The sequence below is a fragment of the Mauremys mutica genome, chromosome 6, assembly GCF_020497125.1.
Source record: "Mauremys mutica isolate MM-2020 ecotype Southern chromosome 6, ASM2049712v1, whole genome shotgun sequence".
NCBI lineage: Eukaryota > Metazoa > Chordata > Testudines > Geoemydidae > Mauremys > Mauremys mutica.
Window position 1 is genome coordinate 32,537,781 of NC_059077.1, and position 72,089 is coordinate 32,609,869.

The window sequence follows — 72,089 nt, forward strand, 5'->3', positions numbered from 1 at the left end:
ATGTTTCAGTCATAGCTGAATATGATTTTGTTAATAATAGAACATGTAAGAATCAGATAATAGAACTCTAACAACGCCAGTTGAAACAATATCAAATCCTTAATGGAGAAAATTTAACTTTACATGGGTGACAAAATAGGGGAAAATACGCTATTGGGGCCATGATATAATATGTCTTTCATGTACAATGGCATGATGAAAATCAACATTTTATAGATGACGGGCCAGATCCCCAACTGGTATAGATCAATGTGGTCCACTGACTTCAACAGCAGTACGCCAGTTTAAACCAGCTAAAGATCTAACCCAAATATGTAGTTTATATATACTGATGTCAAGATTTTGTGATGGGCCTTTTCTGTGATTAAAAAAAATATTACAAAAAACCAGAAGTTAAAGTGGTAGCTGTGTATGTTTGCATATCTTCTCAAGGAGCTGGGATCTGGCCAGGGCTGTAAATCTGAGAATTTCCCCACCACTTCTCAGACGGTGTGAACCTGGCAGAATCAGCTCCTACACCACTCCCTCAATGTGCAGGATATATGAGAGATGCGGAGAAGCAGAGTACAGCTCCCTCCACTAATTCACAGCTTCCAACAGTCCCCATCCCCTCTCAGGTTCTGAGCAGATCAAAACACAGAGAGAATATGCCCCTGCATTGTCTGAAGCTGTGCAATGCTTCCTAATGCACTGAGGACTGGCCCTTAATCTATAAAAGGGGCCTATCTGTATTAGGAAAAGACTAGCTGATAACTTCACCCAGACTACACAACTTCACCCAGACCACAGGAAGCTTAAAATTATGACATGGCTTATACTTGCAGCTGTACTGTGTATCTAAAGGGAACAAAATGATGAGTTCCCATACAGTAACAACAATAATTTGTGTGTAATGAACCTTCTGATTAAAGATACTTATAGAAGGTTTGGATATCTCGGGCTTTAGTAATGAGCCAGAGATTTTCTATTGCATCTTTTGCTTTCAGGTCAGTAGGTGGCTGGTTTGAATCCAGGTCAGTAGTGACAAAATTATTACCATCTGGTGGCTTTGGAGTGGTCTGTGTAAGATAAATTGGTGTTTAGTCCAGTTCCCATGGGGACAAAATCCCACCAGCACAATGGGTACCAATTGGCAAACTCAGCAGAGCCTCTGAGGAAGGAATAGGCATAGACACTAGTCTAAGCCTTACAGCTGATTTCCCCCAAGCCAGGAATGAAATGTTGTGGTAGGATATTATTTGTCACACTGGTCTTTGTATATGAATCAATAGGACCGCCGACTTCAGGGCCATCAATCCAATGCATAGATAAGTATTAAATTGGCGCCATTTGAACAAATGAGATGTTTGTCTTTACAGGTGGCTTATGTGTTTCCAGGGAGTTAGGCCAGACCACAAATAAACTATTAAAAATTGTATGATTTTTATCTCTCTCCCCATCAGAGTATATATAATCAATTGGCATCCAGATCTGATCTTGGGATCTAGGCCCCTGAGCCCTCTAAAAGTCCATCTCCTAGAGACTCTGATAGGGGTGATAGCCCTGCTGTAACTTAAAAAATAGAGAATTTCATTTTTCTTATTTTTCATGGATTGTAGTTGTCTACAGGTGTATGATGGGATGGAAGTTATTCACACAACTACTCTCATGATTTCATGTGTACACCTAAACTTTGTAGCACCACCACCTCTTCACTTACTTTTGTGAAGTGCTGCACAACTCAGCCTGACTTGCCCCCTTTTTATCTTCTGTACCAATTTCTATCTGGACATCTTAAATATCCACATAGATGCAGAGATACCAGTTTTTAGATACAGGAATAGAGCATGGCATTTTAGGCCAGATTCTGGTCCCTGCTCTACTTCGGGTTGATTCAAAGGGGTAGTAACCCGGTCACCTCTGCACTCTGGCTCTCCTTAGTCTCTGGAACAGCCCTTTGGGGTTGTTGTGAGAAGCAAGGGGTAAATTAAAGCAGTCTTCAGGGATCTGTACTACTCCCCATCCAGCGTCACATTGAGCAGATGCTGCTTAGAATTAGGGCCTATAGAGCCAAATTATAAATGCCTTTTAATGTTTGCAAATAAACACGTATTTTTAAATATGAAAACCTTTCAAATTCTGTTTAGCAGAGAGAGTTAAAACTCCATACGAATTCACATTAAACCTTTCCTTACTATACTACTGGAGACATTTACAAGATTTATTTTTATTTATTTTTAAAGCAATAAACTATTTTTTTTCATTCATCAAAGAATGTTGTTGCAACATCTGGATCACACTATACGATACTCAGCTGAGTCAGACTGGACAAGTGTTAGTCTGAAAACGAATCAGTAATTCCTACCTATAAGTTAAGATTTCAATGACTTGCTCATCAAGGAGTCCCCTGAAATGGGGTTTGTGACAGTGCCAGCTACTCATGTAAATGGAGAAAACATTCAAAATGTTTGTCTTATAGCCAAATGAATCTTCCTTTTCAATCTCCTGCAACAGGCGTAGAGTTACATAGAGACACGCACCTTTTAACTACAGCATCTCACCAGCCACTCAGTCAAGAAAACTCCCTCCTTTCACCTTGATTCTTTTCAGCAACTCCATTTTCTGTGGCCCATGGTCCATTCTCAAGGCCCAGTATATGTGGAATACTACTACCTGCTTCTTGCACATACACAGAAGCACTGCTGCTTCACCTCTGCTATCCACACTCTACCGGCTCATCACTGATTTCAGGATCCAGTTCCAAATTGCTCTCCTTGTTCTTAAATCCTTCTCTGTACTTGGATCCTGCCAAGTCCAGCCTACCTCATAGAACTTGCCTCTCTCTTGCCCTCCTCATTCCCTCTGCTTGTCTACAATTGGTCTCTCTCTCTTCTTGTTGATGTAGAAACCTCTTCTGCATCTTTTGTTGGCTGGAAAAATCTCTCTGCCTTCCTGACTCTCCATCTCATTCCGGTTATTAGCTGAAATATATCTCATCTTAATTTCTCTCTCCCCCGTTTTTAATGATCTCTGTTATTGTGTTACTTCACTCAGTGAAGTATTTTCTGGCAACATACATGAAAGATGCTATGCAAAATAAAGTACATTAAATGCAGTACATGGACTTTATCATCAATCATATGCTATGCATTTAATGAAGATCTAGTTTTTTGTTTCCGGTCCAAACAGTTCTGAGCTATTCAATACAGCACGATTTCAATACTTAATCTGCTCAGTCTCTACTTTTCCAGCCAGTCTATGAGATCTAATGCCTCTCTCACTGTGAGGTTAAGAAAATGTTACTCAGCTAAAACCTCAGCCTGCAAACAAACAACTTAATCAGTCGGTAGTGGTTTCAGCAGGTGCATAAAAGTACCAAGAAACACAGAAGCAAGTCTAGAAATGGGAAAAATGAGCACGTTGAAGAAAAGGCTTCATTACAGAGTCTTTCTGTGAACAGCTTCCAAGCCAGGGATTTCACAAATCACAAACACTTTCTGCTAGGATTGAATTTCAGATATGCAGCTCTGGCAGGAATTGAACATTTAATTTTACTTTGAATCAAGTTAAGATAAATTAATAGTGTTTCCATTGCATTTGCCAGGACAATTATTTTCAGCATGTTTAAAAATATTCATTGACTACACTTCAAACAATAACAGGATAGATTTGAAAAGATGCTGGGTGTGGGAAGGCAGCTTGCATTTTGGGGCACTGCACCAGTCTCACTGTTGGGTTTGGCCGTAGCAAAGCAAGAGAAGCTATACCGTTTTTAACTTGCAGCAGAAATGAGTAACTAGTTTCATGTTGCTTCTATTAATTTTACTGAGATGGAAGAAGCAAAAGCTTTATAAGTACAGGGAGCAAAAAAACATGAAGAAACATTTTTTAGCACAACATTCTTAGATGCTTAATGAAGAGCAAGAGTATGTGCATGTGAAAAGGGGAGAACTGAATGCTGTTACTGATATTGATGTCCTGCTTTTAGGCCCAGTACTGCAAGGTGCAGAGTAGAGCTGGGCAGGAAATCGTTCTCTTTCCCATTCAGATTTTTGAGAATTATTTTTTTTCCCCTGTACTGAATCGGAACAAAAAGTGGAAATCACACATACAGGGAGTCCTTAGACTTATGACGCCCGACTTACGTCAGATGCCATTTATGAGGCTTTTCAACTGACTGCCCGTTTCGCCCTTATGATGCTCGATTTGCATAAAGTTCGCTTGAAATCACTTCCTGGTTGCGTTTTACTGGTATGGAGCTGGAAGGGGTTGCTTCTGACTGGCTTTGAGGCAGCAGGGGAGCTTGTTGCCGGGTAGGGTTGCCACTTGTTTTTGATTGGCTCATGGCCCCAGCCAATCAGAAAGCTTGAACAGTGATTGGTTGAGGCTCAGCATGTGAGCCATTCTCCCTGGCTGAACCTGTGTTGCTGGCATTCTGAGCAGCATATGTGAATTTATATGTTTATTTGAATGCTTTTTACAAAATAGTGTAAATACACTGATGTTGCAACATTAGTCATCTATAATTCATTTAGTACAAAAAACTGGGTTATTGTGGTGAAAATAGTGTATCAAGCCTTGGTTCAGGAACCGATCCTCCCTTCATACTATTGATTTCTATGGGAAAAGCGGTTTCAACTTACAACACAATTCTGAGGAATGAATTGTGTCATAAGTCCGAGGACTCCCTGTATTGAAAAGTAGAAATCACGACCTGAAAATCCGGGGAAAAAAATCAGATTGGGTCAATTGAAACCTCTCATTTCAATAATTCTGGAACCTTTACTTGTCCATTTTGACCTTTACATTTATTTATTTATTTAATGTCCCAATTTTATTGGAAATTAACTTCCCAACAAAACAACATTTTGTCTACAAATTCTGAGCAGTTCTAGTGCTGAGCACTTTCTACTCCTCATGATTCCAGGGAGAACTGAAGTCACTCGGCACCTCATATTTTTCCCAAATAAGCAGTTAGACTCTAAGTTCTCCAAAGCAGGTACTGCAGACTACTCTGTGTTTATATGGTACCTAGCACAATGGGGCCCCGATTCTTGTTTGGTTTCTAGACACTGTCATAATACAAATACAAAAATACAGCTCAACAATGCAGCTTGACAGTTTCAAATGGCTGAATGGTAGCAGGATAGAGGGTTATTGTACTTGCATTTCACAAAACACCCTTTTCACTATGGTGCTAGATTTGCTTCCTATTGCTTAATGCAACACATAGCTTGTCAGCATGCTGTCAAGTAACTAGTGTAAGACATCCCTAGCAAACTAAATGAAGTAACTTTTAGATATGTCTTCCAGGCTACTAAACACAAAATGATTTACACTTTAAAAGATCAGACATGATAGATCAAAGGATGTGAGACATTTTCTAAATAACAAAATACATCTAGAAAAAAATGCATTAGGAGTCAAGATCAAGAATTCCAAATATCTTCTTCCCAGTTTATGGAGCAACTGGATGTGGAAAAACTTGTTGAAATAAATCAAATGCAGTACCTTGTGAACTTGTGCAAACTACTATATATAGCTCGATACTACATTATTCTGAACAGTTAGGTGCGTGGTGGAATAAATTCACATTTGTCTTTGTAGCATCAAGTTCCAACCACTGTTAGAAGCAGATATGATGCACCAGTGATCTGATTTTGTGTGGAAAAGCCTATTTATAGTCCAATGAAATATATACCATTAAAAAAAGAACACTAGGAAACTGAGAAACAAGATTTTATTTGTAGCAGGATAAAGTGATGTATTTCTGCTCTATAATTCAACTTTTTATAGCTTTTTAAAAAACAACACGTTGCAATGTATAAAACTGAATTCTTTGTTGTTCTTACAAATCTTTTCATCACAATCTTATGTTGCAATTTTGAAATCTATTTGGTAATGAAAGGTGTGATGGGTTCAGTCTCCACTGTGATGGGTTCGGTCACAGAGACCTTTTCCAGTTACATCATATTTACACTCATAAGCATATTTCCATAAAACATATGGAGTGCAACATCACACCCTCCTCCTGAATTTACTGCCATGACACCATCCATGGTGGAGGCAGTACATCTAAAATTCCTCTTTTCTGGACAGGGCATCTGCTACCCAGTTCTCTTTTCTTCTCCTCCTGAGCATGCTGCCTCTATCTTTCCTTCTTCTCCTGGGCAGCTTTCTGTGCTTCAATCTCTTTGTCTTTTAAGTCTAGTGCTTGCTGATGTGCAGCTCTTTGTCTGGCTGCTTCTGCCTTCATGGCAGCCTTTTCCCAGGCAAATTGCACATCAATTTTCATGTGTCTTCCCTTGAGACTGTCACTCAATGAGCTGGGATACCACTGAGAACAACCCTCCTGCCAAAACAGGTGCCCCTCAACTCCTATCTTGCTGAGTTAGACACTTCAGTCAGCTTCAGCACAGACCCAGAGAGAGGTTGGGTCACTGAAACTGAGATCCACTCAGCTCAGGGGCTTCTTAGTTAACACAGACTTTCCCAGCACCCAGTGTTCAGCCTTTTTGGGCAATCTGCAACCTGTGCAGTTCTAGCTTCTTCTGTGCTTCACTCTTACTTATTTTGCATACTGTTCTGTCTCTATTTCCCTAACCCAAAATAAGGAAACAGAAAATAACAACCAGTAACCACTTTGTCTCAGGGCCGCCCAGAGGATTCCGGGGGCCTGGGGTCTTTGGTGGCGGGGGGCCCCCGCTTCGGCGGTAATTTGGTGGCGGGAGGCCCCTTCTGTTCCGGGACCCACCACCAAAGTGCCCCGAAGACCCGCGGCAGGGACCCCCTGCTGCCGAAGCGGGACCCGCCGCCGAACTGCAGCCGGGTCTTCGGCGGTAATTCAGCGGCGGGGGGCCCCCACCGCGGGTCTTCGGGGCACTTCGGCGGCAGGTCCCGGAATGGAAGGGGCCCCCACCGCTGAATTACCGCCGAAGACCCGGCTGCATTTCGGCGGTGGGTCCCACTTCGGCGGTAAGTTGCCGGCGGGGGGTCCTTCCGCCCCAGAGCATAAGGACCCCCCGCCGACAAAGACCGGGAGCGGAAGAAGCTCCGGGGGCCCGGGCCCCGCAAGAGTTTTCCAGACCCCCCAGAGCGAGTGAAGGACCCCGCACCAGGGCCCCCGAAAAACTCTCGTGGGGGCCCCGGCGGGACCCGGGGCCTGGGGCAAATTGCCCCTCTTGCCCCCCCCCCCCCGGGTGGCCCTGCTTTGTCTGTTCTCCAGCCACAACACTTAAAACTCACTACCGGTGTCTCAAAGCAATCAGCTGTGCAAATATCCTATTCGACTACGCCACTGTGATGGCTTCGGTCACAGAGACCTTTTGCATAAAGCATATTCCAGTTACTTCATATTCATACTCATAAGCATATTTCCATAAAACATATGGAGTGCAACGTCACAAAAGGACCCTTTAAAAAAATCCCACTTTTACAAAACAAAAATACACTTATAAGATGAAGTAAAAACAATACATTGGACATCGACTGTAAAATGTTAGTTTCTGAAATCACAATAGTCCACTGGTGAACAGTGTTTAATTCTGTAATTCTTATTCAGGATACACTCACATTATCCTTATGGACTCAGTGGAAGTTGTGCCTGTACAAGGACTGCAGGGTTGGGCCCTAAGTCATCAAACACATTTTAATTTGGGAATACTTAACCTATGGACCAGATCATTAGCTGGTCTGAACTGGCGTAGCTCCACTGACTTCACCAGCTGAGGATTTGACCCTGAGTGTTTATGTACCCTTGGGGGGCTTTCCAGTAGAAACAGACCCTCTGGAATCCCTATACCATATGACATATCATAAAGCATCTTAATTACAACTGTCCATGGCTGGGAGAGGTGAGGGATTAGGAAAGTGCCCTGTGCCTTTCCCTTCCCCAGCACTCCTGTGCTTAAGCATCCATAATTTGGCACTCAGGGCATAGTGGTAACCAAGGCCTTGGAAAGGCCCCCTGCACTGGGATGAATTTCACCTAAATGGAATAAATAAATGGGGGGGGATACAGTTTATGGTTAAACAGTTCCTTATGATTTGAAGGAAATGGCAATGAGAACATTTATACAACTACAGTCCTGGATGTTAAAGTAAGAATGGTAGTATTTGGATGTCAAATTACAATGACATTTTAGTATGAACTCTGTAAAGTATTGTGGTGAGTCCACACCAGGTACGTGATCATCACATAAAAGCTGGTTTAGAAGCTGGGAAATGGTCTTTCCAAATAAAATTTTCAAAATAGATCAGGCAATACATAATGGGATCAGTTAAGATCTCAGCAATTTTCTATTAAGGTCGAGTTCTGCTCTCTTTGAAGTCAATGGAAGTTTTGCCATTGTCTTCACTGAAGGCAGGATTGGACCTTAAAACTGGATTGTATATCACTGTTTAGCAAGGACTTTCATACAAATGAAATATTCCCTTTAAAGAGAAATTATTGCACATTTTATCAATGTTGCTAAACTGAAGTAATTTATTTCATAGTGTTTAAGGCACAAACAATCAAAGTCCCTTGATAGATTCATAGATTCTAGGACTAGATGGGACCTCGAGAGGTCATCGAGTCCAGTCCCCTGCCCACATGGCAGGACCAAATACTGTCTAGACCATCCCTGATAGACATTTATCTAACCTACTCTTAAATATCTCCAGAGATGGAGATTCCACAACCTCCCTAGGCAGTTTATTCCAATGTTTAACCACTCTGACAGTTAGGAACTTTTTCCTAATGTCCAACCTAAACCTCCCTTGCTGCAGTTTAAGCTTAAGTTATGAAACTCTTCCATAGTATATTCATTTTCTCAACTTCACACAGATTTATTTTTCTCAGTAGTTTAACAATAAATTCTATTGTATGGTAGAGGACTAAATTCTGCTGTCTCATAGATTGGCCTCACTGACTTCAAACACAGCAGAACTTGTGTTACTGAGGACAGAATTCAGCCCTTAGACAGCAGTAGGACATTTGATATGTTTCTGCAGACAAAACCCAGAGCTTAAAGATAATGCTGTAGACAGGCTGACTGATAGTTTTTTGCCATGTGGATTAGAGGTCAGACATGCCTTCTGACATTCAGCAGACCTTTGAGGCTAGACTTTAAAAATAAATGACAAAAAGAACAAACAAAAGCTCCTAGTAATAAGTGTTTTACCAGAATCACATATCTATTATCACTGCTGTAGTATCCTTGTGGAGAAGAATCCTAGGCTTCCAGCCCAAGGATCTTGATGAATACTTGTCAACATAATCACAGCTTTGTTGCTTTAGCACTGGTCTTTGAACAGCATTCAGGTTTAACTGACGTTCCTGAGATTAGCATCTTGGCAATTATTTATGAAAACAGTTGCATTTTCTTTAAAGTAAGCTGGTTCAGACAAGATACAAATTATTTGTATCAAATTTGATTCTTTAAAAAGTGATATTATATAAAAATATACAGTAAATGACACAATGTTGATGCTGCCTTATCCCTTTCAAGGGTAATAAAAAATATTGCAAATAATGAGTTAATTTAAAATACGCAAGGATAAAGAAGGCACTGAAATCAGTGGGTATCATAATAACTAAGGGTCTGATCCAAAGCCCACTGAAGTCAATAGGAGTCAGCGCATTGCCTTCACTGAGGTTTGGGTCATGCTCAAAATAAAGAGAGCAGAATTTGACCCATAATAAATAAATATAATAAAGAATGATCAAATGTCAACATTATATATTTTTAAAAAAAAACTACATTAATCAAAATGGCCACACTCTATACCCAATACTGATTGCGTTTCAAAGTTGGGTTTGTTTTTCGACAGTGCTGGAGCATTTCAGGATCAAGGTTTAACCAGTTGTTTTGTAGAGAATTTTTTTCAGCTGAAGCAGCTGGTGTGGGAAGAAGCTGTTTACATCTGACTGCCACGAATGGGGTGGCTGTGCTGTTTTCAGCCCCTTTTGGAAGAGGCGTCACTGTGACCATGGGTACGGTCAGGCTCCGTTCTAGACTGAGACCTGGAGTGCTGGGAATTGTCTGTGTTTGATTTTTGCTGAGAGATTTTGCCTTTTCTGTCTTATGACACATTAGAAAAAAACACACGGAAATAACAGCGACAATGAGTAAAAGAGCCACTGATGCAAGTGGGATAATGATGGACAAAGGGTTGCTGCTTTCACGTGGCTTCACACTGGGACTTTTGGCATTTGCTTTCACTGTAGTCTCGGTCCTTGCAGATCTGCTCTCAACTGGTTCCCCATTAAGCAATGAATCTTCCTCATTTTGATTTCCCCAGCGATTTCGGTTTTGCCACCTGATCTGTACAGTCTTTCCCAGTGCTTCCGTATGTCCCTCATCCTGTTGGGAAACTGGTGGCTCATCCTTGGAAGTAGTATGAATTTTTAAAGTGTCAGTGTGGGTTAAGAAAGGCACGTGACTTGTAAAACTCTGCACAAGTAAAGGATCATATGGCATTATGACATATTGAAAATAGCCTACAGCAGGCTGCACATCATCAGCCCTGAGTATGAATGTGAACGAGTCATTTAACATATCAATACCTGTCAGATTAGCATGTACATCAATCAGCACAATACCTCTGTCAATGTCATTTTGTGTGAACAAATTAATTCCTACAAATGTAGCATCATTTATTGACCTTCTTCTTACAATTCTTCCATGAGCTGGGGGCACTATCACTTCAAATTTGGGATTGCTATTTGTCAGATTAGCTAATTCAGTAGCATCCAGGTCCTTGATCCTTAATTTATAAACCATCTGGTTTGGAATTTTCAGGTCAGATGCAGCTTTCACCAAAGGCCCTGCTATGATATTGAGTACCTGTCCTGTAAGATTACTTTCTGAGGTGAACAACATAAACTCCAATATATCCCGGGATGCACTGAGATTTGTCATAAGATAAGATAGTCTTCCTGAGTGTAAGTCTGCCTGCTCAAACTTAGTAACCTGCTCATTTCCAATCAGTAAATGGCCACATTTGAAGGGCACTGTTATTTCATAACTAATGTCAGTATTTTTTCCATTTGTTGTAGCTGAAAGCTGTACATTAGTAATAGTGACAGAGGTCTGACCCTGTGGAAGTACCACATCAGTAAGGTTGACTAGGGTGAGAGAGACTGGTGTGACTTCAAGGTTGAAAAGTTTGTATAATGGGCGATGTTTGCCATCAGTCACACTAAAGTAAAAAACCCCAGAGGATGAACTTCCGTCTTGTACAAACCAAACTCTGCCACTATCAACATCAGCTTGCGTGAAATCTTGTATGGATGTACTGAGATTGTTCATCATTGCTAAATGGCCATTGGTGGGATTGCTAATGACAGTGTATTTGAGCTCTCCTGGACTGTTGTCTAAGTCTTCGACTTTCAGATTTTCTGGTCCTAGCACAGATGTATCTCCTTGCAGAACTTTCAAATGCAGTCCTTTAGTCTTCAACTCTGGAACTTGGTCATTCACTGGAACAATGGTGATATTAAACATCTCTTCCAAAACATCAGTATCAGGCTTTCTTGCAGACTTACTCTTCAGGTTTAACCAAACCGCAAAAGTGAAATGATCAGCAAGTGATTCAGAGTTATCATGCATGTAAATGATTCCAAATTTGTTAAGTATGTACTGTGAAAAGTTAGGTTTTTCTTCAGTAATATTTCTTTCTCCAACCACAATTATGCCATGCTGAGGTAAAGATATAACTTGATACCAGACTTCATATACAGAACGTTGCACCTCGGGTAACTTAACCAATAGATTTGAAGCATCTAAATTTGTTTTGTTGATTAGGACTTTACCTCCTTCCTGAACAATAGCACCTTGCAGAAAGAAAAAGAGCAATTTAAAAACTATTACTTGGTCATTGCAACATTTCAGAAATAAGATGCACATGTGCAGTAGCAATACTAATGGAGCTCAGGGAAGACAGACGTGGAGTCAATGTTTCAAATGCTCTCGTGGTATATTTATATCCCACATTACCGTCTGTCAAATCTAGAAATTTATTACCACACTTTTTTTAAAAAGTAGAGATTTAAAAGTCAGGGGATAAATTCCTGTATTGATGGATGGGTGTTGGATTAAAGATGTAGCAATGCCTTACAGCTACAGATGACACTCTATTATTATCCCTAGAAATTACTACCACATCATTACAGCAAAAAAGGATAATGTTGTGGTTGCAATTCAAGAGGAACAAATAAATATATTGAATTTCTAAAGTGCTTTAATATTTTAAGGTCTCTTAAAAAAAAAAGGCTAGTCTTCTGGCCAGGCATCAGACAGAGAGAAAAAAGAAATAATTCACAAAAACCTTTTTATTAATAATAAACTCAAAAACCTTTCTGTTTTTGCAAAACATACGTTTTGGACTTAAACTACATTTTGACCAGTGTCCCTTTAAATGTTTACTAAAACAACTGGAAATCATTTGCAAAATATTAGCTACACTGCACTCGATGCTATAAATATTTTGGTCACTTGTTACTGAGGAAAAGTTTGCCCTGCAGTTTTTCTAATTTGCTCATTGGATCCCACATGTGATCATAAACATTAGGAGTCTCAAAGAGCACAGTAACCTTACCTGTATTTGCAAGCAGGCGACTACTCTGATCGTGTCTGTTAATTTCATATGAAATGGCAACGTGAAACACCTGGAGATCCAGAGCTGCTGGTGGGGAGGAGACTGTAAATGTAAAGAAATCTTCTGCACTCCAGCCCACAGCCTCATTATGTGTGTGCTCATAGATGATCAAGCCTTCATCCACCTGTCCAAAGTAGAGGGAGTCAGTCACTTGAATATACAGGTACAACTGGAGAATAATCATAGGCACAACAGTCTGAAGCAGAACAAAGTGTCCATGACAATGCTTAATGACTGTATACATAATGTATGCGGGGAAATTACCTTGTAGTTCTACTGCCTTGAATATATAATCTGTGCAATCTTCAAGTCATTAGTGCCAGACTGGCAGAACTCACCAGACTCTTAAATTTGCTTCCCTTTAGAAGTAGAAGTAACACAGAAATAAGTGAGCAGGCCCTCAAAAGGGTAAGACAGTAAAAAATACCTAGTAAGACACTGCTGGGAGCTGAAGGAGCTGGTTCAATGACTGTTAAGTCCTGCTCTCTCTAGGGCAGCTCCTTCACCAACTCTGGTCCATAAGGAGCTGACTGGAGTCCATGGCGGGCAGCTTGTATACTCAGCAGGGAATGGCACACAACAGCCAGTAAGGAATCTACCTCACACTCTATCCTGCTATTGCTACCTTTGAGGATCAACAAACTTAAGAGTTAATAGAGTTCTGCCAGTCTCATGATAAGGAGTTAAGACTCAGGAGTGAGAGTCCAGTAAGATATCTTCAGAGAAATAAACATATCTACATACAACACTTTTTTTGTACAAATGATACAAAGTATACATATATACATAAACACACACACACCACTTCTCCTACCACTGAAGTGTATCTGTCCCTGGGAATGCATATCTATTCAATAGCACACAGGAAGACCACTAAGCATCAGTCAGGGCAAGAAATGAAGAATACATTTTCAACTGAATTTCTGGTCTACAAAAAGCAATTACCTGCACTGGAATTTGGTCAGAATCTCAGGGTTAATACCCATAATCTTGTGAAAGTGACGTGGTATCTCTAGTATCAGAGGGGTAGCCATGTTAGTCTGAATCTGTAAAAGCAGCAAAGAGTCCTATGGCACCTGAAGAGTAACAGACGTATTGGAGCATGAGCTTTCGTGTATTCACCCATGAAAGCTCATGCTCCAATACGTCTGTTAGTCTATAAGGTGCCACAGGACTCTTTGCTGCTTTTGTGGTATCTCTAGTAAGCACAAGAGGTCAAGACATTGTTTTCAAGTCTCATCCAACAGATTTATCCTCATGCTGAAGCACTGGTTCACTGACTAGAGAGAAGAGTGTTACATACCGAATCCTTCGAGAACTCTCATTCAACTAACTGACTTGGCTTAACCTGTGTTAGTTTGTGATTGCCAATGAGATCGCTGCTGAGATGGTATTTTTTCTAAATTTATAACCCATAAATACTTCTTTACACAGCTTGAGGTCATCTCATGGACCTAGCACAGGTTTCCATGACATATTTTTGAATGGATTGACTAATTCTATCTATCTAAAGCATTTTTCTAGTGTTTCTAAAGCACTTAGCACTATGGAATCTAAGTTCCAACTATGAATGGGACCAACCCTGCTCCCGCTGAAATCAATGGAAAAGTTTCCACTGACATTAATGGGAGAACTGAGCCCTGGGGGCCAAACTTCCAAAACAACGTCCAAAATAACAATGTGTGTTGCCCCCAAAATATAGTTATTGCTAAACTCTGCTCTTTGTGACTGGTGTTTGCCAGAATCCCCAAAAATGATGCAAAAAGGTCATATGTCCATGTAGATACAGGGGCAGGATCACTCTCGTAAGCATAGCTCCAAGCTGGACAAAGCGGGACAAAGTAAATTTATGATTTTTACTATTTCTTTAAAATCTATCTAGGGTATTTTTACTGCACGCACATAAGAGTCTCTGGGCTAAGGAGAGGATGCCACTGGCATGGATTTTTTTGGTCCATTTATGCAACTGTTTCAAATAGGATTAAAAATTAGAAGATAATTGAATGAGTTGTATTCAGTTTAATTAAATAAACACATTTGGATTTAGTCTGGGGAGGAAGCAAGTGGCTAGTTGAATGAGAAAAAAGATTGTTGAGATATCATGAAAAGATTGCCAAGAAAACAATCCACTGTATTCAAAATTAATCTAACAGGCTTGGAAAATAAAACGCACAAATTAGTTTTTTATGCTGGCTGCAAAACAGCTGGCCTTGGACAAGTTCAGTGGAAAGCGGGTGATAATTATGACTTTACTGAGGCAGTGAAACACAGACATAAGGAAGGAGATTAGCTAACTTCTTCTTTAGTCAAGATAAATGAGTTTCACTTGCAGTGAGAAGTATATATTTCTGAACACTGACTATAAGACCAAAGAAACTGAAAAAACTAAATTGAACCAAAATGCTTTCCAGTTCAAACTTGATTCACAAGAATATTATTAACAAACAGAACCTGAATTTCTTATTCTTCATGGACTTTACTATTTTTTATCTCAAATTCCTACTGAATATTTACACAATTCTAAGCTCCAAATATACATTATCAATCATATTTGCTACCTTTTTCATTGCTGTTTAGCTTGCTCCTATATGGCTAAAACACACTGAGCTAAGCCAGGTGAGAATTTTTCCCAACATAAAATTTTCCTTCTCTTTTCCCATTTCCCTCATAAGATTAGAGGACAATGGTTAAAATACCTGAGCCTTATCTACAATACAGCTACCACTAATGGAGACTATGGGTCCAAAAACTCCCAAGGACAGACAAGACCTAAAATGGAGACAGACACACAAAATTTGGCCGAGTACTTTTGTACAAAGACATCAGAGTTTGTAAGATCTAAGGTTATAGGAAGAGGCTGCATGGCATTTCAAAGTATTATTTGATAAATAACATTTAGAGACGGTATCATATCCACAAGAGAACAGAATAAAAGTTACATGTACAACCTAAGCTATGGCATTTCCTGATGTGAGTACATAACTGTGTAAACCTCATGTTCATAAATTAATAGATTTTAAGACCAGAAGGGACCATTATGGCCATCTGAGCTGACTTCCTGCATAACACAAACCACAGAATTTCACCCAGTATTTCCTGCATCAAGCCCAATAACTGTGGTTGAACTACAGCGCATGTTTTAGAGAAACATCTAGTCTTGATCTGAAGATTTCAAATGATGGAGAATCCACCACATTCCTTGGTAAGTTGTTGGTAACTGCTGTTAAAAATTTTCCCCTTATTTCCAGTTTTATATTGGTCAACCTTCAACTTCCAGCCACAGGACCTTGTTTGCAGATTAAGTAGCTGTCTATCATCAGCAGGGGCGGCTCTAGCAATTGCGCCGCCCCAAGCAGGGCGGCACGCCGTGGGGGGGGGCTCTGGCGGTCGCCAGTCCCGCGGCTCCAGTGGACCTCCTGCAGACGTGCCTGCGGAGGGTCCGCTGGTCCCGCGGCTCCGGTGGAACATCCGCAGGCATGCCTACGGCAGGTCCACCGGAGCCGCCGGACGACCGGACCCTCCGCAGGCACGCCTGCGGGAGGTCCACCGGAGCCGCCTGCTGCCCTCCTGGCGGCATGCCGCCCCAAGCGCGCGCTTGCCGTGCTGGGGTCTAGAGCCGGCCCTGACTATCAGATATCTCTTTTCTATGTAAGTATTTCTAGATCATGACCAAATCACTTCTTAACTTTCTGTTCTATAAGCTACATAGATTGAGCTCCTTAAGTCTCGCTGTAAGGAATGTTCTCTGAGAGTAATTTGTTTTGTGGAACACACAATTATATCCAGATGCTTTACACAAAGGCTCAGTAATTCTCTTTTAGTAGCAACCACCCCTATAGCGTTCTTCATGGAAGGTAAATGAAGTTCCCTCTTTTTAACCCTTCAAATTCAAGGTCCTGCACCATGGTTAAGATTCTTCTATCCAAGCATTTCCTTCAGGGGGATGCTCTTTAGGAGCCTAATCTAATGTTCACTGAAGTCAACAGAAAGACTCCTACTGACTTCAAGGGGACTGGGTCCAGCCTAAGTGATCATGACATTTGGTGTTAAACACCCCAAGGGACTTCTTGGATGACTTCTTAACCCAGGACCAATGACTTCCACCCTGTGCACTAGTGAGGAGTGAGAAATCAGGAAGGGAAACTGGATCAGCCAACTAGCACTGGACATTGGAAATCTCCACCTTAGTTAAATAAATACCATTATAACCAAAACAAGAGAGTGAAAATTATTCAGACTTCACCAATTTCCAGTTGGGAGTGCAGGGGCTTCTCATCTAGTGGTCACTGCAAATTGCCAGATATTGAATGACACAGCTAAATTGGGCAATGATTGTGATGGGACACATGGCTGGCACTAAAACAAGTGTAAAGGGCCTGGGCAAAGAATGAATAACTAGGATTCACTTTACAATAACAGTCTGCCACTGGACCTTCTGTAATGTGAACGCTTACCATGGCTTGAGTAAAAGTGGAAATATCCTGTGTGGTGTTGTCAGTGTCTATTCTGATCAGTCTTCCAAGTTTTGGGGCTCTGACAATTGTAAAAGTGATAGTTCTGTTTCCTGTGTTGGCCACATCGTTGGTTACAGCTTTCAGATCATGAGCTGAAATAAGTTTCCTAGACCCTAAATAATAATTAAAAATAATACAAGTTTACAACAATGTAAATATTTCACCACAGGGAAAACTTTCATATCTTTCAAACTTTCATACCACACAGCCCATAATCTAAGTATATTTTCATTTATATAGCACTTTATAAAATTAGTTGTTTGACTATCTCCCTAATTCTCATATCTCAATACTTAAAGAATAAGGGTGACCCCCAACAAATGCAGATCTTTGTCATTAGACAAGTTCACATACAGTAGCTTTTATTTATACTGTAGTGAGGTGGTGCGGCCTCCCTCTGAGCCAGAGGGGGAGGAACCACTCTCTCTGCCCAAGTACGCGGAGTCAGGCTGCGTTTGACCCTCCCACTGGAAGTTGAGGAGCGAGGCAAGAAGTACAAAAGATGGAGCCCCTAGCTCAGTTGAAACAGAGCCAGGGAAGGAAACAGACGTGTCCTTCTTGCTGCTGCCTGCTGACCCATCCGCAAAGCCAGGCAGCACCATGGACCTGGAGAGGACCAAGGCTGGGGAGGAGCTGGTGGGACTGCCGGCGGCTGAGTACCCTGATGAAACAGAGGAGTCTGAGACCACGGAGCCTGATCCGGAACTCTGGTAGGAAGTAGCCCAGGGAAACCAGACTTTAGTTTGTTGGTATTGCAGCTTAACAGCCAGTCATCATGTTGCAGGAGGATCCCCACTGACCCAGTGGCAGGACACTTTGCCACTGTTAGGGCCCTGGGCTAGGACGCAGTGGAGTTGGGTGGGCCTGCGTCCCCCTTCCCCTGCAATCCCACCTCTGGGGCGGAGGCCTCCCCACCATAAGCCACGAAGCCTGTGTTTGTCTGTCGCCTGCCAGAGACAGGGTGCTAGACTGTTGGCCAGCACTCCCCTGCCTAAGGGCTAGCGCTCTAGACTGTTGGCCAGCGCTCCTCTGCCTAAGGGTTAGAGCTATCGACCGCTCAGCAGCTCCGCCCTGCCTAAGGACTACAGCTTAGAGACTGCTTATTTGTTCCGCCCGCTAAAAGGGTTGGGACACTAATCACTGATTCCCCTGATACTAGGCCCTGAGCCCAGTGATGCAGTGAGGCGGTGTGGCCTCCCTCTGAGCCAGAGGTTTTGCAGCCCAGAGGACTCAAACAAAGCGGCAGAAGGTATTTTTGTAGTAACCCGTACTGCACTTCATTCATACCAATGTTACTAGAGCACTGAAGTTAAATCAAAACAATTAGACATAAAACATTGGAAAGTTAAAAACCCAAAAAAGCACTACACAATCACCGCAGTGCTGTGAAATGGAAAATGTATCTTCATAATGATTTATTTCACTAATATTAAAGCATATGCATAGTTATAGAGGCGGCCAAAAATCCTTTGCATACATAGTACTATAATAACCAATGCTCACTGGATTAGGGGCTACCAAAAGGCACCCTGGAACGTAGCCAAACCAAGACAATGTATACAATAGTTGTGACAACAGAACCAAGCTAGTGACTTCCTAAAAGAGTGAATGTAACACTAAAAAGTACATCATCTTCAAATGCCATGCATGCAGCATTGTTCACGGAACATTACCATGCAATGTTAGACATTTTATTCTAGTTTAGAATAAATACTTCTGAAACAACTAATCTATTCATTAAAACTTCCTTATAGTGTTTTCCTTTTGACAAAACCTCTTTTTGCAAATCATTTTCAGTAAATTTAAGAACATTAACACTTCAGTTTGCTAGAAAGGAAATGTATTTTTTTCTTAAAACCTACAATGCAATAGTCTACCATAAATTACAATAAAGAATGGTCTCATGAATTTCCCACGTCTCCTTCCCCTCCAGGTTTAGCTTGCCCTTGAACAACAAGCATTTATGGGTATACATAGATCATTTTGGACATTAGTAATATATATCCTTGGAGCCTGAATCATCAACCAGTCTCCTGTAAAACATAATCTTTGCAAATGAGTAACGCAGAATAACATATGAAGAATGGGAATGTTTTAATCAGATGGTACCTTAAGCAATCTCCTTATTTACAAGGCAATAGCTGTATCTTGGCTCAAACTGTATATACTCTGAAACTGAGTTATTGTTATGCTGAAATGAGATCTTTCTGTTCTGTCCTCTTTCATCCTTCTCCCTCCTATCACCTCTGTGCCTCACAAGATCCACACTGCTTAGGAAACATTAGCCAGGCCCCCAAAGATAGGGTGTTCTAAATTATGTGTATTTTAAATGTTCTCCCCTTCTTCATTCCCCCACTCCCTAGCCAATTTAAACAGTAGGGATTTGCGGACCAGAAAATAGCTATAGAGTTGTGGATGATCCCCCCACTGACTGGCTCAGGTAATTCTCTCTCTGTATAACTATTATTAAAACTTGTTTTCATCTCATAGAGTAACTCAGGCTCACTCAATTATTCAGGACATTGCTTCTCTTAAATATTTATTTTTTAGAGGAAACCCTCCTAATTCCAGATATTTCTGTGCAGACACTTTTCTATGGCTTGAAATTTCTCCCTCTGCAGCAACCCTCCTCGCAGAGCTAGTAGATATGTACCATACATCATACATAAGATTTTGTCATGGTTATTTTTAGTAAAAGTCATGGACAGGTCACAGGCAATAAACAAAAATTCACGGAAGCCATGACCTGTCTGTGACTTTTGCTGCTGCGGCTCCCATGCTTTCCCCCACCACCATGGTGGCTGGGAGTTCCCCCTCCGCCCACGGCGGCTGGGAACTGCAAGTTGACCGGATTTCCCAAAGAGAAAATGGGACATCCCAGCCGCTTGCCCAAGGCATCTTCCTCCGGCCGCACAAGGCTGTCACCTGTCGCTGGAACCCCAAGGAGGGCACCCTCAGGAGGCTGTCCCCTGTCGCTGGAACCCTGCCACGGCCCTACTGGCTGTCAGCTCCAGAGTCCTGCAGCCCCTGGGACTGAAGCAGAGAGGTCTCCTCTGGAAGTCACGGATTCCAGGACTTCCATGACCTCCGTGACATAAACAGAGCCTTAGTCATAAAGCCTGGGTAGAGTAGCTTATGCCCAACTTCGAAGACCAGACACATGCTCTACAGTGTGTCCAGGCTTCACCTGCCCATAGAGCAAAATTCCTGAGTTTGCTTCATCATTGAGGCTTCCTTCAATCCCATAAAATGTAACCTGACAGTGACTATTATATATTTGTGGGTGGGAGGCTACTGAAAAAGAAGAAAAAACACTGCCATTACCATAGGCACAACCCCTTCAGGATAGTCAAAATGCCACAGTTCAGAAAAGCTGAATGAAACAAGTTTAATGTACATCGCTACACAGGCAATCTCAATGTTTAGGAGCAAGCTTTTTCATTTTTATAGAACAAGTGGCAAAAAAGAGAGAGGGGGGAAAAAAAGAGTTAAGGTTACCCAAAGTGTGAAAAAACTCAGCACAATTTATCTCTTTCCATATATATATATTTACTAACTCAAAGTAAAATAACAGCTCAGCAAAGACCATAGACCAAGCTGAGCAGGTGGTGAAGGAAATATATTTTCCATTCTGGAAAGCTGTCAAAGTCTAGAGACTCTTCCTACAAAAATGTGTCAGGAATATTTTTTTTTAATTATCTTTGGCTTACAGTAGAAATTCCTGTAAACCCTGTGCCTCAGGCAACCTTACAAACCAAAAAACACCAGACAGGCGTGGTACAGATTAATAAGGCTTGTAAATGGATTTATTTTAATCACATTTATACTGACTGAATTACAAGACCATGCTGCAATAACCTATTTTTTTTTTGTTTCCTTTAAGTGGATTGTATTATGAGGCTTTGTTTATGAGAATTCTGTTTTAAATGGTAAACAAACTCAAATATTTCTCTCATGCTAGCTTAAAACAAAATATATAGATGAAGAGCTGCAGTGCAAACTTCCCCAACACTGAATCCCTCCCTGTGTTGATGGACAACCTTCTCTGAAAGACAAAGGTAGTTCAGGCAACATACTATCTGTATGAAAGGTGTAACACACAGAAGTGCTGGTAAGAGACTAATCTTTATTTCTTAGGCCCCAGTAACAAGATGCGAGTCAGTTACAAGAGTTAAACCTGGGACCTTTCCAGAAGTCAGTGTCTGGTGTTATACTACTGTCTCATCCAGGAATCACTTCTGGGCAGAACTGTGCTACAGCAGAGCTTGAAACTTGTCTACTTGCCAGTGATGAGTACAAAACATCTCTGATGAGTGTGGCTCCTAATCCATCAACTCCTTCTGGACTTAGGCTTTCATTTAAAAAGTTAAGATGTTGGCTCTTATGGTTGCAAGCATAAACTTTCAAATGTGAATCAAAGCAATTCTGTCTTCCCCAGTCATCAAAAAGACAATTGTAGGTCTCTGCTGCTTTTCATAACTTTCTCAAGGAGCAACTAAGTGAATCAGCCCACTGGTTAGTATCAATGTTGCTATTCAGAATCCTGAGGGCATTAAACTTTACTCTGTTCCTATAACTTATGAGCAGTCGAAACAGGCTCAATATTCTAACACATACTTTATGCCTCTACCTTCTATGAACTTAAAGAAGAATTTTGGAATTAATTCAGTTTAGTAATCTCCTGTGTTCAGAACAGTACAAGTCATACTAATGTGCATATATATCAATACCCATATCAATAAATTAAACATTTGACAAATGAATTCAACTGTGGTTTTAAAAATTACAAATTTGGATACGTGAGAAACAAAGTGAGTAAGGTAATATCTTTTACTGAACCAACTTCTGTTGGTGAGAGCAACAAGCTTTTGCTCTACACAGAGCTCCTTTTTGGGTCTCTGACCTGGTCTACACTGGTGGGGAGGGGGTCAATCTAAGTTCCGCAACTTCAACTACATGAATAACGTAGCTGAAGTTGATGTACTTAGATCTACTCACCGCGGTGTCTTCTCTGCAGTGCAGGGCTGCCCAGAGGGGGGGGGGGACAAGAGGGGCAATTTGCCCTAGGCCCCCACGAGAGTTTTTCGGGGCCCCAGGAGTGGGATCCTTCACTTGCTCCGGGGCCCCCGGAAAACTCTCGTGGGGCCCGGGCCCCTGGAGCTTCTTCTGCTCCGGGTCTTCGGCAGCAATTTGGCGGCAGAGGGGTCCTTCCGCTGCGTGACATGAATCGACCCCCGTTGTATCGATCGTTGCCCACCAATCCAGTGGGTAGTATAGACATACCATCAGTGTGAGCTCAAAAGCTTGTCTCTCTCACCAACAGAAGTTGGTCCAATAAAAGATATTACCTTACCCACCATTTCTTTCTAATATCCTAGGACCAACATGACTACAACACTGCATACAACAAATGTAGATGTGCGTCCATCTACAGCTGTTTTATAGCCTGGCAGATATCTATTATATAATTGTACACATTATTTCCTATGCAATTATTTCAAGTAAACTGAATCAAAATAATTTTATAGCCGAAGCCATACCTGGAAACACTCCCAGTCCTTTGTTAATTTCTAGGCTGATAACTAGAGTGCGAGCTGTGATACTAAAAATTTGTCGAGGTGCAAAGTTCAAACCATCTGTAACCTGAAAGTTGAAGCCTCCAGACATTGCTCCTAAAGAAAACAAAAATAATCACTTTCTTGTAAATTCAAATATTATTTTAAAAATCCCTTGTTATTTATTCAGAATATGGTGGGAATACACATTGGGACAAATTCTGTTCTCACTTACACCACAGTAAAACCAAAGTAATACCACTGAAGTCAATTCCAATTTATACTTTTGCACCTGAACATTGAAGAGTTAAATTAAAGCATAATGTGGAAGAGATTATAAACAATAAAAACTATTGAGTTCTGTTTGCATTTTTAAGGCCAGATCCTCCACTGGGTTAATCAGCAGCGTCTATTTGACTTCAATGGAACTACACCAATTTACACTAAAGGAATATCTGGCACTTAACCTCTTTATTCTTCCCTTCTTTTTACCTTAGCAGTGGCACCATCACTGAAGTAGCAATCTGGCCCAGATGCAGTTTTTGCAGCAAAACAACTATAAGAGCTTTACTTTGGAATATGTTTGTAGAGATAAATTGGCTCTGAGTTTAAGCAATTAAAAATATTCTGCAGCAATTAAAAATATTTCATTTCAAGATAGCTTCACTAAGAGGACCCGCAACCTCAGACTAAACTATTACACAGCCAGTGTGTGCTAGAAAGAAATACATTTCTTTTTTAAAATCTCCAAGCCTGGATTTAATCTGGCTTGACTGTCAGCAAAATATGTCCCAATGACTGCATGGGGATTGGAATATTGTAAAATTATACTGCCACACTCTACTATTCCGATGCTCACAGCACTGCCGGTAAACTGCTGAACAAGTGATGAGTAGGGGACACTAAGATTATTTTTTAAGAAGAGGGTCAATGAAAAATTAAAAATATTAACTGCTGTCAATAGCTATTAACATTTATAAGTATCTGCCTGTTAACTCCTTTATGTTGTTATATGAATGTATATCCTGTACGCAGAAGATATCACTACACACTTTCATGTAATGATCAGCACTTTTTGACAAGTTATAAATTAACATATCAGAAGAATTAATGTTGGTCTGAGACCATAGTTAATGACTTCCCCAAGGAGTACCATCAAAACCAGCTAAACAGAATATAAGCTCTAGAAGCTTAAGCAGCATCATATTTATTTTTAAAGCTTTAACTTTTCCAATGTTTTCTCTTGATAAAAATGCACAGCTGGTTGCTGATTTAAAGGGTTGACAGGATGTGCCTCAGGTGAGGAGAAAAAGGCTTATTTAGCTTCACTCGCTTTCTGGTTAATGTGGATCAAGTGCCTGATAGAAGTAAACAGAAGTTTACTGTGGGAGCAGAAGTAGGCCATAAAGAGCTGACTGGATAGCCAGCTCCTATTCACTGACTAACATTATTATAGTATTTTGTTATTTCTATCATAACTGATTTTAAAGGGGCCACTGAATAGTTTGATCAGAATGAAGAAAAGGTGAAGTGAAAAGAAAAGAGGCCAGAGAGAAGAAGGTTGTAATTGTTGTAGTAAGAGATGATGAGGCCCTGGGAAAGGGTTGGGCTGGGAGAATGGAAAGGAATAACCTGATTTCAGTGATGCTGGAGAGAAAAAATGTGAGGATTTAGTGGCAGATTCTGTGGAGGAAAAGGAAGAAAGGAAGGACACAGATTGCAAGCCGGGGTAGGGCAAATGGTAGAATGCTGATCATGACAGAGAAGAGAGGGCTAGGACGGATATGGAAAGGAGAATTTCAGTTTTTACTATGCTGAATTTGAGCTGGTGACAGGACAACCAGGATGAGATGTGGAAGAGACAGATAATGATGCAACATTGAAGGGAGAGGGAAAAGGTGAGGATGAAGAAGTAGCTTACGACTCACAATGTAAGAGTTCATAGAATCATAGGGTTGGAAGGGACCTCAGGAAGTCATATAGTCCAACCCCCTGCTCAAAGCAGGACCTAATCCCCAACTAAATCATCCTAGCCACGGCTTTGTCAAGCCTGACCTTAAAAACCTCTAAGGAAGGAGATTCCACCACCTTCCTGGGTAATCCATTCCTGTGCTTGAAGAGTTATTAATCAAGGCTGTGTGATACCATAGGGAAAAGGGAAAAGCATAGAGGGCCAAGGGCATAGCCCTGGAGGACATCAAGAGAGCCAGAGGGAGGATAAGCTACTGAAAGAGTGGTCAGAGAAACTACCCAAGAGCCAGAATAACAAAAGTCACTGGTGCCTAGGGATGCATGAACTTTCAGGAGGATGGAATGATCAACGGTATAAAAAATGGCATAATGAATGGAAAAGAATAAGAAGGGGATCCTTGGCCAGGAAAAGGTCATTGGTCACCTTTGGTAAGAGAGGCTCCAGGGAATGGAGGGAGCAGAAGACAGATTCCAGAGGCTGGTTAGTGGAGAGGAAGTCAAAGAAGCAATGGTAGATGACTGGAAATGAGGAACAGAAAGAAGTTAAGCAACACCTGCAAAGCCAAGCATGGCCAAGAAAGGGGCTCTGAAGACTGGGACAAGAACAGAGTATCTGAAGGCAAAAGGAAGGGAGGAAGATGAAAGCAGTGAGATATTGAGGGGAGGCCAAGTGTGGATAGGCTCCAGGGTCAGACTGCGAGGTTAGAGTTTGAGAATAGGAGGAACACCTCCAAGTCATAGGCCAGGGTGAAGGAGAGAAAAATGCAGGCGGAAGGGGAACCAAAGTGGGAGAAAGTAGAAAAGGTGAACTATTTGCCAAATAGGGCTCCTTTTTCTCTTTGAGGTAACTGGTGTGATTCTGGGCTGAGAGGAAGACTCAAGAGGAGATTTATGCAGCATTACAGGTCAGATAGAGAGTAGGTTCCACACCACTGATCACTGGAAGATGAACTATTACAGACTGAGTTTCACAGCCTACATGGGTGCAAATGTCTTTATGTTAATTTCCTATGGCTGCAGATGTGCATTTGTCATTTCTCAGACCCAAGTGATGAAGGATTCAGTGCCTCAAACCTAGGACATCACCCTTCTACCTCAATTGCAAGGATTTAACAAAAGGTCAAAATCTTCCCAGTGTCACTATTGTTAAAATTATGAACTCATTTTTGCTGCATCCTGGATAATCTCTAAGACACAGTTCTTTACTCTGTATTCTTCCTAGTACCCCTCCTTTCTTCTGCTGAGGTAATATGGGAATGGAGGAGGATGAGAAGAGAGGTGATAATAGCTTTATTAAAGTCCACCCTACTTTTATGGGTGAAGTTAGCTATGGGATATGTTCATGTAGCTTTTTCACCACAGCCACCTGGGGAGCTGTGACCGACCCCTGCTCCTTTCTCACTGCACATGCATTCTCTTTGCAGTAGCAGGAATGAGCAAGCAGAGAAAATGACCCCATCTCTGGCTTTATCCAGGATCAGGAACAAGCCGAGTGGTGAAGTGGATATCCTCCACTGACTCATGGGAAGCCCGACATCACCCATGGGAAGTATGGGGTAGAATATCATTGATCTGTTCTTCGCTAAACTGCATTCCTGGAAATCTGCTTTTAAGATGGGGTTTGTGGTTAAGCAGCACACAAATTAGGAACTACACATAGCACCTTTCATCAAAGAGGAACCCACACACTTAACATACTGTGGTAACTAAGGCCCCAAAATTATGAGTTTTTTCTATTTAAGAATTGCCCAGGCATGAAGGACTGCTAGTAAAGTTAGAACAGAGTGTTGAGAGAATAAAAACCCAAGATCTAATGGCTAAATTTCTTCAACAGTTTGAGGAAACTCAGAGCTGTTGCAGCCTTTCACAGAAGTGTTCTGCTGGTGCAGCTAAAGAAACTTCCCCTTTTTCCCTGTCTATGAATGAATTAAAAATCATATTACATTAACATCAAACTGTGATGCAGGCAGACTAGTTGCCAGCTCATGCCAAGGCCCCTGGGTCTCAACGGACAATAAATGCATAGCTGGAACCAGTCTGGCTCACCTGTATGTTGGTATTGTTAAAACAGGTATTAGAGTTATAAGAATGTGCTTAGACTTTATCTCTTATAATATCTGTATCCCATGTTATAAGGTAACATTTAAGTGTTTGCTCTGTAACTGTAAATCACCAGACAGGAGAGAAGCATTAATGAGTGTAAAAGGACTAATTTCCAACAGGAAGTGTTGTCTCCTGCCCAGGGCTGGCTCCAGGGTTTTTGCCACCCCAAGCAGCAAAAAAAAAAAAAAAAGCCATGATTGCAATCTGCGGCACTACCGCCACTGCTTTAGTCTTCGGCAGCAATTCGGCGTCTGGTCCTTCGCTTTGAGAGGGAGTGAGGGACCCGCTGCCAAATTGCTACCAAAGAGCCGGACGTGCCGCCCCTCTCTGTTGGCTGCCCCAAGCACTTGCTTGCTAGGCTGGTGCCTGGAGCCGGCCCTGCTCCTGCCCAACAAAGAAGGACCATCAACATCAGATGAACTATTGTGGAACATCAGGGGACAAAAGATTTTGTTGATTGCTACCACCACCATCCCCCACAACGAAAAGGAGACATTCAAGTGAATTCTTCCCAACAGCTGAATTGACAATGTGAAGCAGAAGGGAAAGGAATAAAAAGCCCTTAAAAAGAGGAACTGTATCTTTTATGTGCCTTGGACTCTGAGGGCAAGGATTTCTAAGCATAAGCAAAAGATCCACAGTGCTTGGTCTGAGTTATTATAGAAGCTTCTATTACTTTTTGAAATTTAGGATTGGAACTCATTTGTGTATATATGTTTACCTGCTTTAACCTTCTAAATAACCCTCTTATTTCCTTTTCCTAGTTAATAAATCTTTAGATAGTTTATTACAGGATTGGCTACAAGTGTTGTTTTTAGTTTGTTAAGGTGCGTTTGACCTGGGCTAAGTGACTGGTCCTTTGGGACTGGAAATACACTAAAAATCACAGCAATATTCAGGTTAAGAGATCATCTATCACAAAAGTAAGCTTAACTGGGTGGCAAGGTAGATCCAAGTACCCAAGAGCACTGTCTATGACTTAATGGCAAGGCTGTTACAGTGTTTGAGGAGTTTACACTTGATAATTGTTGGTGAGAACTCATAACCAATTTGGGGTTTGAGCCCTGGTTCTTAACAGTCTTCCCTGAAGTTGCTACTCACACTTGAGCTTTGCAGGACAGTTTGACACAAACATAGATACGATACGATGTGCCAGATATAGTAGCAAAATGGGGAACTTCCTGGACTCTATTATTATAAATAAAATGTGTACAAAAGGGAAGCCAACTATAAGTAATACAGCTTTGAGCAAAATATTATAAACTTTAGTGACAGAGTTCACTTCCTGGGCAATTCTGTTAGAAAAGAAAGAGGTTGCATTCATGTTGGTTTATTTTAGTTTAAGTGATAAAGAGAAAAAGTAAGGCTAATGTTTGCAATCAAACATGCTTATGCTGTCAAGTTAGTGAAATACATGTCTGCTGAAAGAGGCAGTAAAAAAAAGGAACTGAAACCAAATACTGTGTTTATAAAGATACTTGGCCCAGAGTAGAATAATCAGAAATGTAACTGTTTGAGTAATAATGCACAGACTTAGATTAGCCCTACAGACTACCACTGTTGTTAAAAGAACAGAAATGGAAGATTTATAAAGCTATTCTGATTGGCTGGAGAACAACAGTTCTTGAATTGACTTTGCATTGTATAATGGACTATTACATTTAAAGAGCATAAAAGAAAATGGAGAGACTTTGTATAAACTATATGAATTTTAAACTGGACATTTCAGCAGCTAGACAAGTGTTGATGGAGAAACTGCAACTTGACCAAGCATAACTGCAATGCTGGCCAAGGGATGCACTGAAAGGGGCCCATGGAAAGCAACATGCAGAGGTAAATTGCTGACTGGAGCAAACCAGTCAGTGTTCAAGGTATGGCCCAAGATGACTGCAACAGTTATGGCCTAACTTTTCTTACACACGCTGGTGCAATAAGGTGTGTTACACAAAAAGACTGCAAAATTCCAGTCCCAGTTACAAGAACTCAAAAGCTAATGTCTTGTCCCTGACTGAGGGGATGATTCTCATTTTGGCTGGACAATTCAAATCTTTGGAAGGAAATGGGTCACAATCTGATTGGTCAATGCTGCCATTTCCAAGAAGAGAAATCAAGTTGGACCACACAGCAGATATAGAATAAAATGGCCTGTCTTCTTCAATTGCTTCCCAAAAGCCAAAGACACCTGGAAAGGAGAAGACTAAGGTCCTAGACCAGCCACCTGGGAGTCTTCCTGGTGACAACAAGAACCTATCTTAGATAGGCATCTTTAACTGTCTTTTACTAATTTCCAGCAAGTTGGGTTGCCTGGTAGCATATTAGGAAAAGACTACAGTCATGTGCATCCTTTGCTCCACCAGCATTTGCATGTCAACTCCTTCTGTGAACACTAACTGAGCTGAAACCTGATGACTGAGCATAGATCCAGTGATAAGTACCATATAGAATTTCTCTTGGATAATGACTCAAATCAGTCAATTGACCACTTCCTGAAACTGAGTACCTAATCAATAAGTACATGTACATGCTTGTGTATGTGTTTTAAAGATTGTCAGTTATATTGTCTCTCTTTGTTTTGGAACAGGTTCCAACCAAAATTTTTGTAAAGTAGCTTTAAAACTGTGCAAGTTACAATTAGTAACTAAGATTGTAGAACTGCACATGTGTCTATCATAGCTAACAGCTTCATACCATCTTTCAAATTTTAGGTGTATATAGACATAAGATGAGACCCGGTGAGTGAGCTTCTTGTACTGTACTCAGTCTATACAATCTGTCATAAATGCAGGAGTTTATTTTAGGTAGATAGGACTGTTAGTCAGCCCCATTAGCTTGGGCTAATATCATTCATTGGGAAATAGGTTAAAAGGGTTGACTACTATAGATTTATTGGGAAGGAGACCTTGGCGAATTGGCATGTATGAGAACTGACCAAACAGTTTTGTGAACTCCTTGCCAGAGGATGTTGTGAAGGCCAAGACCATAACAGGGTTCAAAAAAGAACTAGATAAATTCATGGAGGACAGGTCCATCAGTGGCTATTAGCCAGGTTAGGCAGGAATGGTGTCTCTAGCCCAGTGGTCCCCAACGCGGTGCCCGCGGGTGCCATGGCGCCTGCGGGGGCATCTTAATACGCTCGCGTCCTGGCCCCCGGGAGAGCACCCGCCGGCATTTCGGCAGGGACACCTCTTGATGATGCCGCTTGTCGCCGACAAGTGATGTCATCGAGAGGCGTTGCTCCCGAATTTCGGCAGGGACGCCTCTCGATGACGTCGTTTGTTGACGGCAAGCAGCATCATCGAGAGGCGTCGCCGGCGGCATTTCAGCGGGTGCTCCACCGCCACAGTGGTCCTTCAGCTGGCACCTGCCAGCAGAAAAGGTTGGGGACCACTGCTCTAGCCTCTGTTTGCCAGAAGCTGGGAATGAGCAACAGGGGATGGATCACTTGATGATTACATGCTCTGTTTATTCCCTCTAGGGCACCTGGAACTGGCCACTGTTGGAATACAGGATTCTGGGGTAGATGGACCTTTGGTCTTACCCAGTAGGGCCATTCTTATGTTCTTATGATTCAGTTTTGGATTGTTTTTCCTTTGTTGTCTTAGCAACACTGGAGTTGACAACCAATTGGCACAAGTGAGGCCCTATCCTGAAGGAATCAGTCAAAAATCTAAACAGTCTTCTTCACAATAGAGTAACTGTGTGTAAGTATTATTTTGTGTTGTGGTTGTGTAATTTGATTTTGAAAACCTAAATATCAACAAATTTTCTAATTTATGTAGCCAAAGCACAGTCCAATATCATTTTTGTCTTCTTATATCCTATACTATTAGATACTGTTGTTAAGGATGTTTCGTAACTTCTATAAAACTAATTGAATCCTTTTTCTTTAGCGAAGCAGTCAAAATCAAAGAAGCCTAAGTCAGGTGGTGCAGGTAATCAGTTGCTTAACAAAGTTTTATTTTATATCCTTTCTTATAATACACACTGAAATATGAAAAATACAGAAAAATAATTTCACCCACTACAGAAATGCAGCAACTGACAAACAGCACACAGCATCCATACACAAGAGTTTAGAAGAGGCATTAAGGAACACTATACTATACTAAAGAATGCTATATCCAGTTGAAACTGCAGAGGAAATTAAGGTAGGTAAATACAGAAGCTGACATCTAGCTGATCACTAAAGTTAAGAACCCTTCCCTGACAAAAAGTCCCTTGAGATCCTTAACAAGAAGTGGTCAGAAATGCAGTTTTACATCTCATTCAAAAGATGGCATCAGCATCACAGTGTTCCCTAACACAATACGTGGGCATCAGTTCACTACTGACACAGAAGGAAAAGTACCATGTACTATGATACAGCCTTTCCTATCCCTCCACACAGCTAAAACTCTCATCAGGCTTCCATCTCATATCTCAATTACTGCAACATCCTTTTCTGTGGCCTTGACAAATGAAATCTTGTCCCACTCATATCCATTCAGAATGCTGCCATGAGATCATTTTCCTAGCCTGTCACTTTGATCATGTTACCCCTCTCCTTGCATTCCTTCACTGGCTCTTCTCTTCTCGATCAAACTTGACTTCACTTTCAGGGCTCTTCACAACCTACCTCCACCGGACATATCATCTCTCATTCAATACTGAGATGTCGACTTCCACCTCCAATCAGCCCATGATGTCAGCCTGCATTGGTCACTTGTTAAATTTTCAAACAGGTATCTTCATGTTTTCACCCATGCCACCTTTCACATCTGGAAGAAGCTTCCTAAAATCCTCAAAACTAGCTCATTATGCACCTTCAAAACCCTTCTTAAAACTCTCCCTTGCTGTGAGGCCTACAGAAAGCGTGACAGTGGCTTGGCTGCTGCTGTGCTGAGACCAATGCCTATCGTGCTGACCAATACTGTGTCACTGTTTCATTGTATTCCCAACAGTCTGCCTGTATCCAGCTGTTGCCTTATACTTAAATTTGTAAGCTCTTTGGAGACAGGACTGGTTTTTGTTCTGTGTTTGTACATCATGTAGCACAATGAGGTCCTGATCCATGATTAAGGCTGCTAGGTGCTATGGTAATACAAATAAATCAATCAAACCATCACTGAATTACCAGAATTACTTCCTACAACACCTAGGTGTTTGCTGGAAGTTACCTACTCAGGTAATGACCTGAACCCTTCCCTATTTTGCTTGTGAGATCATACGTCACTTAATTAGTGCTTCTAAAATTACATCATGTTACAAGAATATCTCCATGGGATTACATTTGTGAATATCCCCATAGGATTATATAACAGAATATTCCCACATGGTAGTTTTAGAACTACCTACCATTGTGTACAAACACCAGCTGTCCTTCCATTATATGAGCCTGGGTAAAATTAAGGATGCTTTTGTTTGGAGAAGACTTAAGAGCCAAGTGGCCATTGCTAGGTGGAGTAATAGAGTACACTAGCTCTGATGCTGAGGAGTCTTTATCTTCTGCACAAAGGTCATCAACTGTTATTTCCGTAACTGAGCCCACCCAAACCTTAAAAAACAAAAGCAAAAAACAGACGAAGAAAAAATTACATGGATTGGATTGATTCACTGTATCTCATGTTGCTAAAACAGGTAACCCTGTAATCCAATATGGTTTCTGATCATTGACTGTACTGTTTAATATTCTGAAATTATTTAAAACTTCAAGATATCAAGCAACACCAACAAACAACCTAACTAGTTTTAAGATGGAGCTTGATACATTATATAATCCTGTTTATGAACAGGATTACATAATGTGGTTACCTGCAACAGCAGGGAACTGGACCAGGGCAACAGTAGGGAACTGGACCAGGAAGATCCCTCCAGACCTGTGTCCATCAACTACCTCCTGCATAAATCAGTATTTCAGAGGACAATGCAAATGTCTGACAGTGTCTGTACTCTGTCTCTGACAAATGCAGCAGTTTATTTCATGGAGTGTTAGTGCCATGTCCTTTATTGTGAGCAAAACACTCAGTGCCCTCAACTTCCACTGCAATAAATGGCACTGGAGATGTCACAGATTTGGGTCATAGGAAAGACGACAGATTAAATACAATACAACTTCTAATAAAAAGTCAACAGTTTTTTAAACTAAATATTTTCTTTCAATTCCCATCTGCTCACAATATGCACCAAGGGCTCAATCCTGTAAAGGACTGAATAGCTCTTGGAGGTACTGACTGCATGGGAGATGAAGGTACTCAGCATTTCTGACAGTTGCTCAGCACTTTGAATCAAAGCCTAAACTAAGACAAAAAACTAGCATTTGTGAACACAGCATAAAACCCACTACTTTAATTCTAGCAATTCTAGTGCAAACATGACACATGTCTCTCTGTCTTCAGGGCAGTGATAAGGCCGTAAGTACTGATATCCCAGGATGGAGCATTCTGTGGGCTTCATTTAATTTTGGGTGATTATTTTCTGGTTTGAAAGTAAAGAGCAACTGTTGGCTTTACTTTTGATCTGTTTGCATTTTTAATTATGGGTTAAGGTGCCTAGAGCTCAGGATAGGACATATCTATTATAAGCTGAAATCAAGTCCATAGATATTCAACATATGCACACTAGCTCATTCCATGAAGAGTTGATTTATAATATAAAATCTTTGATAATCAACAGTTCTAGTTAAAGTGCAGAACAGATATCATAATTTACCTCTCTGACTTTTAGTGTATTAATAATATCTTATTGCATTTGATTCCAATGGCTTTTCTTGCCTCTGCCCAATTCCTGCTCTTTAATTCATTATCAATAGCTATTTGATGGTAAGGTTACGTTAGTAGTTTAATGCGGGGGGAAATATCCTTGACAAAAGTAATTTCATTTCTCCTAAAAAATGACCACTATGTAAAGGTTTTATTGCCACTTGTTTGATGATTTGTAGCCACCCCAAACTCATGCCAATACTTTTATATCGCATCATCCTGTATATAGAAAAATATAATATATTGCATATAAATGGTAAAACACTAGGGAGAATATTTACAAAGGAGTATGCAAATGTGTACCCATGTGTAACTCCAATGCTAAACCTCTGTATGACTCACAAATTCTCCTTGAAAAATAATAGGGCTTTTTAGCTATAAAGATATTGTTTATTCCATGCCTCCCCAGCACGCTTACACACAATGCCTTTTTGTGTGCACACTATGTGTTAAGATTCTCTGTGTGCCATATAATGTGATACATGAGGAATGAAAGGAGATCCATGAGCTGAATTGGAATGTAAGGAGGCAAACACTTGAAATACTGCAAATACTTTACAAGTACAAGTGACTTGTTTCCCACATCTATTTGCATCACATAGGGTGGAGATCAAGGTTTTCTTAAGAACAGAATGAAAAAAGTATGCAGAACTTCCGAGATGTCAGTTTTGCATTCATATTCTGCATTTTCCTAAAACATTCCACTATTACAATACACAGGAAGGTTCACGACCTTTCTTGCTGAGAAATGAAAAATACCCCGTTGACCTAATCCACAGTGTTCTGCTTATAGAGATACCCTGTTAAGGAGAATTAATTAACAAAAAGGATAAATAACTGTTAGATTTTTTTCATGAAAAATTCCACATATACGAAAATATAGCCACCTTGTGGCTACACTGAGGTACAGCCAGACCTTACTACTGCTAAATCTTACTTAAATGCATAGATAAACGAGACCAACAGAGTCAGGATTTTTATTTTCTTCAACCTGAATCCCCCTGATTTTTTCAAAAAATGCTGCTTAAAACATGCTTAACTTTAAAGGCTTTTGTTTAAGACACAATGAAGTAAATGGGTTTCAAATAGGTGCCTAATGTTTACCATGTACTCAAGAGCTGTCATGAATAGGGACAAACTTAAGGCCATATTTGTGAGCTTTTCTGAATTAGAGCTCTCATCTGTTAGCTGTTCTCTGACAAGGTTTCTCTTTTTGATTGTTCAACTGGACTAAAAGTCCTAGCAATTCCCTTGTAATTGTTTAGAATACTTATGGTTTTAAGTTACAGAGTGAACTTAAAGACTAATTTCAGAGTAGCAGCCGTGTTAGTCTGTATCCGCAAAAAGAACAGGAGTACTTGTGGCACCTTAGAGACTAACATATTTATTTGAGCATAAGCTTTCGTGGGCTACAGCCCACTTCATCGGATGCATGCACTGAAAAATACAGTAGAAAGATATATATATACACACTCAGAGAACATGAAGCAATGGGTGTTACCATACACACTCTAATGAGAGTGATCAGCTAAGGTGAGCTATTACCAGCATCAGAGAAGAAAAACTTTTTGTAGTGGTAATCAAAATGGTCCATTTTCAGCAGTTGACAAGAAGTTGTAAGGAACAGTTGGCCGGGGGAGGAGGGGAATAAACACGGGGAAATAGTTTTACTTTGTGTAATGACCCAGCCACTCCCAGTCTTTATTCAAGCCTAATTTAATGGTGTCCCTTTTGCAAATTAATTCCAATTCAGCAGTCTCTCATTGGAGTCTGTTTTTGAAGTTTTTTTGTTGTAATATTGCGACTTTTAGGTCTGTAATCGAGTGACCAGGGAGATTGAAGTGTTCTCCAACTGTTTTTTGAATGTTTTAATTCTTGATGTCTGATTTGTGTCCATTTATTCTTTTATGCAGAGACTGTCCGGTTTGGCCAATGTACATAGCAGAGGGACATTGCTGGCACATGATGGCATATATCACATTGATGGACGTGCAGGTGAACGAGCCTCTGATAGTGTGGCTGATGTGATTAGGTGCTATGATGGTGTCAACTGAATAGATATGTGGACAGAGTTGGCAACGGGCTTTGTTGCAAGGATAGGTTCCTGGGTTAGTGTTTTTGTTGTGTGGTCTGTGGTTGCTGGTGAGTATTTGCTTAAGGTTGGGGGGCTGTCTGTAAGCAAGGACTGGCCTGTCTCCCAAGATCTGTGAGAGTGAGGGATCGTCCTTCAGGATAGGTTGTAGATCCTTGATGATGCACTGGAGAGGTTTTAGTTGGGGGCTGTAGGTGATGGCTAGTGGCGTTCTGTTACTTTCTTTGTTGGGTCTGTCCTGTAGTAGGTGACTTCTGGGTACTCTTCTGGCTCTGTCAATTTGTTTCTTCACTTCAGCAGGTGGGTATTGTAGTTGTAAGAACACTAGATCGAGATCTTGTAGGTGTTTGTCTCTGTCTGAGGAGTTGGAGCAAATGCAATTGTATTATAGCGCTTGGCTGTAGACAATGGATCATATGATGTGGTCTGAATGAAAGCTAGAGGCATGTAGGTAAGTATAACGATCAGTAGGTTTCCGGTATAGGGTGGTGTTTATGTGACCATCGCTTATTAGCACTGTAGTGTCCAGGAAGTGGATCTCTTGTGTGGACTAGTCCAGACTGAGGTTGATGGTGAGGTGGAAATTGTTGAAATCCTGGTGGAATTCCTCAAGGGCTTCTTTTCCATGGGTCCAGATGATGAAGATGTCATCAATGTAGCACAAGTAGAGCAGGGACATTAGAACAACTTTTCCTCAGCTCTCGTCCCCTAAGTCAGCCATAAAAATGTTGGCATACTGTGGGGCCATGTGGGTACCCATAGCAGTGCCACTGATTTGAAGGTATATGTTGTGCCCAAATGTGAAATAGTTATGGGTGAGGACAAAGTCACAAGGTTCTGCCACCAGGTTTGCCGTGACATTATCGGGGATACTGTTCCTGACAGTTTGTAGTCCATCGTTGTGTGGAATGTTGGTGTAGAGGGCTTCTACACATAGTGGCTAGGATGATGTTTTCAGGAAGATCACCAATGGATTGTAGTTTCCTCAGGAAGTCAGTGGTGTCTCGAAGAAGCTAGGAGTGCTGGTAGCGTAGAGCCTGAGGAGGGAGTCTACATAGCCAGACAATCCTGCTGTCAGGGTGCCAATGCCTAAGATGATGGGGCATCCAGGATTTACAGGTTTATGGATTTTGGGTAGCAGATAGAATATCCCTGCTCGGGGTTCTAGGGGTGTGTCTGTGCGGATTTGCTCTTGTGCTTTTTCAAGGAGTTTCTTGAGCAGATGGTGTAGTTTCTTTTGGTAACCCTCAGTGGGATCAGAGGGTAACGGCTTGTAGAATGCGGTGTTGGAGAGCTGCCTAGCAGCCTCTTGTTCATATTCTGACCTATTCATGATGACGACAGCACCTCCTTTGTCAGCCTTTTTGATTATGATGCCAGAGTTGTTTCTGAGGCTGTGGATGGCACTGTGTTCAGCACGGCTGAGGTTATGGGGCAAGTGATGCTGCTCTTCCACAATTTCAGCCTGTGCATGTCGGTGGAAGCACTCTATGTAGAAGTCCAGTCTGTTGTTTCGACCTTCGGGAGGAGTCCACCCAGAATCCTTCTTTTTGTAGTGTTGGTAGGAAAGTCTCTGTGTGTTAATATGTTGTTCAGAGGTGTGTTGGAAATGTTCCTTGAGTCGGAGACGTAGAAAATAGGATTCTAGGTCACCGCAGAACTGTATCATGTTTGTGGGGGTGGAGGGGCAGAAGGAGAGGCCCCGAGATAGCCCAGCAGAAGAGTCTGTCCTAACAGAATAGCTGGAAAGATTAACAATATTGCTGGGTGGGTTAAGGGAACCACTGTTGTGACCCCTTGTGTCATGTAGAAGTTTAGATAGTTTAGTGTCCTTTTTCCTTTGTAGAGAAGCAAAGTGTGTGTTGTAAATGGCTTGTCTAGTTTTTGTAAAGTTCAGCCACGAGGAAGTTTGTGTGGAAGGTTGGTTTTTTATGAGAGTATCACGTTTTAAACCGGACAGTCTATACATAAAAGAATAAATGGACACAAATCAGACGTCAAGAATTATAACATTCAAAAATCAGTTGGAGAATACTTCAATCTCCCTGGTCACTCGATTACAGACCTAAAAGTCGCAATATTACAATAAAAAAACTTCAAGACTGCTGAATTAGAATTAATTTGCAAAATGGACACCATTAAATTAGGCTTGAATAAAGACTGGGAGTGGATGGGTCATTACACAAAGTAAAACTATTTCCTCATGTTTATTCTTTCCCCCCCCACACCCCCAACTGTTCCTCACAACTTCTTGTCAACTGCTGAAATGGACCATTTTGATTACCACTATAAAACGTTTTTTTCTCTCCTGCTGGTAATAGCTCACCTTAACTGATAACGCTCGTTAGATTGTGTATGGTAACACCCATTGTTTCATTTTCTCTGAGTGTCTATATATATCTTCCTACTGTATTTTCCACTGCATGCTTCCAATGAAGTGGGCTGTAGCCCACAAAAGCTTATGCTCAAATAAATTTGTTAGTCTCTAAGGTGCCACAAGTACTCCTGTTTTTAAAAGACTAATGTTTCTCATATTAATAAAACTTTTCAAATCTGTTATGTTCATGCAAATATTGCAGAATGATACAGAAGTTCAAAAAAAGGAAAATCCAATAGCCTTCATCCCTTTAAAAACAAAACAGCACCCACACACAAACACTGAAGGGGGAAAAACCTGCTCTGTTCACCACCCTGATACCAATCATAAATACTGTGGTTTAAAGAAAGAATGCGGAGGAGGACTCAGAAGTGAGGGAAATGGAGTCAAAGGAATCGCTTTACATTTGAGTGGGTAAGTGTGACAGTTTGTTGTGTTTGGCAAAAAGTCCCATTACAAGACTAAAAATTTAACTTCAGTATCCATCTGGAGACCACCAAGAGTATAATACTTAATTCCATAGGGGCCCTCTGTTGCTAACAAAGGGAACTGATACTTTTAATGTTTTTGTTCTGCTTTGTTACTGACTTAGCTCTTTTAAGAGCTTTGTTACACCCCAATCCTGCAAGCTTGCTCATGTGTTTAGCTTTATGCACTGTGAGGAGTCTTACTGAGGTAAACAGTGTGTAAAGTTATAATATGAACAAGTGTTTGCAGGATTAGGACCATATTCTGTAGTAGCAACATGACCAAATCTATTGCTTGAAATGCAAAAATTTCTTCCAAGAAAGGTTATCCTCTAGACAAGGTCTTGCAACAAGGTCAACAAAGTGGTTTTCAGGGAATTTTCATTCAGCTTTGTAAATTTACTTCATCTCTAAAAAGGTATAAATTAAGCCAGGGCTATTGTATTTAAAATACATAGATTACTACAAGCAGGTTAAAATTCAACAGCTAGCAATACAAGATTCCTGGATGAGCAAGGACAGCCTGGCTGGAACCTAGAATTTAGCAAGTTTCATCCTAGGTAAGCACTGCCTTGGAACTCCCAGCTGATAATAGTCAGTCAGTACTGAGCCAGGGTGCCGGTTCAAGAAAAATCTTTATAATCCAATTTTTCCCCATCTATTTTAGGCATTCAGCTTGGTTTAAAGTGATTGTTTGGAATAAATCATAATCTCCAGTTTTGTATAGTGTGCACATAACTATCAGAAATGCAGTAGTTCTGTATTTTAGTACCCTGTTCCTGCACAAGAACAGAGTATGTAAGCACAGTAAAGGGTCAAGTGGGACAAGCAAAACCACAGTCATGAATATAAGAACCGTGGGTTTGGTGTAGGCTGCCCAGTTGAGTGGATAGCATTTTATCTATGTTCTGGATGACTGACATATTTCAGGATTAGATTGAAAAGTTGTGTCATTTATTTATGTTTTAAAATAAAGGTAAGTTTTGGGTCTGCCATGTGTTCATGTGTTCCTATGAAGCCGGGTCCTAAGAATCGTTTTAAAAAAATCAATGTGCTGTGCTGCTGGGTCTCAATTCTGTCAAAGGATAATTCTTCAAAGCAATTATATGCAAGGAAAGAGAAATCAGGAAGTAGTCTTGGTGGACATCTTTCCCCTGGGTGTATTACTAGATTACAGTTAATACCCACTGTGTTGACGCCTGAAGAACCCCACCAGTAGATAATTATCCTCCCCTGCGGGAGTTTATTGTGTAATACTTGACTCCTTCTTTGAGAAAACTGCCAAATTGTCAGGACTCAGCATGATGTAAAAGCCTAATATCTATGGTGCACTGCGGTATGGATGGATGCCTGCAGTGGGTAAATCCCATCACTATGAAGCACAACACTGCTAAAACTGATTATAGTCTGTCTCTTTTTCTTCTGTGAAAAGGTTTATGGATGATGGTAAAATGTGGTAATCCCTACAGTACTCAATCTGTCTACACAATACTCAAATACCATTCATACTCAGGATTAAATGCAAACATGTTTTAAATGTTGTAATTTGTAAATTGCACTGTACTACACTAGGGCTGATGCACTATGTAAATATCTAACATTATCCTCCTTCAAATCCCTCCTTTAAAAAACTCTTCTCTGGTGTCATGCCTACAATAAACTTGCAGCTCATTTACTGTTAGACAGCTGATAGGCCATGACCACCATTTTTCAAGACAATCAATATCATTTTATTATCTGTGCTCCCACCCCTCACCCCTTTATGTTTGTTTTAGTCACCAGTCATCTAGTCTTCAGGAGAGGACCGTCTCCTATGTTTTTACAGTGCCTAGGACAAGAGGGCTCCAGCTTGCAGGCACTGTTGTAATATAGATAATAATCCTCTCACATTTATGTAAATCTGGAATTATACCACTGAAGCGAATGGAGCCACACCAATATGAAATAGGGATGAGAAGAAACCATCCTTTATTCCTTACAAGATAGAATGGTTGGTTAAATGCTATCTATGGTTACTACGAGAAAAAAAAATAGACCAATTCTACAATCTTCAATTCCACAAGTTCTTTGGGAACTATACAAAGAAAGCAGGCTTTGGGTGTTTCAGAATATTATCTTTAATTCATATTTAACAACCACAACCCAACAAACCTACAGTAACAGACAGTAGTAGCTCCAGTCTCTCTAGTAATACTGTGAAGAGTGGTTCTATTTTGGACCCTCACTGTATAATACAATATTATTATTTTTATTAGGACTTTTAAAAAGACCTGCATACGTTTTCTGAGAGAAACTTTCATGTCTCCTATTAGAAATGTCAGATACTTAGTCAATTCCCTAAAGCATAGTAAGTGGGTGAAATTCTGTTCTCTTACACCTATGCTATCTCCACTGACTTCAGTGGGGGCTGCAGAGATATGACAAAGAGCAGAATTAATCTCAATGGACCTGATCCTCAGGAATAGTTCAGAGGTGCTAGGCGCAGAATCCGAGGGATGGTGCAAAAATAATCTGAAGCTGCCTTTATGGTCCCTCAATCCTGAAGCCTGCCAAAGGCCAATGCCTCAGGACTCCTCTGACTTATGCTGGCTAGTACTGCAACCAAGTTGCCATTACTCCTGGCAGGGAATGTTAAAAGACAGCAGTGCTCCACCCATACACCTTTCACCACCATGTGTCCCATGTCAAGGCCAAGAGGAGGTAGTGGCACAGATCCAGCTATAAGGCCCTAGGCCACTCAGGGATTCCTCTTAGACAAAAGGAATCATCAGCCAGCCTCTTAGGTGAGCTTAAGGTCTGCTTTGCACCACCAGGACAGCACAACACAAACTTAGCAAGAGCCAGGATCCGATTCCGTATGTACAAACAATTGTCATAGTATCCACTCTATCTACAGAGCCTATAACCATGGTATTTAAGCACCACAACTGGCTTCTAGTACATAGCATATATTTCCAGGTTTACACATATCTATCTCTATTCTGTGTATGATTACAGTCCTATAAAATAAAGTCAGGTTAAAAATGAAGATTTTAAAATTATAAAGATGAAAGTATGAAGAACTTACCCTAAGTATTTTGTTTGTACTTATAACAGGAGCTTCATCGTTTACCAACGTAACGGTCACAAATATAGTTTGGGGCAAACTTTGTTTCCACAGTTCTGTGTTATTTGCTATGACAGTAAAATTGTCACTCACCCCCTCACTGTCATCATGAATATAGTAGATTAATTCTTGCTCTACCTGAAAAATAAATGGACTGAAAATTAAAGAAATTAAAACAAAAAATGTTTTGACATTTTAAACAAAAAGCATTCAACCATTCCAGCTCTGCAACAATTCTTTTTCAGCCTTCATGACCCCATTCTTCTCCACTGATGCACATTCTTCTATCTCTAGCATATCAGATTGCATATGGGCATTTGGTTATTCTGAAATAACCTCAGATATAGTGAGGCACATATGCAACTGTATCAGAAGGTCAAAGACAAACCAATAAATCCCAAAGAATTCATATAAAAATAGCTAAAGCACAGTTAACTAATTTTCAAAAATGAACCCTCTTAAGTGTTTCATTTTTATATAGAAGAGGCAAAACGACTTAAGACATCACTATCTGCAGCTGAAAGTCAAATTCTGTGTTTGGGCCATAAAAATTAAAAATCTATATTCATTAACATTTTTCAAAGGTTAACACATTTCAGTTTATGCATTTTGAAACAAATTAAATATTGAAACCTTCAAATTAGAGAGTTTTCATTCAGATGTAAAATGACTCTCAATTACGTTGGCAATGTAAGATACCTGGCAGGCTTCTACTCATTTTGAATTGTTGACTTATTACATCCCATGCCATTTAAGACAATTTACTATATTCAGGAGTCTGAAAAGTAGTATAAAATCATACATATTCATGTTTGGACAGGAGTTATCCCACTGGAATACGACATATCAAAATAATACATAATGTGGATCTTTACTTTCAAGTAAGCATATTAAGGAATATATATGTTTTATATGCATCTAACACCCATAACAATGGTGTAGATTTTTGAAAGGGGAAAATACTTTGCAAACCGTCAGTACTTTATTTTGCAGTATCAAACCATTATTATTTGAAACTAGTGAATCACAAAACATCTTGCCATAACTCCTGCTCATGCCCCATGCCAACGGATGGGGTGGATTCTCCATCACTTGAAGTCTTTAAATAAAGATTGAATGTCTTTCTTAAAAACACCCTCTAGCACAACCACAAGTATGGGCTTGATGTAGGAAATACTTGGTGAAATAATGTGCCCACTGTTATGCAGGAGACCAGACTAGAACATTATAATGGTCTGTTCTGACCTTAAAAACAGATGATTTTGAGACCCTCAACTGGCTTTCTGACCTTTTTCATAGCCTTTTAAGGCTACACAAAACTTATTTGCACTTGTATCTTATCATGTAATCTCCACGTTCTCTGCTCCACCAACAATGCCAATATTTGTCCACTTCCTCACTAAGCACATCCAAGGTTTCTTCCTTGCCACTTGTTTGACATTCACTCAGAACTAGACTGAAAAACAATGTCCTCCCCCTCAATCCTGCTACTTCTACCATGACTTTTGCAGGAAATTGCCAACTAGTAATGGCTAAATAGGGCCTATTAGGGAATTGTGACATATCTTATTTGTTTCTTGCAGCTGCAGGCATATAAAAACACGTCTACCTGTCATTGTTTCCTTCATTCTCCCTTCCCCATTTTATCTTGTCTTAGACAGTAATCTCCTCAGGTAAAGGATTGTCCTTTATTGAGCTTGTATAGTGCCTAGCACAAAGGAACCCTGACTTGCAGGTGTGACTGCAATACAAATAATTATCAGCATTTAAAAAAAAAACACAAACAAAAAAAGGACTGACATTTAGATCAAGCTTACCGGAGTCACATTACCTGTTTTTTGGTAAATTTGGTTAACTTTACTCCAGGAAAGCGAGAGTTTCCAACATGCCCATTCTTTGGTGGCTCAACTAAAATAAATTCACAATTGAGTCCAGTGAAATGCTGATTCGAAATTTTTAGATAGTCTTCCACCAGAGCTTTAGAACCACCTTCTATTACTGTAAAGTTCTGCACTTCTAATGGAATCAGCTTAGGGATGATGTCTACAGAGATTTCTATTCCACTGACCACTCGAATGCCATTGGTCACATCCAACAAAAAATGGTCTTGTAGCTGGTCAGAAACTGTCTGCACATACTGAACGTTGCCATCATCAATATCTTGCTGGGTAAAGGTCAAAACTGGTTTTTGTTCTGCACCAAGGTAACCTTCTTCTGATGCAAACTTCCGAATGTATCCATGCACTGGAAGAGCCCTTAATGTGAACACTATCTCTGATGCAGAACTGTTTTCATGTACGACCTTAAATTTATACACACACAAAAAGTCATTAAAGTAAAAACAAGCCAATTTCTTCTTTAATTCTATTCTGAATTTCTCACTTTTAATCCTGGGACAGTAAATCATGGATTATTTATCCACCCATTTGGCTGGAATTCTCTATTTATAAACATTTATAAACATCTGCAAATGTCTAGCACAATGCATTTCCAGTATTATGTTAAGTATGTTAGGTAATACTGCATGAGAAAGTGTTTCAAAACCCAAAACATGTCCCATAAGATCTCTCAACTGAAAAAACAAAAACAAAAAACATCATGAGTTAATTATCTAAGAACTGTGGAATGCTGCTTGGAATGTGATTTCACAATCAGCACAATAATGTGCAACATGAGCCTCCTTGTGGTAGTTACTTTAATGATGAAAATGATCCCAATAGGTGCAGAGAAAAATATTAAACAGAATAGGCCAAAGCTAATGCTTCTGAACTGATGATTTTAAAACTCCAAGCCATATCCTCAGCTTGTGTATATTGGTATAGCTCCAATCAGACCCTTTGTATTTAAGCAAATACTTTGGATACAGTTTAAGTTTCCCCCCCACCCAATATTTGTTATGGGTTCACCTACCATGAAATGTGAACTGCAAAGACATTGATAAATGTATTTAAAACTGTCTGGTTTTCTTGTAGTGTTGATAAATACAGTGTCTCTACAGCTTAATTTTTTTCAAGTATGCAGGGAATCAAAGCCTATGGTCTCTGTCTTATTTTAACAGATAGATTTGTTTTTTCTTTCTAGTGATGGAGGAATGCTAGTGTCAGAGTGCAGGGCTACCTGAAGTCTATAACCCTTTCTGCACAGAGGCCAGCGGATTCTCAAGTGCGGATACCATAATTGGAGTTACTCTCCAAAATGAATATCTAGCAATAATTCAAGTTAGTTACGTTAAAGATGACAGTTTTGTGGAACTGAGACATTAAAAGGGCTTGCTATGCCTGGGAAACAGGAATAAAGAAGAAAATCCATTACAGATAGAAGATTAAAGCTAAATTTTAACTCACCTGCAATTTCCCCTTACTGATTTTAACTGGTTTTCCCTCTTCAACTAAGAGGTTGTTATTGTGTACAATCTTTGGTGGACGTTGATGGCTTTCCAAGTACATACGAACATGCATTCCAGCATCCTGGTGGATATCCTTAGCATAAACTGTAAAGTTAAATGTGTCAACCAGGTTGTTACTGTCATCATGCCTATAAATCACATGTCCCCTTTTTAGGTCAAGTTGGGTAAAGGAATCTGTTGCTAGATTATTTACATAGATTCTTCCATGTTTTGGAGATAAGAATATCTCATAAGTAATCTCGTGATCCCTTCTAATGTCTTGGTTTGTGATGGCACTAAGGTTAGTTGTTGTAATAGTTCTCTCTTTTCCTTTTTGGACCAATAAGCCTGTATTGTTTGCTAGTCTAACATAGGGCTCTGAAGCACTCACTTCTAGAAGGGAAGACGTGTAGTGTTTGCCATCAGTTACAAATAACACAAAGCGCCCATAATCTGCACCACTATGTGTAAATAGGACTCGCTTTTGCTCCAGGTCTTCTTGTTTGAATTGATAGAGTCTATGAGTGTTATCATTCACTAGAGTCAAGTCCCCATTAGGAATGCCACGCCTAGTGTACAGCAACTGCCCGTCATCAAAATCAGAATCAGGATCATGGTAGCATAGGTCTGCCAAGGTCAATAAGCGCTGTCCATTCTTAACTACATGAAATACCTTATCAACCGCACGTACTGGTTTCTCATCATTCTTCAGCTCAACAGAAATATTAAATCTTATCTCTGCTGATAAAGGTTCTGTTCCAGCAGCAGAGCTCACCCATTCTCCTGATTCTCTGGTGGATGCTATGACAAGAAATTCATCGTACACGGTCTCAGTGTCATCATGGACATACATAAGGCGTTCACCCATTATATCTTGGTTACTGAAAGTGGTGAGGTTATCATTACTCTCTGGTGAATCTGAAAAGTTAATGAGTTTTAATTTCCCATGTTGAGGACTCTTTATAACTTTATATTGAAAGGCCTTATTATCCAGGGTTTGTGCAAACAATCTGCTTTTTGTTATTAGCGCTCCTTCACCTTCAGTTATGGTCAAGCCATTGTTTGTCAAAATAATGCTTGTGAGATCTGCTTTAATGTTGATTTTGAAATCATACACATTTGACTCCAAATACTTCGTAAAAATTAGGAATCTAAATGAATCCTGAGTATTCTCATGGGATCTGTTAATTAATTCATATTCTAGTTCATGGTCTATAATGTTTTTTTGGCTAAAAGTTGAATTTTTTTTCAAGGCTTGGTTGTTAAGGAGCATTTGCCCTTTCTTGGGTAAGGACAACAACTTATAATTAAGTTCATTTTCAGGTATTTCTATATCCATCATCACAGCAAAAAGATTATCTGAATTCAGACATTTCTTTTTTGTTTTTTCAATTTCTAGAGGAACATGTTTCAATAAATTATACCTCAACCATTTCACTGTGATTGGAAACATAAGCTCATCACTGACTGTGTTTCCAATGTGAACCTTAAATTTAAAGTGATCTGTAACATTTTCCAGCTGCAATGCTTTGAAAATACCATAGTACCTCACACGGCTGCGCTCAATAGAGCGCTGAGAAAAAGTGTTTACTTGCTTCCACTCTCTGCTAGAATGTTGCCTTTGAATTTCACCAAATTGGGGTGATTCTGTGATCTCATATCGTATCTCCATCTCTTGCTGGATGGCATTTGTTTCAACTGACAAGTGGCTGAGTGTGATCAAAGCTGCATTGCCTTGTAGCACTTTTATTCCTGTGTTATTGACCACTTTATAATCCAAAGGAACAGCCATGATACGCAACACAACTGTGTTGCTCATTTTCTCTCCATCACTTGCTCGCAGCACAATCCTCGAGTTCTTGACCCCAGTGTGGACAAAGAAAATGTTGCCTTCTTTTAAGTCCTCATTAGAAAAAGTAATAATGGCTCTCCCGGGATTCTTGGAATTTTCTAAAAATCCTGCATCTGTATTCAGATTTCCAAGTACTGAAAGACTGAGATTGGCAGAGTCTGTGTCTTGATCTGAAACCTTTATTAGGTCAGCAGTCAAGCATTTCTTTGAGTTCTCTAACAAAAGAAATAAGTTTCCCTCAGGGAGCATAAGTTCAGGAACATCATTTGTCGGCGTTATGGTAATCCTAAAAACATATTGCTCGTGTCCTTGCAGATATGGAGGTATGTCCTTTTTACTACTGGCAGAAATGGAAAAAGTAAAATTATCATAAGTGTCCTCAGAACCATCATGGACATATAGCACTCTTCCTTGCCACAGGTCTAACATCGTAAATGTGCCCTTCTCCTGCTCTGGTTCAACCCCTAACCTCAAGTAACCATGAGAGGGCTGCTTCTTTATTTTAAAAAAGATCTGTGACTGACGAACCCCTAATTTCTTAAACTCTAAATTTACTTTAATATGTTTAGATTCAAGTGGAGCATGTCCACCCTCTGGGACAATCAAATTATTTAGAACCAAGAAATGGCCACTATCCTCTTTGCCTTGGGGTTTGGAGATTTCAGGAAAATAGACAGAAGTAGAGGCTGCTGTTACAAGAGGAGTCTTTTCTGTTGTCACTACAAAAGAATTTGTCTTAAAAGAATTCTCTGTTTTGCATCCAGCTGAAACATCCTTTGTAACCAGAACATTCTTTAATGATCTCTTTTCTGAATTGGCTTTCAGGTCTCTTATGCAACCTTTGAAGGATCCTCCTCTGGCATATTTTCCAGAAACTGAGGTTAGCTCTAACTTTATCACTTCTACCCGTGTGCTGTCATCTACACCACCTACAAAGAGTGGCCCTTTAAGAAGGGATATTTTGCTGTGGGAAGGCAGTGATGTTTTCACTGTTTCTCCATCTAACATCAGCTGCAAATATTGTGCAGTAAATTTTAACTCAATGGAGTGCCACTTATTATCACTGACTGACTTAAGAGAAGAAAGCTGCATTCTACTTTTACTCTTTCCAATATGGGCCTTAATTAGTCCATTCTCAATTTCCATTGCAATGAAATCTCCTGCTCGTCCAGAATGATAAAGCAGCAAGCCTCGCTGAGCTGAGGTCTGTATTGTACACTCCAAGCATCCTTCACCCTGGACATTCCACAGCTGGAAAGAAACATAGGATTTGGAACTAAAGAAACTGATAGGCTCATCTTCACTTGCAAAGAATTCATCACTGCATCCCAGTGACACTTCATGAACATTTCTGAACCCAGGATAAGGTCTCAGGGACGTTAGGATCTCATGCTGATTGAATAACACGTCATCAATACATCCTCGGAAATTGGTTAGTGCTCTATCAAGGTAAGGAACATCAAGGGTACCACTCCCACCAATGTAGAGTCCATGTTCAATGTTTAATTGATATAGAATCCCAGGCATTGTTGTACTAGTTCTATAATGTTTATCAATTACCAGTGTGACATTATCATTTTCATGATGTAATTCAACCAGGTGCCAGGCTAAATCATTTAGCCGGGAGCTCCGTTGAGAATGCAGCACTCGTTCCCCTGCTCCAAAGTTCATTCTCAGCTGTAAGAGACAAAATTTTAATGATGAAAATCAGTAAGTGAATGGATGACAATTAAATTAATTGTGTGTGTCTCAAAGAAACAAGTAATACTTAACCCTTTGACAGCTGCTCAACTTAAGTTTCAATCGTTGCATTTTCAAACTATGAGCACAAATGTATTTATTATTTTTATGGATTTGCTAACACCACAACATCAAATCCAAACCCATTATACATTTTGGGAAGGTTTACCTACCAGCACAATTTTAGTCTAGGTCAGATGCAAAACCAGGAAGTGACTATTTCCAGTTCTGCTATGACCAAAATTTACAAGAGCCCAAGGTGAGCATAAAGTGCAAGGTCATGCATGAATTCCTGCTATAAGCTGGGAGCTCAACAGTTGAAAGTGAAAGAGGAGGAGAGACACACAAGTATATAAATAGATCACAGGATGACTATGAGCTACTAATGTGATACGTCTGTGGAAAAGACAAATGCAATCTTAGCACATGTTAGGCGAGATATTTCCAGTAGCGATAGGACAAGGCACTGGTAAGATCTCATTTTGAATATTGTGTACAATTGTGTTCACCCAAATTGAAGAAAGATGAATTCAAACTCGAACAGGTGCAGAGAAAGGCTACTAGGATGATCAGAGGAATGACAACCTATCTTATAACAGGAGACTAAAAGAGCCTGGCTTGCTTAGCATAGCAAAAAGAAGGCTGAGAAAGGATTTAATTGCTCTCTATAAATTTATCAGGGAGATAAACATCAGGGACGGAGAAGAGCTATTTAAGCTAAAGAACAATGTTGACATGGCATAAGAACAAATGCGTAATAACTGGCCATGAATAAATTTAGGCTGGAACTTAGACGAAGGTTGCTAACCATCTGAGGAGTGAGATTCTGGGAGTAGAAGGGCAAACAACTCAATCAGTTTTAAGATAGCTCTTGATAAAAGTATGAATGGGACTGTACAACAAGGTTGCCTGCAGTGCTGAGGGGGCTGCCTTTGACAGTTCTGGGGGTCCCTTTATGTCTTATGTTCCTAAAATCTCATGCTTCAGCTAGACACCTGTGGGGCCAGGAAGGGAATTTTCACTTCAGTATATTCTGGGAGAGGGGGGAAGGGATTGTCTCCTTCCTTTCAAGCATCAGAGATGGCCGTAGCTGAAGACAGGACACTAGATAGGCAGGATCAGGGCTCTGAGGTGGCACCTAGCATTCTCTCTCATAGATGCTTGGCGTACTGGTTCCTGTTCACATGGTTAGGGTCTAACTGACTGCCATATTCAGGGTTGGGAAGGAATTTCTCCCCTGGTCAGACCTTGCAGGGTTTTTGCCTTCCTCTGCAGCATGACTGTGGTTCACTTGCCAGGATTATCTGGGTACAGTAGAACCTCAGAGTTACGAACACCTTGGGAATGGAGGCTGTTCGTAACTCTATAATGTTTGTAACTCTGAACAAAATGTTACGGTTGTTCTTTCAAAAGTTTACAGCTGAACATTGACTTAATACAGCTTTGAAACTTTACTATGCAGAAGACAAATGCTGCTTTTAATCATCTTAATTTAAATGAAACAAGCACAGAAAATCTCCTTACCTTGCCAAATCTTTTTTTAAACTTTCCCTCTATTTTTTTAGTAGTTCACATTTACACAGTACTGTACAGTATTTGTGTTTTGTTTTTGTTTTTTGTCTCTGCTGCCTGATTGCGTATTTTTGGTTCCAAATGAGGTGTGTGATTGACCAGTCAGTTCATAACTGTGGTGTTCTTAACTCTGAGGTTTTACTGTATATCTTACTTTACCAATTCCCTGCCATTGTACGGGCCTCAGGCATTGGTACACCTTGGTCCCTCCTCTTCTCTGCTTGCAACACACAATGGTTTAGTCTCCTGAGAGCTGTAGTGCTTTAGTCTAATTCTGGTTGTTGGGCAAGGTGCAGAGGTGGCTGTGTGGAGTTTAGTGGCCTGTGATGTACAGAAGGTCAGACTAGATGACTCCGTGGTCCCGCTATGACTCCAAAGACAAACACTAGGCAAACCAGTACCTGTGCTCTCTATTTTTTATAATTAAAAATCACACCTGTAAATATCCTGAGTGCAGTTCCACTGAACAATGATCCTCGTTTCCAGCTGCAAGAAAAAGCAATCCATGTGGCTTGCTGGTTCGAAATCGTAACTGCAGTGATGTTCGAGTGGATGATTCCGCAATGTTCAACTCCACGTAGCTATCACCATAAAATGATACTAAAAGAAAAAAAAGAAAGGAGAGACTTACAATATATGTACTTTTGCAAAATGCCTCCTCGTCCTTACCATACACATACATACTGGGTATCTACTATATCCGAAAATGAATAGTAAGAATTAAATTTCCATTTTTGCAAGCTAGACTACACCAATCCAGACACCTGGTGCAGTGCACAATAGAATCCTAGGTAGATACTACACTTGATCTTAGCTCATACTATATCTGAGAAATAATGCTACTGAGAACCTTGTGGCCAACAGCTAAACACACTGCTGGCCCTACGTCTAATGTTTAGAGAAGCAGTGGAAAGACTTTTATATCATCACTGTACTTAGTTCTACAGCAAAAGCAAACAACACCGAAGAGGGCATAAACCTAGGGTTGTGGTTCTCAATCTATGGTCCAAAAATCTCCAGAAAAGAGAGAAGATTCTAGTAGTAAGGAGGGAGTTCAGGAAGTTATGTGGTCCACTAAAGCAGAGGTTCTCAACCTTTTTCTTTCTGAGGCCTCTCCCCCAACATGCTATAAAAACTCCAGAGTCACCTGTGCCGCAATAACTGGTTTTCTGCATATAAAAGCCAGAGCCGGCATTAGGGGGTAGCAAGCAGGGCAATTGCCTGGGAGCCAATGCCACAGGGGCCCCCACAAAGCTACATTGTTCAGGGTTCAGTTTCAGCCTCGGGTGGCGGGGCTCAGGAACCTGGGCTTCAGCCCCATGCGGTGGGGCTTCGGCTTTCTGCCCTGGGCCCCAGCGAGTCTAATGCTAGCCCTGCTTGGAGGCCTCCCGGAAACCTGCTCGAGGCCTGCAGGGGGCCCCAGACCATTGGTTGAGAATTACTGCACTAAATGATCTCTTTCTCTAATGAAATAATCTGCAGAATAAAAGAGTTGAAAAACAACTGATCTAGTCAAATAAGTTTTGGAGTTGAATAGACAGGAGTTCCTCTTCTCATAAACACGCCGTAGACAGGAGGCAAGTAAATGGACAATAGACTCAGATGCCTTAGACTAGAGTATCTCATACAACATGTGCCTGAAAAATCAAAAGCAGTTTTCCTGACCTTTTGGTTTTTGTTGTTCTCTACAGATAAAATATTATTGCTCTAATAATAGAGGAACGTAAGCACCTCCCTTTTTCAAAGGAAATATTGGGTCAAGAGAATCGGATGGATGAGGGAATTGTTCTTAATCACTATTATAGTAGTAGTAGCTGTAGTGTGGTAGTGTGTAGAGGCAGCAGCCAAGGCCAGGAACCCTTTGTGCTATACACGGTACAAACACATTGTAAAACACGGCCCTTGCCCTGAAGAGTTTATTACCTAACAGACAAGAGAGATGGAGAAAAGAGATACTATCACCTCCACTATACAGATGGCAATCTGTGGCACAGAGAAATTAAGTGTCTTGCCCAGACTTATGGGAAGTCTATGCCACAGATGGAAAATGAACTCAGATTATTTCGAGTCCCCTCCCATGTCTTAATCACAAGATCACCCCTTCCACTATGGCCACACTAGATTTTAGGAAAGCAATATAATATCATGGGCCGCGAGAAGTTCAATTGGAGGAATGCAGAGGCTTTCAATCCCTGTATTAAGATTCTGAGGAGTTATATTTCTATTGCCACGTTAGATCCTACAACCCGCAATGGTACGGGATTTGACTAGAGTCCTACCAATGAACTCCCTTAGGAAATCTATTGTTGAAGTTTGAATCTTTCATAGATTTTAAGGTCAGAAGAGACTATTATGATCATCTAGTCTGACCTGATGCCTAACACAGGCAACAGAATTTCACCCAGTGATTCCTGCACCAAACCTGATACCCTGTGGCAGAACTACAACATAGATTTTAGAGAGACCTCCAATCTTGATTAAAGATTCAAGTCTTGGAGAACCCACCACATCCCTTGGGGTAAGCTTTATTGTGCACAGAGCAATACCTTTATTTAGATCTTCCTGGATGAACTAGAGAACAACTAGGCTAGAGGTAGCAGAGGATCAAAAATGCCTCACAGTGAACCACCGGGGGGGAAATATCTGAGTGGAAATAACAGAAGAATTGACAAAAGAATCCTTGGGATTATAAATTTTGCCTTTTACAAGCCAACCCTTCGACTCCATAGTTGTGGGTGGGGCAGCTAACTCGGCAAACAGATCTATCAACCTAGGCATTTATCCATGGCTAAATCACTACTCGAGCCAGGACCACCTACAGTGTCCTGGCATTGTCTGTGTTTGGGTTCTTCACCAGTGAAAGAAGCATGTTATTATAGTGTAGCAGTCAGGTTCCTCTAGAGGAACCTCTTCAGTATGGTTTTTGGCTAAAACCACATTAGAGGTGACCTTCTGAATGTCTCTGGGACCATATCTTTTAAAGAGAAATTGTTTTTGCTCTGGTTACATCATATCATCAAGGAATATGAACGGAGTCAAGCCAGTAACATTAGACTGTCTCTTGCTGTTAGAACATGTGAATTTAGCACATCATTTAAGGAACTTGTTTTTTATATTCTCTCTGGGACTGGACAGTACATTCCATAATACTAAACTGAGCCCCAAGAAAGAGAGGAAAGGTCCTTAGACGAAGTCAGAGCATCTTTCTTGAAAATGACTATAACAAACCAGTGTAGTTGTAGCCATGTCAGTCCCAGGATATTAGAGAAACATGTTGAGTGAAGTAATATATTTTATTGGACCAACTTCTGTTGGTGAGAGACACAAACTTTTGAGCCACACAGAGCTTTTCTTGAGATCTGAAGAAGAGCTCTGTGTGGCTCAAAAGCTTCTCTCTCACACCAACAGAAGTTGGTCCAATAAAAGATATTACCTCACCCACTTGTCTCTGTAACAAACAAGAGCAGATATGGAGAAAGTGCTCAGATTTATAGAAGAGGGCTTTTTTCAGTCAATCATTTAGATATAGTGGGGATGGGTATTTTGTCCCATTAACTCAGACACCACCTATAACAACTTCTTCTGTAAAAGCTCAATCCACTTAAGCAATGAGAATTTTCTATTTTCTTAAATATGTCTTGGGAAGTTGGTATATTAATATGTAAGTATGTGACATTAAAATTCACTCACTCTATAGTTACTGCTACTAGCTGTCTCTACATTTTTATAGATGCAAAAAACTGAATGAGTGAGTTCTCATTTTAAATCTTCTGCGTATCATGTAATTAGCTGGTTGCTTTAGTTCTAGGGCAGCCTGGCATCTCTTGCTCTTTTGAGGGACTTTGTATGCATAACATAATGATCCCGGATTTCACTGTCACCATATAACAAAATCACATTTAAATTGTTGTCCACTTTCAGCCCTAGTTCACTGCTATTTAAGCATCTCCAGTCCCATTGAAGACTATTTTTCAAATGATTTTTCCTTGTCCTTTCTACCTGAAACACAGAGCAATAAATAACTTCTTTCTTCCCTAATTTTAAAAAGCAACACCCAAAACATGTAACTACCAAACACAAGAAGCCTAATTCTGCACCCAAATCCACTTGTGCAGTTACCAGGAGCTGTGCATGCATCTCGGAGAACAAAATTGGGATCAAAGACTTTACTTAAAATTAGCAATACAATTTGTTCTATCAAAATTGTTCACTCTGGGCTAGATTAAGCCCTGCAAAAGAGGTGGCATCTAGCTTCACTGCCGCAGGAGGAACCCTTGGGAAGGAACGGTGAACTCGTAGTCACAACTCCTTCCTTGCTCTTCCCTTGTTCTCGGGGGGGGGAGGGGGGAATAACTTAATGCAGGCCTTTACAGGGTGCATCTTACACCATCCATCACGGTCTTCTTAGTTCCAGTACACTGGGGAGGGAGAAGCCAAGGCTCTGTCCATTCCCTACCTTTGTGTGTCCCCAACTCACTCCCAAGGAGGAACAGCAGCCACATGAAGCCTGTTCTCCCTACTATGCCTGGATTTGTAATCCAGGAGAGTCCCTCACATCCATGCAAGGTACAAGAGAATGAGACTTTACTAAATTCCCTCACGCTCTGAGTTTAGAATTGGTAGTCTTTTTATATGCAAATATTGAACTACACCATTCCATCTCTTAAAGCAATAAATGTGCATCCCACTCCTCCACACAATGCAAGACTCAGCTCCCACATGGCAGAACAGCTGCAGAACATTTCTGGTCTTCAAAGTGGTTTAACAGATATTGGCATCAGTGCTTCTCTTTAAAGATAAAATAATGTTTTGGCTGTAGGCCCACAGTGCAAGCAAAAACAATGTAGCTAACACTGAAAGTACTTCCAGAAATGCTGAACCCTTCTGATGTGGAAATGAAAATATGCTAACTAAGCTATTGATTTTATTTTTTGGCACTAAAACAGAAATGTCAGAATTAGGTCACAGGACAACTGTTGCTCAGATTAATTGCACTAAGGTAGCCTGGTAACATTCTACGCAGTTAGAGAACACAACCAGATGTAATCTCTGTGTTATTATAGTGTGAAATGTCATGCAATCTAGTAAATTATCTAGTTATTAAAGGTCAAAACATAAAAGGCAGAAGATTTGTCAAACAGTTTCTAATCTTTTTTAATTGCTATAGTAGCTAAATTTCATGATTGCTACTTCAGGAGGGGACACATTTGCTGTCCCTAGCAGGGATAGGAAGGAGTCACTTCTGGAAAGTCAGGAACATAGGGATTGCCATCTTGGATTAGCCAGCGGTTCTCAAACTGTGTGTCAGGACCCCAAAGTGGGTTGTGACTCTCTTTTAATGCGGTCACCAGGGCTGGAGTTAGACTTGCTGGGGCCCAGGACTAAAACCTGACCCCACTGCCAGGGCGGAAGCCCAAGCCCAAGGGCTTCAGCCCTGGATGGCAGAGCACAGGTTAGAGGCCCTCCCACCCGAGGCTGAAGCCCTTGGGCTTTCACTTCTGCCCACCCCCCGCCTGGTGCGGCGGGGCTTGGGCTGGCTCATGCTCCTGGGGTCCTGTAGTAATTTTTGTTGTCATAACGAGGTCTCAGTTCAGTGAAGTTTGAGAACCCCTGCATCAGACCTATGGTCTATATACGCAGTATGATGCCTCAGAGAAGGGTCCAAAAACCCCACAGTAGGGTGCAAAAACCTCTCAATGTTAATTATTGTTATTAAGGTAGCGCCCAGGACCCCATTGTGCTAGGTGCTATACCAATGCAGAACAAATATACAGTCCCTGTCCCAAAAAGCTTACAATCTTGCATATATGCTCAGGAAAGGAAGTTCTGTTTCTCTGTTTCCAAGAGATTTCTGGGGATAATAGTGGGGGATTGCATAAGAGTGTTCTTCTGTCCTGATGGCTAAGTGCCCCGAGCACTAGCTGAGGCTTTGGCTACACTTACACTTCAAAGCGCTGCCGCGGCAGCGCTTTGAAGCGCTAAGTATAGTCAAAGCGCCAGCGCTGGGAGAAAGCTCTCCCAGCGCTGTCCGTACTCCACCTCCCTGTGGGGAATAACGTACAGCGCTGGGAGCCACGCTCCCAACGCTGGGGCTTTGACCACACTGGCGCTTTGCAGCGCCGCAATTTGCAGCGCTGGAGAGGGTGTGTTTTCACACCCTGCTGCAGCGCTGCAAATTTGTAAGTGTAGCCAAGCCCTTAGTGATTTATCCAGTGTCTGGCTAAGACTGGGATTTTGAGGAAGGTTACTCACCAGAGGCTCACTACCAAAGGCTCATTCCAGAAAAAAAAAATCATAGGAACAGATTGGGGAATCAATCGCAATAAATAATGGAGATTACTATTGACCCCACAGAATGAGAGTGTGTGCCTACCACTTATTACTCATATTGGCAGAGTTTATTTTAGATTCTCTGCTGCTCATGGATGCTGAGCTAGCAGCTGTGCCCAGGAGGAGTTTTTTCCCATCTGCACTTGTTGAGAAAGGTGCAACCTCTGCTTTTGGATGCAGATGTCACTGCAATTTATCCCTGCCTTCTCTATGCTGGGATTAGATTACTGCAATATGCTCTGTGTGGGACTACAATTTGAAGCCCTCCAGAAATTAAAGTGAAAGAATTCATCCTACATGCTAAGAAACTTTTTTTTCTTTCAGCTGTGGAACAGTCAAGTGCTTTTTGTATTGGCACTGCTGGCGTTGGCATTTGTCCTATAATGTCTTTTTACAGATGGACTGGTGGTAGATAAAGATGTTGTGGGATCTGTATGGCACAATAGAGAACACATTATTGTGATAGGACTGTGCAAACACACTAAAAGACAGCTCCAACCCCAAAGAGCTTACCCTCTAACTAAGACAAGATATCAAAAGGAACTGAGGCAGAAGAATGAAGGAAAAGGTACTAAGAGGTATTTACATAGGCCAGATGTGTGCATGACTAGATGGTTTTAAAATGTTTGTTTTTGATCTTGAGGTTCATAAAAAAATTAATCAAGTATGAGAAATATCAGAAGTTTCTAACAGCAAACTACATAGATCCAAGCTACACACCTGTGTGCTCTCAGTCTTCAGAATATAAGACCCTTCAGTAAAAGATAGTGAAAATCTTCCTTAGTCTAGGATTTTAGTAAGGGAAATAAATGTTCATTTTGCTAATCATAAAGATGGTTTTCCTTTTCATGCAACTAGTTCTTCAGGGTGTTGATTGTTTGTTTTGATACTTTAAAAACTTTTAAAAGCCTGGTTCATTTTCGCTCATTTCATGACTGTCCAACATTTGTGGTGCCAGCTCAAGAAGAACGAACAAGTAGGAAACAAATGGTTCTACTTCTATTTGTCAAGCTCAAGATGCTCTTAACAGCACTACATCAAAAAAGTGTAAGAATTCAATTATAAATTCATAAGCATCCCAAACTCTCACTACATGTCCTATAAGCACTTGTTAAAAGGCAGCCCATAAAGCACAATGAAAAACTCCACTTTCCTACCAACCCCCATAAATAAGTTTATTTCTGTAACCTAGAGTAACTCAGTTCACTGCTAATAGACACACAGTAAACTCCCAGGACCTCTTTTATAACCTCATCCCTATCAGCGATGGCCCCTGGGCCACCCACAGGTGCATCCCATATAAGAGGGCAGCAAACAGCCTCTCTGTTCTTAGGGAAATGATCAGATAATTATCTGCAGGTGAAGTTCTTCTCTTTAGAGAAAATGTGTCTTCAACTAGAATGTTCTGTTGGAAAATTCCCAGAACTATTCATCAGAACTCAACCAAAATGATTGTTAGATTAATTTATAATAAAAATGTTATGACCTACAGATTTATTTACAAATGTTGTTTTATTTTCTTCCTTTACCTTATGGCTGCAGCTTTGTTCTCTGAAAGAGTCCTTCAGACTGTAACAGAAGGAGTGTCTCTAAATCTAACCCTTGCAACTCCAGAGTACATACAGAATGCTTGAGGTAATTTGCAAAGATAAATATTAGCCCTAAGTCTATTACACAAATGTTAGTCTGTTGGTAGTGACTAATTTGTACTAAAACCTCTAAAATAAAATTCTTCAATTCTGCATAAGAGGCTATGGCAGTATCCTTATTAATATAGAAAACCTATTTGTTAGAAGCTGTTATTTATGGAAATAAATTTGGGTTTTTATGCAATATTCATGTGCAGCTGTTAACTTTTTTTTGCAGATGCTTTTGCAAAGGTTTGTGTATCCTGAACAGTGCTATATATTAAGATTACTAGTCACAGGAATCAAGAATTTGAGCAACCCAAACACACCTAAGTATATGCACAATGGAGGGAAACACAATTTTGGAAAGTAAAGAGATTGCCCTTTAAACATTCAAAGGGGTCATAATAAACTGTGAGAACATGGGGGGGGGGAAGAGAAATCCTTGATTAGGTTGTTTTACAATGCTGATTAATTCTAATTTGAGATATGCTTCCACTTTTATATAGAAAGCAACAAATGGGTCAGATCTCTTTTGGAGAACGTGATGCAATCTTTTTAACACAAGATACTGTAGAATTCAGCTTTACTGCTCACTCTACTACAGGTAAACCCCAGATTTTTATGAAGGTCTCCAAAACCCTTCTAATAGAGTTTTGAACAAACTAATGTTGATTATGTAAGACTTTAGAAGTGAGGGAATAAATTTCAGATAACTTGAGTTTTGAATCAGCATTTGGAAAAATTGGAATTTATTTGTAATTACTTTCTAAAGGTAACCTTTTATTTGCCTCTTGCTTAAAATGGAGATAATGATATTGACCTCCTTTGTAAAGTACTTTGAGACCTATTGTGAGGTCTGAGGCCTTTTTCTGCAGCCACATTAGGACAGCAGCAGCGATGAGCTAAAAAGCAGAAAGTCAGTCTCACATTCCATCTAAATTACATTAAAACAATGAAATATCAGGCTGTTAAGAAGGCACTCCTGTTCTAAAAGTACCCACCATCACCAGATTAAAAAACACAGATACGAAGATGTTTAAAGAAAGCTTTCTTTGATAGCATTCTGTCTGGCAAGGAATCACTTACCAACAGTTGTGATTGTGAAATCAATACTACTTTATTGTTTTGACTTTATGGTCCCTGCTTCTCTATTGTTTATCTGTATAGTCTCTGTCTGGTTCTTTAATTGTTTCTGTCTGTTGCATAACTAATAATCCAAGATTTAAATCAACTAAGGTGGCAGGGTATGATTGTTAAAGAATTGTTTTGCAATATATTAGGACTGGTCAAAGAATTATTTTGTAATACTTTAACCAAATGATTGGTCGATATATAGCTAAGTATAATGCCAACAGACCCGGTCATTGTCAGATGGAATCGAACCGGGGACCTCTGGAGCTTAGTGCATGAGCCTCTACAGCATAAGCTAAAACCCAAATGGCTCTTAGGTAAGACTGTAGAACAGACTCATTTTATCTCTCTCTCTAAGCAGTCTCAGTGCCACTAGATGGGACAGAATACCGCACCCAGAAGGTGTGTGGGTTACATACTTCCCCTAGCTGTGGAAGCACATCCCTGCCTTCAGAGACTTCCCAGCTGAAATCCTGGATGAGCCCCCACTTGTAATGCAAACAGACCTCAGTCATCTGCAGGCGGGATCAAACCTGGGACCTCTAGAGCTTAATGCATGAGCCTGTACTGCATGAGCTAAAAGCCAACTGGCAGTTAGCTAAGGCTGTAGAGCAGACTTATTTTATATCTCTCACTCTAAGCAGTCTTGGTACCACATAAGCAGGACTCAAGTTTCACTATATAAACTGGGGTCCAAAAAGGAGATCCAGGGGGAAAGAAAGGAAAAGGAAAAAAAGAATAAAAAGGAAAGACTTGGAAGAAGAAGAACTCGCCTCCAAGACACAGCCCAAGATCAGAGCTGCTAAAATCGTATGCACGACCGTGACATGCGGCAACCAGAAGCCAGATGAGACTGACCTTGCATGGCCAACAGGGAAAGTCTTCCTGTGTAATCGGGATTGGTGAGCATAGCATTGTATGCTTAGCATGTGTATTCTGCTTGGTGATTGTTAATAAATAGAGGTTGAGGATATTACTGTGTAAGGCTCTTTAACCTGTAAGGCCCTGCAAATCCGTAGAAGATTATGCCCTGAGCCCTAGGAGTTGGGTAAGGGTAGGTGCCTTTTGCCCCAAGCCCTAGAACCTGGGTAAGATGGGGGGGCCCTAAATTAACTGGGTTATGCCACAAAAGAGTAGAGATGAGATGCCCTAGAGCAGTGGTGGGCCGCATGCGGCCCATCAGGGTAATCTGCTGGCGGGCTACAAACAGTTTTACATTGATCGTCCGCAGGCACAGCCACCTGCAGCTCCCAGTGGCCGCTGTTCCCAGTGGCAAACTGCAGCCACTGGGAGCTGCAGGCGGCCATGCCTGCAGATGGTCTACGTAAACAAACTGTCTCGCAGCCCACCAGCCGATTACCCTGGCAGGACGCAGGTTTCCCACCACTTCCCTAGAGTGTGCAGGTAACATAAGGAAATGCTATTCAAGAGTTGGGTAATAGTACTGTATTATACTGATCAGTAACCCCTGTGAGGATCAGATTAGAAATAACCTATTTGTCTAAAGTTTGTGAAGTAGGAAAGATTTTTTTGATCGCAATTTCTTTGCAGATTAGTAAAAATTACAGTCTGGAAATTAGAACTAGATTGCCATGATGTGGCTTTAAAGTGCTGAGTAGAACTTCACCATCCTTATAAAATTGAGACTTTGCTTCTATGCATGTGTCGGATTGCTAAAACAAAGCAAGTAATTTTCCATTAGAAGATAGGAATACCTAGATATTTGATGACAACAGCTACTGTATGGTTAAACTTAATACCATATCTTTTTTTATAGAGGAAAATCCTGACATTCCTTTGATCCTGATGCAGTAGTGTGAGACATGAAAGTGTTTTACACTACAAAACAGATACTGGAATTAAAGCAAGTCTTTGCTATGACTTCAATATTGTAGTTATCTATATATACATTAACTGCTGTTTATAAAGTCAAGATACTAAATTATCACAGTGGTATCTGAAACATAACTGTTTCCTCCAAGTTTAGGGAAATACATGTACACATTGACAAATGTAAAAAGCGACAGAGTCCTGTGGCACCTTATAGACTAACAGACATATTGGAGCATAAGCTTTCGTGGGTGAATACCCACTTTGTCAGATGCATGTAGTGGAAATTTCCAGAGGCAGGTATAAATATGCAGGCAAAAATCAGTCTAGAGATAATGAGGTTAGTTCAATCAGGGAGGATGAAGCTCTCTTCTAGCAGCTGAGGTCTGAACACCAAAGGAGGACAAACTGCTTTTGTAGTTGGCTAGCCATTCAGAGTCTTTGTTTAATCCTGAGCTGATGGTGTCAAATTTGCAAATGAACTGAAGCTCAGCAGTTTCTCTTTGAAGTCTGGTCCTGAAGTTTTTTTGCTGCAGGATGGCTACCTTTAAATCTGCTATTGTGTGTCCAGGGAGGTTGAAGTGTTCTCCTACAGGTTTTTATATAGCGCCATTCCTAATATCTGACTTGTGTCCATTTATCCTTTTACGTAGGGATTGTCCAGTTTGGCCAATGTACATGGCAGAGGAGCATTGTTGGCACATGATGGTGTATATTACATTGGTGGATGTGCAGGTGAATGAACCAGCCACAACATCATCGGTTCATTCACCTTCATGTCCACCAATGTAATATATGCCATCATGTGCCAGTCATTAGCCTTTCTGGTAGTGTTCCCTCATGCCTGTGCTATTCTTTTATACTTATATATACATATGCACACCCAATACCACACATTTATATAATTGAACTGTTTATTATCTAACCTGACTTCACCTTTTTTACATGGGTTGGTAATGTTTTGGTAGCTCTCACGTTTCTGTAAGACAAACATAATCAGCAGTGATACCAATTGAAATAAAGGCCCAGATGGCTTCCACTCCCTGCCTCCCATGGACAGTCCACTCCCTGCCCATTCATGGACAGTCCTCCCAGGTCCTGAGCAGAAACAGGAGTGAGGGAGCTAGTGGGCTAATAACACAGTACCCCACTTCCTGGAATCCTATGGAAGGCTCCGCAGGGAAGAGGAGTGAAAGCTGGACGGGCCATGAAATCATCATCCCTTCATTCAGATTCCTCAGAAAAAGGTAGCACAACCTAGAATGGCATTATCTTGTCCTGAGCCCTCCTCTGTGCAGGGGTATCTCAGATGAAAAGCTGCACCCAGGGAAGGCGCTGCCAGCATGGAGCAGCACATGCCCCTGCTGGCTTTGGTGCTCATGAGAATTATTTATGGATAATTTCACAAGGGCTTGTCATGGAGTTCTCCTCCTCCTTCACCCCCTTCTGCAGGTTCTTTTCTAGGAGAGTGCTCTCTAGGCCAAACATTTTAACATACTGCAAGAAAAAGATTCTGTTTTTGCTTGTCATAGTCACTGAATAAGCTACAAGAGCTATATTCCCTGAAAATAACAAATGCCTCAAGGGGAAAAGCCATTAACAATATTTTATGTACCTTTACATTAAACAAAATAAGCTTCCATTCAAATCCAGATCTACATCCAGCCAAAACAACTTCTTGTTTCTCTTTATTAAAAAAGAGAAAACAGCAAAAACCCAAGATTTCCCCCATATTTTAAATGATTTTAATGTGGTATGATCAGGTCTAACACTGAATTCAAAGCTAGGTCTATGTATGGTGAGCAGGATTTGACCCCAAGTGTGCTCCTGTCGAGATCCCCAGGCTTCCTTTTATTTAATAAACAAATAACTAACCAAACAAACAAAAACTTGGTTTCTGGGACTCATTAATAGGATCCAGGGTCTCCATCTACTGCATAGATAATGCACCTAATTTTGTTCTCACGCTGGTGTAAATCAACAGCCAATGGAGTTGCTGAGAGAAGACTCAGATATGATATATTTACAATGAGAAGTAAGACTACTCCAAATTCATGTTAAAAAAATTACAGGGAAAGTAAATTTTGGGGAAGTTCTGTGGCCTATGTTATACAGAAGGTCAGACTAGATTATCAGAATGGTCCCTTCTGGCCTTGGTATCTATGAAATGATTGATTCACATGATATAAAACTTTAATAGCAGAGTTCACATTAATGCAACAAAAATACAGAGGACACCTATTGAATTTCTTTTGCATAGACATCTGGTTGCTATAGTAGACATACTAAAAGTAATACAGTATAATAATAGTGATATTTCCAGTTTTCATAAACAGTGACCAAGCCTTCCTTTCAGTTGTATACCTTTTTTCTGGGAGGAATTTTGGCTTTTTGGTTTAGGCACTAGATGAGGACTCAAAATTGAGACTACTTTCCTAGCTATCATAGAAATCTCTCTGACTCCAAGTCATAGAATCAAAGGACTGGAAGGGATCTCAAGAGGTCATCTAGTCCAGTCCCCTGCACTCATAGCAGAACTAAATATTATCTAGATCATCCCTGACAGGTGTTCGTCTATCCTGCTCTTAAAAATCTCCAATGATGGAGATTCCACTGACCTCAATCTCTACACCAAGGATAATGCTTCTTTACATTACAAAGGTGTTGCGAGGATAAATTCATTATGAGATGCTCCAAAACTACAGTAAAAGACAAAACAAAACAAAAAACAATGTTAGGACTCATTAGGAAAGGGATAGATCTATACAACAGAAAATAATGTCATTACATAAATCCATTGTAAGCCAGCACCTTAAATACTGTGTGCAGTTCTGGTTGCCTCATTTCAAAAAAAGATATATTAGAAATGGAAAAGGTGCAGCGAAGGGGAACAAAAATAATAAGCGGTATGGAACAGCTTCCATATGAGGAGAGATTAAAAAGACTGGAACTGTTCAGTTTAAAAAAGAGACATGGATATGATACAGGTCTATAAAATCATGAATGGTATGGGGAAAATGAATAGGGAAATATTAGCTACCCCTTTATATAACATAAGAAGCAGGGGTCACCTGATGAAATTAATAGGCAGCAGGTTTAAAAACAAACAAAAAGAAGTGCTTCTCCACACAATGCATGATCAAGCTGTGGAACTCATTGCCAGGGGATGTTGGGAACGCCAGAAGTATAACTTTTTAAAAAGTTCCTGGAGGATAGGTCCATCAGTGGCTATTAGCCAAGATGGCAGGGATGCAATTCCAGGCTCCAATTGTCCCTAGACAGCCAGAAGCTGTGATAGAATGACGGGATGGATCACTTGAAATTGCCCTGTTCTGTTCACTCACTCAGAAGCATCTGGCATTGGCCACTGCCAGAGACAGGATACTGGGCTAGATGGACCATTGGTCTGACCTCGTATGGCTGTTCTTAGTTCTTACAATGATGGGAGCTGTATGTACCTAGATATTTCTTTACTCATCTTCAGCAGCTGCTTTTCCTAAATGCAATTTTATATAAAAAAAATGTTTTAAAAGAGTGCAAGAAGTTTCAAAAAGCACTGGCAAGGTTTGAAAGCTTATATGGTGGGATGTTGAGTTAACAGGTCTCTGTTTTAGAAGGTCAGGTCCTTTGTGGCACTTTACAATTCCAAATTCCTCCTTGCACTGCTTTCTCCATCAACACTACTGTGCTTTGACTATGTGCACACAAGTCAAGAGTAAGGGTCTAAACTACGGCTCTTTAAAGCTCTTTGAAGTGTGGTCTTTTAACAACAGAATGTTAGTAAATTATTCTTGACTGCTAGTACAAAGAGTGAAGCAGAGCAATATAATGGTAAATATAGGAGCAGAGCCCCAAAATGAGGGAGCACATGAGTCTAGGGGAGAAGATAAGCTTTTGGAGGTAGGAACTAGGGGAGGAGGAGGAGGAGGAGAAAAAGAGATGGCAGAAACAATATTATGTGCCAAACTGTTGCTAAATGACACTGACAGCGCAAAAGGTGGGAAGGAGTTTTGCTACATTAGCTTTTGACATTTTAAAGCATGTCTAACCTTTAATCTAAAGTAAATCTTCTGTTTATCCAATCTTTCCCCACTATAACACTTAGTTATTTTGTGTACAATGAAAAGCAAATACTAAATGAGTTTGCAAGCAAATAACCCTCACCAGCAGTGTGCACAGCATACATGAAATATGCTTTATCTGTAAATCCTTCACCTACCACAATTCAAGAAGGAAGGTGGCCTTGTGATTAAGGTACTTGACTACCACTTAGTAGGGCCTAGTTCAAATCCTGGATCTACTACATATTCTTTGTGAGAATGTGGGCAAGTCATTTAACCTCTCTGAATCTCAGTTAAGCTTTTGGAGGCAGGAACCGTCTCTCAAGCCTAGACGGCACTAGAAAAGCTTTTCTAGTATAGCTATACTGGCAAACTGTCCAAGTGTAGACAGCTTATACCAGAACAAGAGTGCTTTAGCCGGTATAGCTTATACCAGTTCAAGTGAATAAGCTATACCAGCAAAAGCTTTTTTTTTTGTGCTTGTATAACTGTGTCTATACTATGGCTTTTGCCAATATAGAAATGTTATAAAATAAACAAATAAATCACACCCCTAAGTGACACTGCTATACTGGCAAAAGTTTCTAGCACTGACCTGGCCTTGTCTCTTATTGTGTTGTTTGTAAACTGCCTAGCACAATGGAGCTGTAGAGAGTAAACCTCAAAATTGATGTAAAAATAGTTACTAAAATATTTATTAAAATTTTTGCTTGTTATAATCATAAGCAACTCTTTATCAGACTCCGAAAGACAACAGTTGCCTCTCTAAGGACTGGTAAAAGGAAAGACAATGCCATCTTTAATAACCATTATGTTTAGAGACTCTCTAAGAGTCATTTAAATTAAACAGGCTATTTAACAGCAAAAGCATTTTATACAGGAAATACGAGTGCTGGACTAATTTGAAACAGAATTTCAACTCCTATTCAATCCTGAAGGGAATTGGAGACAGTGACTATGCATTTTAATCATACAGAAGGCTATTTATTCAAACTATTGAGCTGAGATTAAAATTAATTGATCTTGTATCATCTTGTTGAATGGAGCGTTTCTCGTGTAATTCTTGCACACTGAGATGAGAACAAATGATCTATTAAAGATTAAATACTCTTAACATCAACATGCGTTTGGGCAACACACTTGCCCTAAAAGTAGAGGGTGAAGAAAGGAAAAGTGGTATTTTATCACTGGTAACTGCTGATACCAAAAAGGTCAAAACTCCTTAATGATGTTTACAATGATGTGGGAATGTATGGATCTACATTAAAGAAGTGAGATCTTCTGCCGTGTATATTTCATAAATATAAGTCAATAGACAAAAATCTAGCTAATTAAAAATGCAACTTACTGGACTGTATATTTGTTTTCCAGGAAGTAAAACAATTAAAACACTCATCTATTATAACAGTTCATAAGGAAGACCATGATCCATGATGCGTACATGTATATCTTTACTCACATAAAGTGGTCCATGGAAGTCACTGAAACTACTTGTGAGTGTAATTCCATGTGTGCGTGTTTAGATTGGGTCCAAAAATCATATTAAAACCTATATACATACACTACACTTCATTAACATAAAATATTATTCAGAAAGAAAAAACGGTGACAAATCTGAGTCCCAATCCTGCAACCTCAAAATACGTTGAATTCCGGTCAATGTCAGAGGTTTGCAGGACCTGGCTCATAAAGACAGTCCCATAGCAAAAATATCTTTTGAAGATAAGTCCATTTTATGTGCTTCATTTTTAGTCATTAATATGACAATGAAAATACAATATAAATCAATTTCTGCAGGGATCTTACTAATATAAGATCTAATCTTTTGCAGCTAATACATATTTTTTTTAAACTATCAAAGAATTTCCTAACACAGAAGTCTGAAAACTTCTTAACTTTTAAATATAGTTTCAATGCTCTTTATAGATTTCTTACATCTATACTGTATGTCTTAGTATAAAATATGTGTTTCACACCAGTGCTTTCTCTAAAGAAACCACTTTCACAGAGAGGCTTCAAGACTCAAGGGATTTTTAAGTGTGCTCAGCATGGGCCCAACTCTACCACTATTGCAGTAAATAGCAAAACTCTCATAAACTTCCACAGGAGTTGGGCCAAAGTGAGCACTACTGAAAATCACACCACAGAACTATACCTAAAAGTAACAACCACTCCCAACTGTAACTGGGATTTCTTGTCACGAAAACCTGTGAGAACACCATCTGGGACTGCATACCACAGGTCAAGATACCATGTTGCAATATGAGCCCCATTAATTTAATGCAGAATGCAGAAAATGCAGAAGGCAGAAAATAGTTCTCGAGGGAACACTACCAAATATCTGAAGTACTGCACATTATTTTAAAAGAAAATTGCATTGTCTTTACAAAGACCCACTATCTCTTATCCCCAGATAATTAAGACATCTATACACTCATGGGGCTTCTGAAATGATGAGCACCCTCATCTTCCAAGGAGAATTCCACTGCAATTCACTCACGGGCTCTGGGGTTCCAGAAAGCTTTGGCTCTGCTACAATGCCCACTTCTACAGCTACTTAATGTATCACTCTCTAAATGGCTACTTCAAACTGCCAAATTACATCCACTGTTAGAATATAGGTAGTAATAAAACTACAGCCCTTGATGCTGTTATGTATTATAAGGAGAAGTAAAAGCTTTGAGATTTTAGTTACACTGTTACTTAGGGTAACCAGACAGCAAATGTGAAAAATTGGGACGGGGGTGAGGGGGCAATAGGAGCTTATATAAGAAAAAGACCCAAAAATCGGGACTGTCCCTATAAAATCGGGACATCTGGTCACCCTACTTACTTTTAATGATTGCATAAGGGCCTGGACTTTAAAGTTCTTTGTCTAGAAGAGTTGCAGGTGCTCAGACATGAGAGGTCTCAAATTTAAGGGCTACTTCTGAACATTTCGATCACTACTTTAAAAGTGAACTTAAAAAAAAACGGTGGAGGGGGGAGTCTGGCTTGTGTCTTTTATTTATCTTCTGTAATGTAGGATGACCCCTTACAGGTTTTAAAAGGAAAGGGAAGCCTTTTTTATATTTTTTTTTTTATTACAGAGATGGGACATATCAAGGTTTCCAGGGGGGTCCTCCTGAGGACTGCAGACCTCAGTGAAATAGAGACATCACAATATACTAAAATCTGAGCCGGACGTTTCTTTGCCCTCGGTTCAAAGGGAAGAGATGTTGACGCTTTCACAAAAAGCTTTTATCCTGTTTGTCAGGAGCTTAAGTTAAATCAGTCTTAACAAAAAGTTGTAAAAAAATTGACTGAACACCAACTCCCCTTCTACTGAGGGACAGGGCAGCTGCAGCTCATATTTTCAGCTTTGCTCCTGCAATCCCTTAGGTATGTGCCTAATTCCTCACTCTTGGCACTACTCTCATGAATAAAGTTATGTGATAATGTAAAGGGTCTCTCTTGTGGTATCACTGTCCCACTAACTCTCCAGACAGTCCTCCAACCAACAAAACAAAAACAAAACCAGAAATCGATGCCTAATATTTCAGGAGACCAAAAAAAAATGAGCAGGAAAAAAATCTTTAAACAAAAAAGCGTTTAAGGTTTTTGTTATGCACCATAAGGAAATAGAACAAGCAATGTCCTTAGGTATACAACTTTAATGTGCTGATCCATCTTCAATCCACTGTAAGCAAATAATAAACAAAGAAAAGGTCTAAAAATTCAGCACTTATTTTAAGGCCTGACATTTCTGAAATCCCAATTCAGACCCCTGATCCTGCATTTCTCCTTCCAAAGAACGGAGGATTGGGCCACTAATCACGAACAAGACCACAAAACCCTTCCTGGTGGGCTAGCTCTGGCTTAAAACGGATACGAAGTGAGGGAAGTGCCTGTCAAATGAGTCTGACTTCGATTGCAGGTCCGCACACAAACACCCAGTAAGTCCAGCGCACCTGGGGCACGGAGCCCCCGCAATCGCTGTAGCTGGGTAGCAGCGGAAAGCGCTCGCCCCGGCAGGGAGTTGTGGCCTGAAGTGCCTGGCGCTCGGGGCCTTTCCCCTCTGCTACGGTGCAGCGCCCGCCGGAGCCCCAACCCGCCACGCATGTGTCGGCTCCAGCTGTCGGGCTGCGAGTGGCACCGGCCGGAGCCGGGGGTCCCGCCCGCCCCGCAGAGCGCTGGCCAGCCCGGGCCGGTGCTCGCAGCCGCGCAGGCGGTGGCAGGCCCCGCCGAGCCCACCGCGGAGCAGCCGGGGGGCTCGCGCGCCCGGAGCGGAGCGGAGCGGGGCGGAGCGGGGCGGGGCGGGGCAGCGTTTCTCCGGCGCCCGGCCCGGCCCAGCCTGACGAGAAGTTTCCGGGCGGCCCGGCCAGGGGTCTCTGCAGCCTACCTGCGAGAGCCCGCCGGCTGAGGGCGAGCAGCAGGAGCAGGGCGCTGGCGAGGCCGCCGCCGGGACTCCTCCAGCCCGGGGCCATGCCGCCCGCGCGCCCAGCTTCACCGGCTCCGCGGGCAGCTCCGGCGAAGGCGGCAGCAGCGGCCCCGGGGCGCACGGCCGGCCGCAGCGCAGCCCCGCCCGAGCAGCAGCTGTCGCGCTGGCTCCGGTCGGGTTACACTTGGGGGGGCGCAGGCTGCTCCCGGGGCGGGGCTCCGGGGTGCCTGGCCCCGGGGAGAAGAGGCTACAAGGAAGCTCCCAGCCCCCATTCCCTAGTACTACCTGCGCCCCTTGCTACCCCCCCCCCAGCCGCTGCACCAGCGCCTGTGCCCTGTCTGACTCACCCCCCTCCCCCCCGCCTTCCCAGCTTCTCCCCATTATCACCCAAACCCATTTAAAAACAGTTGTTGGGCTCATTTTAGATAGGATTTTTAGAAGTGCCTAAGTCCCTTAGACATTTAAGCCCAGATTCACTTAGGTAACTAGGTGCCAATTTTGGGTGCCTAAAACTACAATCCACAAAACGCCCATTTGGCTCATGTCTAACCCTGTAGGCTGTTCCAGGCAGGGCGGCCCAGAGGATTTCAGGGGGCCTGGGGCAAAGCAATTTCGGGGGCCCCTTCCATAAAAAAAAAGTTGCAATACTATAGAATACTATATTCTCCTGCGGGCCCCTGTGGGGCCCAAAGCAAATTGCCCCACTTGCCCCCACCCCCACCGGGCAGCCCTGGGAAAAATAAACATTTAAAAACCTTCCACATCTCAGCACAAACGCAGTTTTGAGAGAACTTTTCAAGTCACCTTTACAAGGTAGCACTGGTTCTCAGCATTAGCTACTGCTAAAAGGCACTAACGCTCATTAAAAGGGTTGGACAAATATTTTCCGTCAAAACTTTTTTTGGATTGAAAACTAGGGGTTTTTAAAAAGCAGAAAAAAATCACGAACAATGTCTGCTTTCCTTCAAAAATTGTTGTGTTTTTTTTAATTGAAAAGCTGAAATTAGTCTGCCAAAACCTGAACATGGTTTGGGGTTTCAGAAGTGTGTGACCAAATATTTGCTGCTTGCTGTGTTTGTTTAAAAAAACAATAAAAAAATTCTGCTTAAAAAAAAATTCAAAACTTTTGAACCACCTCAGCTTGTGACCAAATGCCTGTGCCCATCCAGTCAGAGATTTTTCCAGGTTTCTGATACTCTGCTGGCTTCCTGGACTCATAGCTGTCTCCCTAACTTTGGGTTTGTTTAGCTTAGAACATAAGAATGGCCATACTGGGTCAGACCAAAGGTCCATCCAGCTCAGTATCCTGTCTACTGACAATGGCCAATGCCAAGTGCCCCAGAGGGAGTGAACCTAAGAGGTAATGATCAAATGATCTCTCTCCTGCCATCCATTTCCACCCTCTGACAAACAGAGGCTACGGACACCATTCCTTACCCATCCTGGCTAATAGCCATTAATGGACTTAACCTCCATTAATGTATCTGTTTCCTAGAGACTGGCTCCACGGGGTCCCTCACATACTGGAGACGGTTACTATGGGTTTGTCTTTAGTATAGCTTATGTACATACTCCACGAACTGAGCATTTGAGCTTGTTCCTATGTTGTGAAAACTGAAATGCTCAAAATAGCACATGCATGTGACTGGACACAGGGTGCTAAAATTAAATTAACCCAGGGGTTCTCAAACTGGGGGTTGGGACCCCTCAGGGGGTCATGAGGTTATTACGGGGGTTCACGAGCTGTCAGCCTCTACCTCAAACCCCACTTTGCCTCCATTTATAATAGTGTTAAATATATAAAATAAGTGTTTTTAATTTGTAAGGGGGTCACACTCAAATGTTTGCTATGTGAGAGGGGTCACCAGTACAAAAGTTTGCGAACCACTGAATTAACCCCTCTGGAGCCTCGGGGAATGCAGGGGATGGGGGTATCCCTTGGTAGGGTTGGGAAGGAGGTAGGTAGTGTTGGATATTGCTCATTTCATGTGATCCCTCCCCCACGGAAAAGATAACAGCTTGGCTCTTTGTGTTAAATAGCTGTCTGCAAGCCTCAAACTGCTGAATGAGCTTTAGGGTAGGGAAGGCTGTGCCTCCACAAACAGCCTGGCCCTGCCCCCTATCTGACCCCCATCCACTTCCTGTCCCCCGACTTCCCCCCTCAAAATCCCCAACCCATCCTGCTCCCTGTCCCCTCACCGCCCCCCCCAAGACTCCCTCCCCAACCACCACCCCAGGACTCAACCCCCCACCAACCCCTATGTTCCCTGTCCCCTGACTGCCCTGACCCCTATCCATCTCCCCCCACGCCAAGTCCTGACAGTCCCCCAGAATGCCCATGATCCAACCCTCCTGCTCCCCCGTCCTCTGACCGCCCCCCCAGAACCTCTGCCCTCTCCCTGTCCCCAGGACTCCCTGCCCCTTATCCAACCCCTCCAGCACCTATCTTTCCCCAGTCATTATATAGGGAGCTAGGCACCCAAGTCAGGCTTTGTGGATCCCAGTGTTGCGCCTGTGACTTTTTAGGCACCTAGAAAGTTAGGCACTGCCACACTGAGTGTTGCAACACCTAAGTCCCTTTGTGGATCTGGGCC

General features: G+C 41.1%; 1 protein-coding gene across 1 annotated transcript; it reads right to left on the reverse strand.

The window, feature by feature from the left end:
* Nucleotides 1–8,634: 8,634 nt before the first annotated feature.
* LOC123372862 (chondroitin sulfate proteoglycan 4-like) lies at nt 8,635–50,774 on the reverse strand. The gene is made up of 9 exons (XM_045021416.1): nt 50,529–50,774; nt 44,888–48,457; nt 43,375–43,845; nt 41,505–41,681; nt 32,099–32,297; nt 22,676–22,807; nt 17,076–17,248; nt 12,562–12,745; nt 8,635–11,797 (listed from the first exon to the last, which is right to left on the reverse strand). The coding sequence occupies exons 1-9, from the start codon at nt 50,772–50,774 to the stop codon at nt 9,744–9,746; spliced, it is 7,206 nt and encodes a 2,401-aa protein (XP_044877351.1). The 3' UTR covers nt 8,635–9,743.
* Nucleotides 50,775–72,089: the final 21,315 nt, after the last annotated feature.

Excerpts from the sequence above, each read along its gene's own strand:
- LOC123372862 (XM_045021416.1), bottom strand. The coding sequence starts at position 50,774 with ATGTATGTGTATGGTAAGGACGAGGAGGCATTTTGCAAAAGTACATAT. Across the intron at positions 12,746-17,075 it reads CCACTTTTACTCAAGCCATG|GTGGATGAAGGCTTGATCAT; the intron begins GTAAGCGTTCAC and ends TACTTTGGACAG. Across the intron at positions 11,798-12,561 it reads TCGCCTGCTTGCAAATACAG|GTGCTATTGTTCAGGAAGGA; the intron begins GTAAGGTTACTG and ends TCTTTCTGCAAG.